Here is a 72,089-nt window from a genome sequence, read left to right as displayed (position 1 = left end):
CAACAAGTTGTGTTCCACTGGGCCGTTGTTGTTTCAGATCTAACAACTCCTGTAAGTGATTTGAGAAGTTTAAGATTTTAACATTAAAGAGATTAAAGAGGCTTGGGTCCACGCGGTTTTGTTTTTTCTAAATTATTTTTACTTTTTTTTTTGTGGAAACTTGTATGATAGCAACATCAAATAAGATAATTAACCTGTGCATAAGGTGCAGCAATCTTGACAAATGAAAAATCTGGATCCAGTGAGTAGCCAATTCCTAGAAAGAAGCATAAATGAATACATAAAATACATGATACATACATACATACATACATGCATACACACATGATACATATACACATCCATATGTATACATAATTTCAAGCTCACCTTCAAGAGTGGAGAATGCCCTAATTACAAATGTGAAGGTGGACGGGAACCGAAAAGGCTGATCTATTGCTATAGAAAACAAATCCTGCATGCAGATCATAGTATCCTCAAAATTATGATTAAAAAAATCAAAATATTATCTGAGAAAAAGGAAAATACAAGGCCTCAAAAGTACTTTTTAGTGTGTGACTAGGCCTGTAAACGAACTGAGCGTTCGGTGAACCGTTCGTGAACTGTTTCAGCGGGAAGTTCGTTTATCTATGTTTGTTTATTGAAACTATTGGACACTTAATGTATTAGACTGGTTTGTTTGTGTTCATTTATGTTCGTTTGTGTAGTTTATGTTTGTTCATTTATGTTCGCTTGTGTTCGTTTACGTTTTTGAACTATTCGTTTAGAACTTAAGAAACTTACATGAACAAACACAAACATGTTAATTTTCTTAACGAACAAACATGAACAAAAAAAAATCTTTCGATCAATTGTTCATGTTCGGCTAAAGTTAAATGAACGAACATGAACATGCCCTCGTTCGTGTTCGCGTGGATCGTTACAAGCCTATGTATGACAAATACTCGGATGCATACCTCGCCTATTGCAGCCAAAGTTTGCTCCTGATCCGGTGACTGATTTAGCAAATTATCCAAAAAGAACTGAATAGATCTCCTTACCTGTTATTAAAACATATGCATGCAACCATGTATGAGAAATATATGTTCAAGATTAAATCAAGATACTAAAATAATATGGAAAAACAAAACTTTACATACTGGTGACAAGTCTCCAGTAGGTTGAAGTGCTTCAAGGCTTATCAAACTGTTCATAACCTGCATAATAATATAAATTTAGCTAATAATATCGATTAAGCTACATTTTTTTTACAAAATTTTATACCTTTTTTGCATCATTTTCATAAACTGCATAAAAAAGATCCATCAATCTTTCTCTTGTGAATGACTTAATCTCCCCCATCATACCAAAATCATAGTAGATCAGTGATTCATCCACATCAATAGCAAGGTTTCCAGGATGAGGATCAGCATGAAAGAAACCTGTTTTCAGTATCTGTATAATATACACAAATTAATAAAAATTCAATAAAAAGGAAATGATTAAAATGATGAATAAACTATAAAGATGTAGACGCTAAACCTGAATCAAGTATGATTCAATGGCACGTGAAGAGATTCGGGATCGACTGTAACCCCTTTCTTTTATTGCATCTACGTTATTTATCTTAATGCCTGTTTAACATAAATTTCCAACACAAGCATTTTTTAAGTATCAGATAACATAAACTAATTAAGTAATAGAGTTCAGATTAAAACCTGGAACATATTCCAATGTTAGCACCTTGGTTGCAGCATAATCCCAGAATACTTGCTGCATGGTATCAAATTGGATTAAAAATATACAGTATATATTAAGTTTTACTTTGATAATAAATGAAGAATCAAGAAAGAAACATACAGGCACTCGGACCCACTTTATATTACGAAAATCTCGGCGAAATCTATCTGCATTTTTCCCTTCGTTTATATAATCAATCTCCTGGTACAAGATCCTGCAAAAAAATTGGAAAAAGGGAATGAATTCACCAACTTAGGCATGTTCGTGTTTGTCCATTTAACTTTAACCAGACAAACGATCAAACACAAACAACTAAACGAACAAGGTTTTCTTGTTCGTGTTCGTTCATTAAGAAAATGAAGTTGTTTGTGTTCGTTTATGTTCATTCGTTAATAGTATAAACAAATGGTTCAAGAACATAAACGAACAAACATAGATGAACAACACTGTGTTGGGCCTAAAAAGTTGTTAAAACTAGACTAAATTGTAATGGGCCTAAAAAATTTTAATGAATATATTAACGAATGTAAACAAACGAACGTAAACTGACGAGCATAAATGAATGTAAACAAATGAACACAAGCATATTTAAATAAACAAACATTCACCAACATAAATGAACGAACGAGATAAGTTGTCATGTTCGTTCCTTTAAATATTTTGTTCATGTCTACTTGTTAATTAAATAAACGAACACAAAAGAACTTCACACTGCACGGTTCACTAAACATTTGGTTCGTTTACAAGCCTAAGCTTAGGTACCCCAAGACAAAAATACAAAAATAAACAGAAAATGCGCTCCCTTTTTCTTTCCTCATTTCACACTGTTTGCCAAAAATATGCTATATATATGATTGTGTTACTTGTGTATATTAATATATGATGGATACTTACTTTGCACATTCATCATAGATACCTATCCAGTCCCTTGTGGGGCCACCAAGACTTTCGCTTCTTTGAAAATACTCTGCAACTAGCTTTAAATTTCCTGAATGAAAAGAATGTATGATTGAGTCACTGTAATAACCACAAAAATAATTAAAAACTAATAATTATATGTAAGTGTTGAGCTCACGTAAATCGATATCAAAAAGTTTCTTCAACCCAGGCCTTTGAACTTTAACAACTACTTTCTCTCCATTATGTAGTATTGCACGATGAACCTATAGAAAAAGCATCATGATGATAAATACATGAAATTAACTGTATTAAAAATGTGGTTATAGATATAGGCTTCACCTGACCAAGACTAGCAGCTGCAATTGGTCGTTCTTCAAACTCCCTGAATAGTACATTAACCGGAGCTCCCAATTCCTTTTCAATGAAAGCTTTTGCTTTTTCTGGTGAAAATGCTGGTACTCTGTCCTGAATCACATGATTATCATAATAAACAAAAAAAAATATATCAGAAATTTATATACCACATTTAATCTTTTATCATGTAGTGGAAGTAATTTACACCTGTAATTTGGCAAGTTCATCAACAAATTCACGTGGGAATAAATCTGATCTTGTTGAAGATAACTGCCCAAGTTTAATAAAAGTTGGGCCAAGTTGAAGCACACATTCTCTTAACCATGAAGCGGTTTTTCTTCTTCTGTTTTTCTAAATATGCATACAAAGTTACTAAATCGATAGCAGAAACCAAACATTATTTAGATATATAAAAAAAGTAGAATTGAAACCTGTTTTTCTTCTGTAAAGCCACCAGGATATGCCCACTTTGCATTGTCAAAAAGAACACGAACACGCAAAGAAAGAACAAAAGACCAAACATCTATTGACCTTTGTACCGAATTGTAGTTATCGTTTGCCCAACTAAAACTTTCATCTGATGGCAAGACCCGTAATTCTTCAGAAGGTGGGAATCCCGAGAATTGTTTAGCTTTGACAGACTTAACTAATGGCGGTGTGATTTCTCTCTTAACAAGACCGGTTCCATTAACAGTCTGTGCTGATCCATTCACCATTCCAGCTCTTTGTTTAGATACAAGCTTATTATTATTCACCACCTCACTGGTGGGAACCATGGTGATTGGTTTACCTTTCATTCCCAACTTCACAGGTTGACCATTGGTACCCAAATTCACCGGTTTACCATTAGCACCTAACTTCATAGGTTGACCGTTAGTATCAGGCTTTGAAGGTCGACCGTTGGTACCATATTTCATTGGCGGCTCTGTTTGCTGCATCTCAGCATGTACCTTGTGAAACCTCTGAACTTTCGGCAAACTACATTCATGCCTATCTAGCTTCTGGATGGAAACCGATCTTGAGAAGCTGAGATTGTCTGATGTCCTCACTTGATTTACCAATTGTACGTCACGGCAATAGCAGCTGTTAGACGCCAGTATTGCCGCCATTTATGAAATAACACACCTGAAGTTTAACACAAAAGTTGAACAGATTCATAAGAAATGTTATGCACAAGTGAGCTTAGGCACATATTGAGCCGAAGAACTCGTACAGTTGACAGTATCTTAACTTTTACATAGCAGCAGCAGCAGCAGCAGAACCTAATTTAATTTGCATATATAACTCGAATTAAAGCCCTAATATTCAACATACAGCATACTGATAGCAACTTCATCACTAACCTTCACTTATTCGGACAACGAATCATATAAATTCAGATGTTCAATCAACAGCCGAAGATAATAAAAAGTTCACGTGACGGATGTAATCTAAACCTAGAGACTCTGAAACTGAAATTGAAATTGAAAATGAAAGGATGATGAAGCTTACAGGTCGGTCAGGGTCTGAACCAATTTCCGGAGTAGAAAGAAGAAGGTGATATAGAGGCTGAACAAGTGCAATAGCGTGCAGTAAGATGGTGATGGTGAAGGTGTTCGTTTATTATTAACAAATACAATGATATTTCAGGTGAGGTGAGCATTGGTTGGTGGAATTAATACGCTATTTTCCTCCATAATTGATTGGTTCACCATCGCATTACGTGTCTTGTCTTTCTCCATCCCCATATATTTGCTGTTTGTTTGATTGTCACCAAACTACAAATTACAAACGACCCGTGTACACTTGGTTTACCAGATTTTTTGGTCACGCCGAATCATATTCAATTTCGGTTTGGTTTTTGGTTTAAACCGAATAGTTTTATTTTTTTAGTTTTTAAAAAAAAGTTAGCATTATTTTTGGACAGGCAAAACAAGATTTGGCTAGATAAATGATTGAAATGGAGGGCTAAATGGCCATAGCAAGGGTTTTGAAACAAGAGGTTTAAATTTTCAAGTCGAACTGAGTCGACTCACATATTTTCATTGTTGAGTCTGAGTTGGCTCGGTTTGTAAACAACCGACGCTATATGTTTAAACCTAAAACCAATATGTTCATCGCATGTGTTACTGAAAGCTAATCTTGAAGTTCACCAGTTTAGTTCATTTGGTATAAAGTTGGTTCGGAGAAGAACACCGTGAAACACGATATGTTACACAAGTAGTCATAAACCAAATATTAAATTTCCATGACATGTTTCTAACTTCCAAGAATACTATTAACATGACACCACATGACTTCCACCTGCTTAAGCCCATCATCACCTAATTGTTGTTAGCATAATTTAATTGTTAAGACCACCAAGCAAAAATGTTTCAACCAAGACACAATTCAACTACCGGTTTCCTTAAGCTACCGTCCAATTGGATCTTTTGTGGATCACATTGACTTGCAGCTTTATTCCACCATGTCCAACAACTTGCTTTGCACATGTAACACCCATAGTCCTTTTTTTTACAAACACCAAGATTAACAAAAACACTTCATATTAAACTTTGAAACATTTACAAAACAACAATACTACCTTATAGGTAGAAAACAAGTATACAGTCTGGAAAAATATAGTAGCGACAGTGATGTATGCAGAATATTTTCCATAATTTTTGATGTTTAGAATTATTATCCAACGTAAAAAATTTTGGGTCGGGTCATCTTTCTAAAAGTTGAATTAATTAGTATTTACAAGGATTGGATAAATATAATTTTAAGTTAAAAGAATAATAACAAAAGGATATCTTCTTATTCAAAATAAAACCAACACGTCGACAACGAAAATTAAACGGTTATTTTGAAAACATTAACCATGAGACGGAAAGATTGGGAAAGCAAATGGGAAAAAGTGACCTTTTATGCCATAAAAATATGAGCAAGTTACAAAACGTGTACATAAAATGCATTAGATGGACATCAACAATAGTAGGGAGTTGTATCAAAAGGAACTCTAATGATACAATTGATGAATAGTAGAATTAGTAATGGAAGGAAATTTTGGTTTTTAAGATATATAAAATTTAATTAACAAAAACAAAATAAAAGGATAAACTACTAATTAAAAATAAAACTTGTTAGTGTTCCCTTTACATTAAGTAAAACAATATTACAATAACAAGATACAAAGGGTGAGTCAAGTATGTGACTTCCTATAATAAAATAATAAACAAATAAAGTGTTTAAAGAGAATTCCTACAATTATGTGACTCCCTATTTATTTCTTTATTTTTTTCTTTTAACGGGGCACTAGTGCGCTACACCTTAAAACTCTTCGTAACTTTTTATTGCTGTGGGCATTGGCCTAAACTATATAAATTATAAAAGAAGTCTCAATATAATAAGGTTATCTTTTTCACATTTAAACATAACCACTCCAAGGATATGAAGTGTGGCTATGTAGTAAAACTCAACTATCTTGTTAATTTTACTCTTCTTTTTTCATCTCAGATAGTTACGATCTCTACGAACGATTGTTTGGGATGGTCCAATTATTCCGCCAAGATTTTTTAAATGATAATGGGCTTGCTTACTAGAAAAGACCGGGTGCTTTCGTGAATACAATACTATAATTATATAAAACCGAAAAAAGCTGCTAAGCAGTGGAATGCTACTAATATTATGAATCAAATTATGAACCAAAAACATGTTAGGAGAGGTCAGGCATTAGAGTGGTGGGGGTGGTCCGTTATCGAACGGACCACCACGCGTGATGGCCTCACGAACACCGCCGTCGGTCCCCCCATCACGCGTGATGGGGGTCCGGCCGTGATGGCCATCACGTGGTGAATACCAAGAAATCCGACCGTTGGGTTGAGGAATTAAAAAAAAAAACAATATAAATTAACAACCATTTCAATCCAACTCAGAACACTTTCAATCTTCTACTACAAAAACCTATTTCTTCACCACTTCAATTCAAAACAAAAAAATATGGATTTTCCGAGCAACTCGTTTCCGCTAGACACCGATAGCTCTTCGTCTTCGGACGATGACATTGTTGAATGGTTCCCGTTGTTATATAACGAACTTGAAGGCCCGAGCCGTCCAAAGAAAAAAATGGTGGATCGTGATCGTATACATGCCCACAAAGTGCTAATGAACAACTATTTTGTGGAGGAGTCGAAATACAATGACGAGACGTTCAGGGATCGGTTTCGTTTGCCGAAATCTTTATTTTTAAAGATTGTAGCGGAAGTCGAAGCAAACGAAGAATGGTTTCAAGAATATTACGACGCGAGGGGCAAACGAAGTTTTACAGCGCTTCAAAAATGTACATCCGCTATTCGTCAATTAGCGACAGGTAACCCACCCGATCAATTCGATGAATACCTACAAATGTCTCAGAGAACTTCACGTGAATGTCTGCAATTATTTTGTAACGCGATTATTAAATTGTATGGCAAAGAGTTTCTACGAAAACCAACAAGACACGACATTACACGTCTTTACGCCGCGCATGAGGCTAGATGTCATTTTCCAGGGATGCTCGGTAGCATCGACTGTACACATATCGAATGGAGGAATTGTCCACGGGAGTTTCGATGGGCGTATGTTAGGGGTGATATCAAACGACCGACTATCGTACTTGAAGCGGTTGCGTCAAATGATTTATGGATTTGGCATTCTTATTTTGGTGTTCCTGGCTCAAACAACGACATCAGTGTTCTATACACATCACCGTTGTTTCAAAGCGTGACAGATGGTACCGCACCCTTCTGTCTGTATTTTGTCAACGGGAGATATTACAGACGTGGCTACTTTCTTGTCGATGGTATCTACCCGGCATGGTATGTTTTTGTGAAAGCCTTTTCGTTTCCTGTCGAGGTTGTGACATTTGTCAATTTCGGGTTATTTTATACTTGTATTCTTAATGTAAACCGGAGCCGTTTTGTATCCCGAACCTTTCGATATTATCAAAATGATGAATTGTATGTTAAATATTTGTTTTATAGTTGTTGGATAAAAAAAACACCCTTTTCGGCTCTTAAAATTCCCCGAAAACGCTCAAAACGAACTCCATGGACTAAAACTACCAAAATGGAGACTTGAATGACCCATTTGTAGTTTGTGCTTTCTTGGGTCTATAACCAACCCATTTTTATGAAACACCCTTTATGAAAGACCCATTCAACTTACCATATATATACACACCCATCTTTTTCATTTGTGCTTTCTCATTTCTTCATTTCTCTCTCAAATTCTTAAATTCTAAGGTTGTTCTTCATAAGCTAATCTTTCATTTTAACTAACTTCTCAATACTTAAAGCTTGATGTTACAACATATATATAATATACACTCCTTGTTTACCTTCGGTCTTTCATTTCTCCGGTCTCGGCCGGTTGAAATGTCGGGCTAGTAAGGCAAGGTTACATGGAGGACTTTGTAGTCCTTGTTTATATATTTAACAAATCTAACCATATAACTTGTTATACTTGCTTAACTTCTACATATTTTAGTTTATTGTTCATATTTGTCAAGTTCCATGGTATTGGGTATGTGGTGACTAGCCTCGGTTTCATCCCGAGTTGAGGACCGAACCAAAAACCAAACTTTTGTTTAAAAGCATTATTGTTAACTTTTTGAATGTAAAACTTGAGTATTATTATTTATAAGTTATTTTACAAGTTCCATGGTAACTGGGTATGTGGTAACCATCCTCGGTCTTATTCCGAGTCAAGGACCGAACCAAAAACCGAACTTTTGTTTAAAAGCTTTATTGTTAACTTTTTGAATGTAAAACTTGAGTATTATTATTTATAAGTTATTTTACAAGTTCCATGGTAATTGGGTATGTGGTAATCATCCTCGGTCTTATTCCGAGTCAAGGACCGAACTAAACCGAGTTCACTCGCTTAAGACACACAAGTGTGTTTTTAGCCACCAAAACTCATATTTTTCTTCAAGATTATATTTTAAATCAATTTTAGTTAATTTCTAAACATACTTGGCATGTCGGTAACCAACTTGATCTTATAACAAGTTCGAACCGATAAGGTCGTATACTCGCTTAACGAACGTTAAGGTTCTTCACAATAGAACTACATACTTTGTTAAGTCTATTTTGATTTTATTGAGTTATCTCATAACATTTATTATTTTGGGAAGTTAACTGTGAGCTTGGTCAATTATCAAGTCTCGAACCGACAAACCCGAACACTCGTTTAAACCTTGTTTTGGTATTCTTATAACCAAGGGTTTTGCAATATCGCATTTTAACCCACATTATTACTTAACATAGGTTGAGTAAAAAAAGAAAAAAATCTAATGAATAGAATACCGAGACCCGGTTTCGAGTAAACTCATTTTACAAAACTCGTTTCTTTAATTTCTCAAATATTTACATTTTAAATCCTAAACTTTATTTATTTACTTTATTTGTCATGTATTTTATTTTAAACCCTTCCAAGACTACCTACTAACACAAGACCCGTTTAATATAGGTCTTGCTCGTTAAACCGATCTCTCTGATTGTTCACGACACTATCTTTCAAGTTACTTGTTAATGTGAGTACTTTTTCATCCCCCGTGTTTTCATCTTTCGTTTTGGGGGTGACATTGCATACTTATTCAAATTCAACTGATTTATACTTGAGTCTTAAACCACAACACGTATTGTATATGTTTACTTAAATAAATGCTCGATTTTGTGTTATATGCTTTACATGATTATGTGCAAATTCTTGAATGCTAAGGTGGGTAGCCTCTTGAATGCTAAGACGGGTAGCCTCATCAAAGTATGATCATACGTTAATTCCGAGTATATATATGGTATCCCCATATAGAAAGGTGTCGTCACCTTATTGACGATTTCATTATTGTCGTCAATGTATTCTTATTGACGGTTCGTCAATGTATTCTTATTGACGGTTTTATTATCTAAATTGTTGCTATTATTTATTGTTTTCATATACTAGTTGTGGATTTCATACTATATACTTATTGTCCAAAACTATGAAAATTGCTCACCAACCTTCGTGTTGACAAACTCTATTTTATGCAATGTTACAGGTTTGATGTTAGCTTGATTGGATTACTTGAAGAAACTTATTATCTTGGCTTTAGGATATTAGAAAATAAAAGAACAAATTATTTGTTTATCTATCTATTTGGCATTTTGTATGAACAATTGTTGTGTTATTTATGATGATATGGATTTAAATGAGTTGTTTAAATATTGTAACTTTATAGTGTCATTGTGCAATGAGCAATCATATCGTGCCTCGACGTTTCCGCCTTCATTGGTCGGGGTGTGACAGAGGTCAAGGAAAAGGCGTTCAAGAAGTTGCAAGAATCGGCAAGAAAAGATGTCGAGAGAGCTTTCGGTGTCTTAAAAGGTAGATGGTGCATACTTAGTCAACCGGTTCGTGCAATGAAAAAACCCATGATCTCTAGCATATTATATGCATGCATCATATTGCACAATATGCTAATAAAAGAAGACGGACGTGCAATTTCTTCAGATTGAGTGCCGGATCCTCTTACTCGAGTTCCCGTTCCTGAGAACGTGCAATTAGACTTGCGAAACGAAGATATTCACCATCGGTTGAGATATGATCTAGTTGAACTTGTAGGTTCTTTAGGTTTGGAATTTCCGAATTCGGACGAGGAGTAGATTGTTTAATGTAACTTTTATTTTTTTTAATTTACGATTGTTTTTAATTTTTAAGTTGTATATCAAAAAAAAAATCCATCACACCACACCACCACCCTCACCAAAATTTCATCACTAGTGATGAGGTGATGTGACACACTTGTATTGGTAGGAGCAAGTGATGGTTTTTAAACCACCCCACCCCCTTATATTGATACATTTTGTTAAGTTTTAAAATTGCATTTAAATCTTAACTATTTTAGAACTTTTGGTATTTATAAGACGATGATAAATGTTATATAATAGTTTTTATTTATTTTATTTGAAGAATAGTATTACTTTTTTCATATACATATTATGTTTTTAAAATATTTTATCTACGTGTTTTTTTTTCTTTTAAGTCTTACACCTAGACCCCAGACAAAGCCTATACGCCTTAAGTTCATCTAGTACATTTGATAGGTATGATATGAATAGAAGATCATCACTCTATTATGCTACTTAACCATTGATTATGAATCTTAAGGGATTTGTAACTTATACCAAAGATACAACTATGCAACAGTTCTCCTTCACGTCTTCATGTTTTATTTATGAAAAAATAAAGTTGCGTTTATTAATTGATTAAAATATAAAATTCGAATATCTTTACAAAAAGTAAGAAACAATCGCATCATCTAATTTTCCAACAAATCCTCTATACACTAAAAAAAACAATTACAGACCAAAAAGAAATTATTATACTACACAACAAAAAAAGAAAGCCAAAGAAAAAGATATATATTCAAAACAATTTTTTAAAATAAAAAAACAAAAAGTAGATGATGTATACCCTCACAATACCGCAACGACCAGCAACACCACCGTAACCGCCGACGACACCAGCTTTCCACCGGAATTCGCCGTCTGGTCCGCCGCATCACCATCATCATCCGAAGAATCCGGCTCCGGAGCTTCCGCATCATCACCGTTCTTCCCGGACTTCTTTTTCTTCGGCGCCGGTGACGGCTCATCCGCCTCCACGGCCCACTTAAACAACTCACGAGGCATCAAAACCTTATCAATTCTATATATAGCCACCGGCTCATCATCAATAACGGTTCCTGTGATCGCCGCCGTCACCACTTTTGTCTTCAGCTTCACATCCTCACCGTCGTTTTGAACCGTGAAGTCGTACTTGTTCGCCCCTTCCGTCGCTAACGTGTTCGTTAATCCGTTGCTAGATCTCAGCATTCCCATTGAGTTATACGTTGGCACGCCGTGGTAAAGCAGCAAGGACGTCTTACCTGTCAAATTATCAACAACGGTTAAATATCAGTGAAATAACTGACAATATGAAATTAACTGAAAATCGGTTATCGTTTTCTTTTTACCGTTAACTAAACCAATCCATTCATATTTTAATGTAATTTTAACCAAAAATTTAAGCCTCATTTTGATTTTGGTTAATCAAAATTAACCGTAGCGAGCGGAAAACCGATAAACTAATCGAATAAACTGAACCGATTAACCCAAAACCGGTATTGTTTTTTATAGTCCATTAATCAAACCTAAACCATTCATCTTTTCATATATTTCTATCTTTTATACAACCATTTCATGTATGCAAAAATTAAGGCCTCATTTTGATTTTGGTTAATCGAAACTAATCGAAGCAAACTGAACATCGACAAACTAACCGAATAAACCGAGCCAATTAACCCAAAATTGATTTGCTGATAAAATAGATTAACTGATGACTTTGGATTTAATTTAGGCTAAAAACATAACCGAATAGAATCTAACCGAGTAGAGGTGCACAAAACGGTTTAAAAACTTAAAACCAGTTTGGGTTGAAACCTGTTCGGTTTGGTCAATAAAAGTCAAAACCGGTTTATGATCGGTTTCAGATCGGGTTAAAACTGGTTTCTTGACCTGGTTACGATCAGTCTCGGTTCGGGTTTCTCCCGGTTTTGGCCGGGTTCGGTTCGGTTAACCGGTTTGAAGCCAATTTTGGTGGAGCAAATTACAAACCGGTTCCAAACCAGTTCAGTTTCGGATTTATTTTCGGGTCGGTTCGGTTATCAGTTTAATTGCCCACCTCAATAACCGAGCACACTCTTATTTTTATTATTTTTGGTATTTTGTATTTGGTTCTATTTAATCCTAATTCAATTTCTCTTTAAACCCTTTTAATCTCCTATTTGTAATCCAATAAACAATCATATATTATATTAGAGATTAAAAGTTCAAAAAAATAAAATAAAATTTGTAAGTTAAAAATCATTTACCTTCCGCCGTTAAGTTTTTATATTTTGGCGCGAAAGCAGTAACGGCGTCATCGCTAGGGCAAAAACACCGTAACTCCGCCATCAACGGCGCTTAAAAACGTTCCGATAGCTCCAGAAGTCGATAACAGATTGTAAAACGCCTTACACCCGTCGCGTTGCAGCAACGACGTCAAGTTCAAATCAGGCGCCCACGTCAGCGCCTCCGCCTCCGGCGAGTTCAAAATCTGACTGATTTGAATAACAGAGATGTTATACGGCAATTCAAATACCGATTTGACGAACACGACGTCGGTTTGTGAAGGATTGTCTTCAGGCGTGAATTGGACTTTACCGCCTTTAACGTCGGTGATGTGGACGTAGCCGGTGGTGCCAGGTGCTTCACCGGTAGCTTGGTACATGGTGGCGGTGGAGGTGGAGCCTTTGGTGATCTGGTGGAGCTTTTTGGTGCCAAAATAATCAGCAAAGACGTGGAGTGAGAGAACGTTTTTTATTGTCTCGAGAGGCCTTTGGCGATTAAGGTGGACATGGCGGCATTGTCGACGGCGCAGACGGTGATGGTCTGACGGCGGTTGATTTCTCCGGCGAGGTGAGTTAACGTGAGGTAGTGGTTGAAGGTTGAGAGATTGGGGTCTTTTTGGAGGATATGGGTGATGTTGTGAGCATTGGTGGTGGATAGGGTGATTGTTATGAGGAAAAGGAGAGAGAATGCCGCCGACGGCTGCATTGCGACGGAGATGCGGCGGTCGGTGGGTGGTGGGAAGAGCTGTGAGTTGCTTGTTGAAGGTGTATGTATATATAGGTATATAAATATTAATATATTTTTTTATCCTGTTGGTTAATCATTTTCATTTTTGTTTTTAAGTGTTAAAATTATTTGCATGATGATTGATGATGATACTATGATAGGGTGGGTGTTTTAGACTACCACTAAATCTTTATTATTACTTTTTTTTTTCACTTTAAGTTAAAAAAATACATGTTACTTTTAGACTTTAGTATCATAAACCATCTTCATAGGCTTAATTAATTTAGCGACTCATAAATTATAAAACAAATTATTTGGATTTGTTTTTGTTTTCGTTAGTGTTATCAGCTTTTGTTATGATCAATATTGATAATTCTCCAATTTGTTTAGGTTAAGTTTATTTAGATAGGGCAGTGGTAAGTGGTAACGTACTAGTAAGTATCAGAAGCCTTTGGTTTAAATTTACATTGCACTGAAATTTATCTAAGCTCTTAAATGCACTAGTATAAAGAATGTTCTTTCAAGAAGTATTTCAATGGTATAAAGAATGTTCTCATAGTTATAAGATAAAATTAAAAAATTAATGAATGCCCATGTATTCTTTGGTATTTTATGGTGGTGTAGTAAATCCCTAGCTAACCCGAGTGAATATTCAAACATTTGTCCTACTTTCATTCGCGGACTTCCTCCTTTCTTTAATATCCAAGAAATCAATTTAAGATTGATGTTCTAGTTAGTGTTTCAATCGAAATCGATCTTATGTTTTCACTCCTATAAACATATGTGAGTGATAGATGGGAGAAACATACGAGTCTCAATAATTGCAAACATAGTTAAGTTTATCATTTATGAATCATCATCGGTATTTGGCATATGTAATCATTAAAGTATATGTGACTCAATAATTGCACTTAATGAAACATTCGATCACTGTTGCATTATTGTCGATATCAACCACCTGCATTTGTTCTTTTTATCAAACACATCCTCTTCCAATCTTCAATTACGTTTTTTGCCTCTAGACGATTGGTTTACAAGTATACAATAAGCTTGCTTGAACCGTGATTACTCGTTACCAATTTATTTATATAAGCCTTAACCACACAATGATGCAATAAGCCATTACTATGCCTACATGAAAATCTACGATAAAAAGAGGAGAACCTGTTAGAATCTATAGCGATAGCGTACTTTAGTGTAAAAGGGTAATTTTATAACTCGTGAAAGGTAGCTCTTGAATGAGACATACGGTTAAATACTTAAATGTAAATCAAGATCATCAAGTCATAAGAAAATAATAAATTTAAGTATTTAACTATTTTGTGTTTGATATTTTAATTTTGTCATCATATCTTTGGTTAAAATGTTATTTTTTTTAAATATACATTAGTCGAGGGGCAATTTTGAAAAAGACATGGGGTGTTGGACTGTCGTTGGGCTTATGCCATCGTGGTCCGCCGTATAAAGATGCCAATTACAACTGTGATCCATAACATTATACGCATAAATGGTCAACTAAGAGACAAGTTTTCCAACTAAAACAATTATATGTGCTTTGGATTTGGATCTTAGCAATCAAATTGTGCTTTTATTTATTTGAATTTGTTGGAGCGTCCTACATCCAACAAAATATTGGTATTTTTTGTTAAAATATAAAAATTTTATTGCCTTGTATCATATAAACGTAGTAACATAATCACCATGTCATCTTTGTCACGCATGCATTGTCATTACATTGATAAAACTTAAAAACAATATTTGTTATGGATTGAAAAAATAAAAACTGATTTATGATTATTAATCATTTCTGTCGGGGTATGGTACTAAGAACCCTAATTTATTGTGTTTTGGGCTTATTTTATTATATCGACTAATACAATGTTATTGGGCCGAGGGGGTTTTGTGGAGGTAACCCTAACTGGGCTAGGCCCATTAGGGTACCATGATGGTGGCCATGAGACTCTATATAAGGAGGTCTCCACCTCCTTATCATGGGTCATGCTCAATAAGAGTCACCACCACTTTTTGTGTCTGTGAACAAGAAATCCTCAGGATATCTTAGCAGTCGCCTCCACACCCCCGAAACCATTGCAGGTCACGACATTGCAGGTCGCAGGCGCAGCCGAAGAAGAAGAAGATCAAGAGGTGGTTCGTTCATCTCGAAAATCCGTGGAAACATCGTCATGGATCAGGTAAGATTCATTTCGTGCTTCGACATTGGCGCCATCCGTGGGACGGCAACGAACTGCCCTTCGATCTTCATCTTGGCTGTCAGATCTCTCCCAAGAAAAACACAGATCTGGAAGTTTACAGAAAAAGGCTTCAAAGATCTAAAAAGAGGCTTATATTAAAGCTCAAAAAGATCCATAGATCTAAAAAGAGATTTCCAGATCTGGGCAAGAAGGAAAATCCGTGATTCGAATGATCAGATCTCCGAATCTGTGATGGTTTTAAATCTGCTCCGGGCTTCAGATCTGTCCAAATCTGATTTACAGATCTAGGTCTAGATTACAGACCTGGATTTTAGGTCTAAAGTTGCAGATCTTACTCTTAAATTGCAGATCCAGAAATTACCAGACTTCCGCCGCCATGTACGCACGCCCGTGGGTTCTCACTCCGCAGCCGTGCATGTGCCGCCGCGGAAACCACCATCTGGGTTTTGCGCAAGAGACCTCCGCCATGCACGCGCACTCGCGAGTCACCACTCTATCGCCGTGCATGCGCGCATCAGGCTACGCGCCAAGGTTGGGAATCCTCCTAATATCCCATATGGCTACACGCCAAGGATGGGAATCCTCATAATATTCCATATGGCTACGCGCAAAACTTCAAGGTTGGGAATCCTCATAATATCCCATATGGCTACGCGCCAAGGATGGGAATCCTCATAATATCCCATATGGCTACGCGCCAAACTTCAAGGTTGGGAATCCTCCTAATATCCCATATGGCAACGCGCCAAACTTCAAGGTTGGGAATCCTCATAATATCCCATATGGCTACGCGCCAAGGATGGGAATCCTCATAATATCCCATATGGCTACGCGCCAAACTTAAGGGTTGGGAATCCTCATACCATATGCTCACGCATCACATATGCTCATGCATATTACACATGCTTACACATCACATGCTCACACATGTCACAGTCTACACGCACGCGCACGCAACATCTGCGCGTGGTGCATAACACAGAACCAAAGTCTACGCGCACGCGCATGCAACATCTGCACGTGGCGCGGGACATAAAGTAGCTCGTAAGCCGCCTCACGCGCAAGCTCCACTATTATTACAGCTCATAAGACGCCTCGCGCGCAAGCTGTTATTATTCTTACAGCCCGTAAGTCGCCTCACGCGCAGGCTTTTATTATTCACACAGCTCATAAGACGCCTCGCGCGCAAGCTGTTATTATTCTTACAGCCCGTAAGTCGCCTCTCGCGCAGGCTTTTATTATTCACACAGCTCATAAGACGCCTCGCGCGCAAGCTGTTATTATTCTTACAGCCCGTAAGTCGCCTCACGCGCAGGCTTTTATTATTCACACCGCTCATAAGACGCCTCGCGCGCAAGCTGTTATTATTCTTACAGCCCGTAAGTCGCCTCTCGCGCAGGCTTTTATTATTCACACAGCTCGTAAGCTGCCTCACGCGCCAGCTCAATTATTATTCTTATAGCTCATAAGACGCCTCTCGCGCGCAAGCTTTATTACTTTCACAGCTCGTAAGTCGCCTCACGCGCCAGCTCAATTATTATTCTTATAGCTCATAAGACGCCCCTCGCGCGCAAGCTTTATTACTTTCACAGCTCGTAAGTCGCCTCACGCGCCAGCTCAATTATTATTCTTATAGCTCATAAGACGCCTCTCGCGCAAGCTTTATTACTTTCACAGCTCGTAAGTCGCCTCACGCGCCAGCTCAATTATTATTCTTAGCTCGTAAGTCGCCTCACGCGCTAGCGTTATTATTTTACAGCTCGTAAGTCACCTCACGCGCCAGCTTTATTATTTTACAGCTCGTAAGCCGCCTTGCGCGCCAGCTTCATTATTCTACAAGCTCGTAAGTCGCCTTGCGCGCCAGCTTCATTATTCTACAAGCTCGTAAGTCGCCTCGCGCGCCAGCTTCTTTATTATTACAGCTCGTAAGTCGCCATACGCGCAGGCTCTCATTATTCTACAAGCTCGTAAGTCGCCTCACGCGCCAGCTTTATTATTCTACAGCTCGTAGGTCGCCGCAAGCGCCAAGCTTTATTATTCTTAGCTCGTAAATCGCCGCACGCGCCAGCTTTATTATTCTCAGCTCGTAAGTCGCTTCGCGCGCAGGCTTTTGTTATTATTATAGCTCATAAGTCGCCTCGCGCGCAAGCTTTATTATCAGGCCCCGCGCCACTATTATTATGATGCGTGCTATATCTTATTCATACTAGTGCACCATCATCATCATAAGGATCACAACATGTCACCATCATGGAGAAAACCTCCCAAAACTCAAAGACAAGGCCGAAGAAAAGGGAAGAAACCGCCTCACGATCTAGCACACCTTATAAAGTCCAGTGCTCCACCTAAACGCTTGCACGCCTAGGAGCAACACTGGACTTGGGGGGCTTGTCGGGGTATGGTACTAAGAACCCTAATTTATTGTGTTTTGGGCTTATTTTATTATATCGACTAATACAATGTTATTGGGCCGAGGGGGTTTTGTGGAGGTAACCCTAACTGGGCTAGGCCCATTAGGGTACCATGATGGTGGCCATGAGACTCTATATAAGGAGGTCTCCACCTCCTTATCATGGGTCATGCTCAATAAGAGCCACCACCACTTTTTGTGTCTGTGAACAAGAAATCCTCAGGATATCTTAGCAGTCGCCTCCACACCCCCGAAACCATTGCAGGTCACGGCATTGCAGGTCGCAGGCGCAGCCGAAGAAGAAGAAGATCAAGAGGTGGTTCGTTCATCTCGAAAATCCGTGGAAACATCGTCATGGATCAGGTAAGATTCATTTCGTGCTTCGACAATTTCCTTGACGAATTCAAATCATATAGTTGCGAGTGTATACTTATATATAGAGTGAAAACGATCACCATCTTAAAATTGGTGCAAAGAAGTGTCAACTATATATAAAACGAGTATTTTGAACCCAAGCCCTACCAACATCTAAAAGACAAAATACTATGTAAGAACTTAAAATCAATATCTGTAGTAATTAAAAGTTTTTCAAAACGGTAAAATAATTTAACCCAATAAGCGCCACAAATATGCCCAAACCGACTTGGCTAGCAACTCCCTTTGTCGGATTCGGAATGCATATATGATTGACCATCAAAAGAAGACTGCGACTTTGACTCTCACACAAAATGCACGTATCATCTTGAGAATATATATTCTTAACTAAAGTTGGTGGTTCCAAGACTCGTTTAGTTATTTTACTATTGCCAAGTTTTCAGCCGGTTTAACGGATTGTGCATAGTAAGTTTTTTACTCCTAAGAATTAAAACTTTGTTTTTAGTAGGATTAGTTTCGCTATTCAAAATAGTGATGAGGCGCAACTTGTTGCTCGTTTACCTGCCATTTTATTGTACTCAAGTTAGAGAGTCCAGAGGAAGTTATTTATGCGGAAGTATTAAGTTATCGCAATCTAAATTTAAGTTTCAAGATCAAATACAAATCATTCTTAACATGAAAACAATGAGAACCAATTTGCTGTTATTATTAGGTTTGTATTTGATGTTATTTTTTGTCCGTATTTGCTGATTTTCGATTATGAGTTGTTATAAGTATTTGTTGATTTACATTTTGTTGTTATTATTAGGTTTTTTTCTTATGCTGTTATAAGCATTTGTTTTTATTATTTTGTTGCTAATTTTGATTCTTTTGTGGTTATTATTAGGGTTTTCCTTTGTTATTATAAAACATTATTTATGTAGGTTGGTGTTGTTTCCTACGTTCTCATTTTTTGATAGATTGATATTGTTTTCTACGCTCTCATGTTAGGATCATTTTGTGCATGAAGTTAGAGGTGCATACTCCGGTTAACCGAAAGCCGGTTTTTTTCCTAACCGGTTTTTTTTTGCGGGAAATAACCGGTTAGACCGGTTAATCGGGTCGGGTACTAACCGGTTTTGAAAAATTAATGAAAAAAGAAAATCGGTTAACCAGTCGGTTATTAACCGGTTAAAAACCGGTTTTTAATAAAATAATTAAAAAAAGTCGGTTAACTAGTTCGGTTAACCGGTTATTAACCGATTTTGAAATCAAGAATATAAACCGGTTACAAACCGACGGTTAGGATCAGTTAGTAACCGGTTAGGATCCGACCGGTTAGTAACCGGTTAGCTTTTTGGTTAAGAACCGGTTAGAAACCGGTTAACCGGTTTCTGTGTGCACCTCTCCATGAAGTCATGAACCTTCCCCTAAATATAAACAACATGATTTGAAAATGTTAAGGATATATTTATGCGGCCCAACTTAAAGAATGGCCCAAACTGATCCATACGCAGAGTCATAGCAACAGCAGCCTCGGGTTAAATACTAAAGTTTGAAAACTTTTAGAAGATAAATATTCAGCCAAACTTTAAGAAGGGCCCAAATTGATCCATATACTACAAGTTTAACAACTATATTTCTTTAGGCTAAAATATGGATCATTAACTAAAGTGCTTAGAAAGCTCAAGGCTCCGATTGAGAAAATAAACCTCATGATTTGATTAAAAATCAAATTCTACCCTCATCAAGAAGTGAAAATGGTTAAAAAGTTATATCCCGGGTTATAGTTTAGATATTAAAACCTATGTATTTGACTTATTGTATAAAATGTAGTTTCTAGATCGATAACTAAGAAAAAGGAAGAGATCATAACTTAAATGAAATTTAAGTGGTAGAAGAGACTTATTATGTTTATATTGGTTTAACAGTTACTTCTAATTGATATGTTATTGGGACAATTAGTACACCTCTCCACAAAAGCTTGGTTTGAGATTTTATATTTTGCCAACAATGACTTAAACTTGATCTCTAGAGGGTATTGATGATTCCATACTTTTTATTTTTTATAACATAATTCACTTATGAAAGAAAGTGATGCAGTTTCGGAAGTGATGAATGGCTCGAAAGACTCGTGATTAATAAAGACGATAAAATCGAACCAACAGTTCAAGAACAAAGTTCTTATAATTAAAATTCAATCAAAAACTCCATAACTAAACAACCATAACCCTATTTATACTAAACAAAGAAAAGAGATAAACATGGAAACAAGATAAACACAAAATAATAAAAGATAATAAAATCATAATTTAAATTAGGAGATGCTCCTGCATCATACTCCCAATCTTCGAAAAACTCGTACTCGAGTTTTGCCTTCGGAATCAACGCCACATGGATCGAAAGGAACATCAATGCGCTCGGTATTTATTAACTTCATGACATGCCCAAACAATTCAACAGTGCAAAGTGCCTCGCGCAACTCTGAACGTATATCACCGAGGTCGAATGTAGCACTGGAATGGTTCCTGTTTTCTCTCGATTTTACCCGCTTAACTAATTGAATCTCATGAGCCGCCTCACCCGACTCTAAACTCGCACCACCTGGGTCTATTGGGGTGTCGGGTCTCTTCATCTCATTCTCCCCGTCTTCAAAAAAGACTCGTCCTCGAGTCTTGAGAACTTCGAAAAGATCGGCTTCATTTTTTCCATTTGTAAGTTCTTCTGCATGTTTATTGGGCTTCATTAGAACTTCCACATCTGTATTAATCTTTAGCTCCCCACTAACTGAATTATCCTTATCTTCTCTCGTAATATTGTTTTGATCCGGCTTGTTAAACATCCCATGAATATTGCTTATTAAATCATGTGGACCAAAACTGTTAAATGCTTTATTAATACAAGCCATCTTGTCCTCATGTGCATGATGATGATGATGAAATCGGTAATGCATGGAAGCTATGCAAATGTAATTTCCACATTCAATATCCATTCCATTTTGAATATTGAGAAAGTCAACATTATTCGAAGAAATAATTGATGAAATCTCAAAATCCATTTGAAATTTAATTACCTGATTTCTTGGCTCCATAATCAAGTCTAAATTAGAAGCCTTAATTAATGGAAATTCCAAACAAACTTCCTGATTTCCATCAACACTCGTTTTATCACCAGTAGCCATAGAACCATCAACTCTTTTGGCAATACTGATCTTGGAAATTGATTCATCATGTGTTACTCCGCTAAGATTATTTTGCAAAAACAAACATTCTTCTTCGTCGAAATCAATCCAGTCATCATCGAACCTCGGCCCGTCTTCCGATATACACTCCTGATAGATCGGTTCATAGAACCGAGGTGGGTGATAGGAAGACGGCTGCTGCTCTTCGCCGCCACCTTCGTCCCAGACGACGGTGCTCGACTCGGTTTCCGCCTTGCTCATCTCCCGTTGTAACTCGAGATCGCGGACTCGTTTACAGAGCCGGTGGATCTCTTCAAGATCACGGACTCGTTGTTGGAGTCGTTTGATCTTCTTAAGATCCCGTGGGTCAGAACAGACTCCACCGTTGCCTCGGTCGGCGACTCTGCGAGTAGGACGTCGATCTTCTCCACGAGCACATGAATAGAAAACACTCGTGTCGTTGCCTCTGTCGGCGAATCTACGAGCAAACAAGTATTTGCGTTCATGTCGCGCCATTCGAGAACCAAAAGCTGTAATACCAACTTATGCAGTTTCGGAAGCGATCAATGGCTCGAGAGACTCGTGATTAACAAAGACGATAAAATCGAACCAATGGTTCAAGAACAAAGTTCTTATAATTAAAATTCAATCAAAAACACCATAACTAAACAACCATAACCCTATTTATACTAAAAAAAATAAAAGAGATAAACATGAAAACAAGATAAACACAAAATAATAAAAAATAATAAAATCAGAATTTAAATTAGGAGATGCTTTTACGTCAGAAAGTTTGTCAAAAGTTATGATCTTACATGAAACATGGAATAAAGTAAAGATCATATTAGCATATGTGGGATATTGATTTTTTTTTCTTTATAAGAGGTAATGTTAAGTTTGATAAAGTGTTAGATTGATAGAAAAACAAAAATAACAACAAAAGTGAAGGCAAATTTGCAATATGCAAACATCTTAAACCATATTTCCACTTTAGAAGTGACTCTTCATAAGTAGCTATTTGTACATTTGTAAACATAGTAGTGACAATTTTTTTTTAAAGATAATTATCTAAATGATTATTTTTGGGTCATGCTAATAAGACACTCACCTTCAAAATTCAGACACCATCTATACGACTCGTATAGCTTATACGAGTCGTATAAGCTTCCGTACACTGACAACCACTAGTTTCTTGGAAAAAGGTGTTTGACCAAATTATTAAACGAGTCGTATGACTTATACGAGATGGTGCTGGTATTTATACGAGTTGTATGGCCTATACTACTTGTATAATGCCCATACACCTCTATACGACTAGTATAGCCTATACGAGTTGTATGTATGTTATGTGGTATTATTACTTCTATTATTATGTGATTTGTATGCTTAATTATATATTCAAAATAATATGGTTAAACACGATAGCATTTGTGACATTCGTCAATTTTGGGTCTTGTTTGTATTCGTTTTTGTATTTGTTTATTATGTAAACCGACCCGATTTGTAAACCGAAGCTTATGTTATAATCAAAATGGTGGATTTATGTTACAATATTGTTTCACACTTGTTGGGTATTGAAAACATCCTATTTTTATTTTTATTTTTATTTATTTATTTATTATTTATTTATTTATTTGTTGTTTTGTGTTTTTGTCTTGATCCATTTTGCATGAAAACTCCTGTGTCTCACACCCATATTTGACCACCAACATTACCCTATATATACACTGTGACATCTGACCCGATCCGACCCGACCCAGGTACCCGTTTCTCTGACCCGAACTCTTTCTTTTATGATTTAGTATTTATTTATGCTTATATTTTACTAATAATAATGTATTTTCCTTCTCGCCTCTTTCTCTCTCTTTCTTTCCGCCGTCCCTCTCCTTCTCTCTTTCCGTCCTCTTTTCCCTCTTGTCGCCGTCCCGCCCTTAAGCCTTGTTTCCCTCTTTCTTCTAACTCTTTGCTTGTCCTTTGTTCCTTCCCGCCTAAGGTTGTCTGCGCAGCTCCACGCGCCAGACCCCTTACAAGGAATCCTGCGTGAAGACCACCTGTTTCAGCGATACGCGAGACGAACTCTTCTCGCAGCGCGCTAAGAATTGTAATTCTTCTCGCAGCGCGCTAAGAACGGTAGTTCTTCCCGCGACGCGCTAAGGATTTGTAGTTCTTCTCGCAGCGCGCTAAGAATCGTAGTTCATCCCTCGACGCGCGAAGAATTATAGTTCCTCCCGCGGCGCGCTAAGAAATGTGATTCTTCCCGCGACGCGCTTGGAAATGTAGTTCTTTCCGCGACGCGTTAAGGTTGTTTCTGACTGCCTTCGCACTCGCGCTCTCTTGACCTTCTGTGTCTGCCTTCGCACTCGCGCTCGCTGAACCCTTTGAGTTTTCTTCTGTTGAATCTAGCCGTTTGCTTTTGTGTTGTCTTATCTTTTGAGCTGTTGACCTAATCTGCTTTATGTCTGAAAAGCCACTTTTGGCGCAGCATGCGCACCAACCCCATTGGTTGGCAGATAAAGTGACTGACATTATCTTTTGAGATCTGCTTTTGCCATGCTTGACCAGTACCTTTATCTGATCTGCCCATGCCTTTTTACTGTTCCCTGACAGCTTTATCTTGCCCCCTGCAGCTGCCATATCTTTTGATATCTTTTACTTGCTTTTGATATCTTTTGATATCTTTTGTTTTGTCTTGTTCTGTTTGTCTTGGAATCTTTTCCCCTTTTTCTGGATTCATGTCTCCTAGGATTTCTCTATAAATAATAGTAATATTTTCATAAACACTACACACACAAAACACTTAATCTCTCCTGTTCTCTTGCCCCTTGCTCTCTCTGCCGTCTTCCTCTCTGCCTCCGTCTTCCTCCCTGTTCTGCCCTGCTTTTCCGGTAATATATATATATAATAATTTACTTATTAATTATGCCAACTTATAATCAAGACTTAAAATAGATCGTTAAAACAATAATCTTTAATTATAGGTTAACTTGTGCTTGTTTAAAGTTGGTTCTTGCTTTATCTTACACCGCATCGTTTATCAAGTGAGTAATCTCGTACCTAATCCCTTTTTGCTTTTAATGTTTTGGGATGTTCATGTGTTCATACAAACTTAGAGTCTTAAACTTGTTTATGAACTTTAGTCGCGCAGTATCCCATGTGTTGAGGACGTAGACTTGGCTGTTTATTTGTATGTGTGGATCATTAACCGTCTTGTCGGTCTATTCCGCAGTTTTCATGGTACCATTAGATGAACACGGGAGAACTATCGTTTATGATTTTCTCTTTTGTTTACACATGCACAGTTTGTCTTGTTTGTGAGCTCAATTGTGAGCACTGGCAGTCTTATGAATCTTAGAGTTGGTCCCGATCAGATTACACCCTTGTTGAAAACCAGACATACACATGTTGCGCGCAGATTTATTGATATCTATGTATTGTATTAAACTTGATTTCTCACCAACACGCAAGTGTTTGACGTTTATTTTAACACATGTTCAGGTTTGCAGTAGCTGTTTTGGAGCTTGTGGACACATAGGAAGTTTTCTTTATTTTGGACCTAGATTAAAATGTATCAAGTCAAGTTATTTGCTGTTCGAATATTTTGATTTATAATATATTAATTTATGTTGGCTTATTTATATCTTGTGTTTACCCTGCACCTGCGCGAATGAATGTATTTATTAAATATTGACACCCAATAGTGTCACGAGTAATGAAACAATATGTGGCGCCCCGATGTATAATCCGCCTTTGGTCGGGGTGTTACAGATTGGTATCAGAGCCCGTTGACTTTAGGATAGGTGGTTAGACGTAACGGCCTAGAATACCTAAGAGTCCCTTCTCGCGCATGAGAGAAATCTCATGTTTGCACGCTTATTGTTAATTACTCGTTATTTATGAATATGCTCGCGCTTGCGCAGTATATGATTTTATGTTTTATTTCGCGATATTTCGATTTTTGTTGAATTTCGATTTTTATTGATTTTTCCTACATATTCGTTTGTTGGGTTTGAAAATCCGAAAAGTCATGGTGATACATGAATAGTTGATTTTCAATTTCCATTTACGATTATGTTCTGAGGTTGGAGACTTGAAAAGTCATGGTGATACATGAATTGTCAACTTCCAATACTCATTTTCTTGTGTATTTTATATTGAAGATTGAAAAGTCATGGTGATACATGAATCGTCAATCTCCAATACTCGTTTGCTCGTATATTTTAAATTGGGAATTCGGAAAGTCATGGTGATACATGAATTGTCGATTCTTGGTTCGAGTTTGTTACCTTTATTAAGTCTGCATTTAGGGTCATTTATTTTACTTTAACTTTTGACTGTAACTGACTCCGTGAAACCAAGCTTTATAAGATTAAAACTTTGCGCTAAAACCAAGATATTAACTAAAATTAAAATTTTTATAGAATGCCTCCGCTATCTCGCCGATTTCAGAGAAGAGAAGCCTCGCGCATGCGTAGACAGCAACGTTCCCAGGAAATGGCCGCCGCGATAGCCCAAGCCTTGAGCCAAAACAATACCAATACCTCCAGTTATAACATTAAGTCCTTTAACGCGGGTAACCCTCCGAAGTTCACAGGTCTTGAAGGAGCCACCGTGATGCTCCAATGGCTCGAAAAGATTGAAAACACTTTCCTCCATACCCAATGCCCCTCAGACAGACGAACCCTGTATGCTTCCAGTGTCCTGGAATCTAGAGCGCTTACATGGTGGAATGGAGTAGCTCATGCGCGTGGCGCAGAGGCTGCTTCTAGCATGACATGGGAGGAATTCAAGGAAATTCTGACGCGAGAATTCTGCCCTCCCAACGAAATTAAGCGCCTAGAGGAGGAATTCTGGAACTTGAAGCAATACAGCGGTGAAGCGCGCGAGTACGCGACGCGCTTCCATGAACTAAGCCTGCTTGTCATTCACCTTGTTACCCCTTCACGCCGAGCAATCGAGAAATTCCTTGGGGGTCTCCCCATGGAAATTCAAGATTCTGTATGGGCCAGAAACCCAGTAACCCTCTCTGACGCCATTGAGTTGGCCGCTGTGCTCAGCGACAACCATGTCAGAGCAGGAACCCTGTTCCTGCGGGGAGCTGAGAAAACCAAACTCACCAAAACTGCCCCCGAACCAACAGAAACCAAACCAGAACCCTCAAACCGTAACAACCTCAAGCGCAGGCGCAAGGCCTATGCGCTTACCAACCCACCCATAGTCCAGCAACCCGCATACCAACCTCCAGTTTACGCGCCTAACCCACTGTCAGCCTACCCAACACCTGTAGCCCTTAACTATGCCTTAACCAATCCCGCACTCCCTGCCCCGCCAACTAAGAAACCTTACACAGGAAACCATCCCTTTTGCCCAACCTGTAGATTTCACCACCCAACCCAAACCCCGTGTCGACTTTGTAACCGATGTGGCCGTACTGGTCACACTGCTGAGAACTGTAGAGTCCTTCTCGCCAATCCAATTGCGCCAACACCACCAGTCTACCCGCAACACCCTCAACCAACCTACCAAAACCCACGACCCAGATCGTGCTTTAACTGCGGTGATCCCAGTCATTTCCGGAACGCGTGCCCGAGATTACAAGTTCAGATTACACAAGCGAATCCGGTGAACCAGATTTCGAACCAAGTGACGCGTGGACGAGCTTTTAACATAACCGCGCACCAAGCGCAAGCGAATAATGACGTAGTTAATGGTACATTTTTGCTTAACGGATTTTATGCTTCTGTACTTTTTGATACTGGCGCCGATCGAAGTTTTATCTCTCGCGCCTTCGAGCAGAAGCTTGCGCGACCGCGCAACGATTTAAAAGAAGATTTTTCAGTTGAATTGGCTAACGGCGAAACTGTTTTAATTAACTCGGTGATTAAAGATTGTACGCTTAACCTTAACGAAAACGATTTTCTGATCGACCTCATCCCCATGCCTCTTGGAAGCTTTGATGTTATTATTGGTATGGACTGGCTTACGCATAATCGCGCCGAAGTTATTTGCGCCAAGAAGTTGATTCGCATTCCTCGAGAAAATGGTGATCTTCATATCTACGGCGAAAAACCCTCCAGTGGTCTTAAGCTTATGTCTTGCGCCGAAGCCCAAAGACTCATGCGGAAGAAGTGTGTTGCATTCTTAGCCCATGTGGTTAAACCTGCTGAAGAAAAGAAGCTTCGCGATATCCCTGTTGTGCGTGATTTCCCTGAAGTTTTTCCTGATGATCTTCCTGGTATCCCTCCCGCTCGTGCAGTCGAGTTCCGTATTGATCTTGTCCCTGGTGCTTCCCCCGTAGCTAAATCTCCTTACCGTCTTGCACCCGCTGAGATGCAATAATTGGCCAGCCAACTTCAAGAGTTGACTGCTAAAGGATTCATTCGCCCTAGCTCTTCGCCCTGGGGTGCTCCGGTGTTGTTCGTTAAAAAGAAAGATGGATCGTTTCGCATGTGTATTGATTACCGCGAGTTGAACAAACTCACCATTAAAAACCGGTATCCCTTACCGCGTATTGACGACCTCTTTGATCAACTCCAAGGTGCCTCTTGTTTCTCGAAGATTGATCTCCGCTCTGGCTATCACCAGTTGCGCATCCGCGATGAAGATGTTCCGAAGACTGCTTTTCGAACTCGTTATGGCCATTTTGAATTCTTGGTCATGTCCTTCGGTTTAACCAACGCACCCGCCGTTTTCATGGATCTAATGAACCGGGTGTGTAGGCCTTTCTTGGATAAATTCGTGATTGTGTTTATCGATGATGTTCTGGTGTATTCTAAGACCAAGGCCGAGCATGAGCAACATCTCCGATTGGTATTGCAAAAGCTTAGAGCTGAGCAACTCTATGCTAAGCTTTCCAAGTGTGAATTTTGGTCTGATGAAGTACAGTTTCTTGGCCATGTTGTGAACAAGATGGGTATTCATGTCGACCCATCCAAAATTGAAGCAATCAAGAACTGGATTACGCCATCCTCTCCTTCTGAGATCCGTTCCTTTCTGGGCTTAGCTGGTTATTACCGGCGTTTCATTTCGAACTTCTCGAAGATCGCTTTGCCATTAACAGCTCTAACGCACAAAGGTAAACCGTATATTTGGGGCTCGAAGCAAGAAGAAGCCTTTCTAACGCTCAAGCGTTTGTTGTGTGAAGCTCCTGTTCTTGCGCTACCTGAGGGTAATGATGATTTTGTCGTGTACTGCGATGCCTCCAACCAAGGTCTCGGTTGTGTTCTTATGCAACGAGGCAAGGTTATCGCTTACGCATCAAGGCAACTCAAGGTTCATGAAAAGAATTATACAACTCACGATCTCGAACTTGGTGCAGTTGTTTTTGCCTTGAAGATCTGGAGACACTACCTCTATGGTACTAAGTGTATCCTCTACACTGACCATAAAAGCCTTCAGCATATCTTTGATCAAAAGGAACTTAACATGAGACAACGCCGATGGAACGAACTCATCAGCGATTACGATTGTGAGATCCGGTATCATCCTGGTAAGGCTAATGTGGTAGCCGATGCGCTCAGCCGAAAACCCTGCCAGCTTAACTGTATTTTGCCGCGCACGCATCTCCACTTTGCGCCGATTCAAAGCAACCTTGAATCGCGTATTCGTGACGCGCAGCGCGCATCCATCAGTAATGGTAACCTTCGCGCCGAGTTAGCGTGTGGCGCGGAAGCGCATTTTGTGCCTAATCTGAGTGGAATTCTCTGCTATCTTAATCGCATCTGGATTCCCTTTGATGAGAATCTTCGCGCTGATATCCTGTGTGAAGCGCACAAATCTCGGTATTCTATTCATCCTGGCGCTGATAAGATGTACAAGGATTTGCGCATTACTTATTGGTGGCCCGGTATGAAGAAGGATATTGCTGTGTTCGTAGCTAAATGCCTGACTTGTTCTAAAGTAAAAGCTGAACACCAACGCCCATCTGGTTTGCTCGAACAACCAGAAATTCCTACGTGGAAATGGGAAGGTATAGCGATGGACTTTATTACCAAGTTACCTTTGACAGCAAGCAAACATGATAGCATTTGGGTAATAGTGGATCGATTGACTAAGTCTGCTCACTTTCTGCCCATTCGTGAAAACCACCGTGTTGAGCAACTCGCGCAGCTTTATGTCAAGGAAATTGTCTGCCGCCATGGTACTCCTTTGAGCATCATATCCGATCGCGATGGCCGTTTTATATCTCGCTTTTGGAAATCTCTCCAATCTGCGCTAGGAACTCGCTTGGACATGAGTACGGCATATCATCCTCAGACTGACGGTCAGTCTGAGCGAACTATTCAAACTCTTGAGGATATGCTCCGATCTTGTGTTCTTGATTTTGGAGGTAATTGGGATTCACACCTGCCTTTGATCGAGTTCTCTTATAATAACAGCTATCATTCCAGTATCGGTATGGCCCCATTTGAAGCACTTTACGGTCGTAAGTGCCGCTCCCCGATTTGTTGGAGCGAAGTGGGAGAAACTCAAATCACAGGACCCGAACTTGTTCAAGAGACAACCGATAAGATCGCCAAGATCCGTGATCATCTGCTGACTGCCAGAAGCCGACAGAAGAGTTACGCAGATCGTAGGCGGAAGCCTCTCGAATTTCAAGTTGGTGATCTTGTTCTCCTCAAAGTGTCGCCTTGGAAAGGTGTTGTCCGCTTTGGGAAGAAAGGTAAGCTTGCTCCTCGATATGTTGGACCATTTAAGATTCTCGCGCGTGTGGGAAAAGTTGCCTACAGACTTGACCTGCCGCCCGCGCTCAGTAATGTGCATCCAACGTTCCATGTATCCAATCTCAAGAAGTGTTTAGCTGACGAGAACCTTCACATTCCACTTGATGAAGTTCAAGTTGATGAAACTATGCATTTCATTGAGAAGCCTGTTGAGATTATGGATCGCGAGGTTAAGCAAACCAAGCGCAGTCGTATCCCAATCGTGAAAGTTCGTTGGGAGTCCAAGCGCGGAGCCGAGTTTACATGGGAAAGGGAAGATCAAATGAAGATCAAGTACCCGCACCTGTTCTCTGCGCAACCTACTTCGAGATAAATTTCGGGACGAAATTTCTTAAAGTAGGGGAGACTGTGACATTTGACCCGATCCGACCCGACCCAGGTACCCGTTTCTCTGACCCGAACTCTTTCTTTTATGATTTAGTATTTATTTATGCTTATATTTTACTAATAATAATGTATTTTCCTTCTCGCCTCTTTCTCTCTCTTTCTTTCCGCCGTCCCTCTCCTTCTCTCTTTCCGTCCTCTTTTCCCTCTTGTCGCCGTCCCGCCCTTAAGCCTTGTTTCCCTCTTTCTTCTAACTCTTTACTTGTCCTTTGTTCCTTCCCGCCTAAGGTTGTCTGCGCAGCTCCACGCGCCAGACCCCTTACAAGGAATCCTGCGTGAAGACCACCTGTTTCAGCGATACGCGAGACGAACTCTTCTCGCAGCGCGCTAAGAATTGTAATTCTTCTCGCAGCGCGCTAAGAACGGTAGTTCTTCCCGCGACGCGCTAAGGATTTGTAGTTCTTCTCGCAGCGCGCTAAGAATCGTAGTTCATCCCTCGACGCGCGAAGAATTATAGTTCCTCCCGCGGCGCGCTAAGAAATGTGATTCTTCCCGCGACGCGCTTGGAAATGTAGTTCTTTCCGCGACGCGTTAAGGTTGTTTCTGACTGCCTTCGCACTCGCGCTCTCTTGACCTTCTGTGTCTGCCTTCGCGCCTTAGCCTTCTCGCGCTGAACCCTTTGAGTTTTCTTCTGTTGAATCTAGCCGTTTGCTTTTGTGTTGTCTTATCTTTTGAGCTGTTGACCTAATCTGCTTTATGTCTGAAAAGCCACTTTTGGCGCAGCATGCGCACCAACCCCATTGGTTGGCAGATAAAGTGACTGACATTATCTTTTGAGATCTGCTTTTGCCATGCTTGACCAGTACCTTTATCTGATCTGCCCATGCCTTTTTACTGTTCCCTGACAGCTTTATCTTGCCCCCTGCAGCTGCCATATCTTTTGATATCTTTTACTTGCTTTTGATATCTTTTGATATCTTTTGTTTTGTCTTGTTCTGTTTGTCTTGGAATCTTTTCCCCTTTTTCTGGATTCATGTCTCCTAGGATTTCTCTATAAATAATAGTAATATTTTCATAAACACTACACACACAAAACACTTAATCTCTCCTGTTCTCTTGCCCCTTGCTCTCTCTGCCGTCTTCCTCTCTGCCTCCGTCTTCCTCCCTGTTCTGCCCTGCTTTTCCGGTAATATATATATATAATAATTTACTTATTAATTATGCCAACTTATAATCAAGACTTAAAATAGATCGTTAAAACAATAATCTTTAATTATAGGTTAACTTGTGCTTGTTTAAAGTTGGTTCTTGCTTTATCTTACACCGCATCGTTTATCAAGTGAGTAATCTCGTACCTAATCCCTTTTTGCTTTTAATGTTTTGGGATGTTCATGTGTTCATACAAACTTAGAGTCTTAAACTTGTTTATGAACTTTAGTCGCGCAGTATCCCATGTGTTGAGGACGTAGACTTGGCTGTTTATTTGTATGTGTGGATCATTAACCGTCTTGTCGGTCTATTCCGCAGTTTTCATGGTACCATTAGATGAACACGGGAGAACTATCGTTTATGATTTTCTCTTTTGTTTACACATGCACAGTTTGTCTTGTTTGTGAGCTCAATTGTGAGCACTGGCAGTCTTATGAATCTTAGAGTTGGTCCCGATCAGATTACACCCTTGTTGAAAACCAGACATACACATGTTGCGCGCAGATTTATTGATATCTATGTATTGTATTAAACTTGATTTCTCACCAACACGCAAGTGTTTGACGTTTATTTTAACACATGTTCAGGTTTGCAGTAGCTGTTTTGGAGCTTGTGGACACATAGGAAGTTTTCTTTATTTTGGACCTAGATTAAAATGTATCAAGTCAAGTTATTTGCTGTTCGAATATTTTGATTTATAATATATTAATTTATGTTGGCTTATTTATATCTTGTGTTTACCCTGCACCTGCGCGAATGAATGTATTTATTAAATATTGACACCCAATAGTGTCACGAGTAATGAAACAATATGTGGCGCCCCGATGTATAATCCGCCTTTGGTCGGGGTGTTACATACACCACCTTTCCTCTTCATTTTCCCTTGCTACAACTCAAAAAAAAAAAAACTCTCTCAAACATCAAAGATTCAAGGTTATCTTCTTAAGTGTTGTTGAAGGTTTTTAATCTTTCATCTTAATTAGTTTATGTAGCCTTATTAATACTTGTTATGGTTGTGCAACATATATATAATACACACCCCTTGTTTACCTTTGGTAGTCACTTCTCCGATTCCGGTCGGTGAGGTTTCAGACCTCATAAGGCAAGGCTTCATGGAGGACGTCGTGTCCTTGATATATATACATCTATATAACTTGTTCATACATATTAATCTTGCTTATTTTAGTTTGTTGGTCATGTTTACAAGTTCCATGGTTATGGGTTTTTAAGAGTCTATGCTTCGGTTTAACCGTAAATAGCTCTAAACCGTAAACCGAACTTTGTTACTAGTTTTGTTTGTTTATACATACTTAGTGTTAGATCTAAGTTTCTAAAATCATTTTTACAAATTCTATGGCTATGGGTTTGTAGAATCTTACCTCGGTCTTAACCCGAAACACGATCCGAACCGAAAACCGAACTTTTGTTTAAAGACTTTATTGTTAACTTTTGGTATTTTTTATTTGTACATTATTATACAAGTTCTTTAGTGTTTGGACATGTGGAAACCATCTATGAACTTGTTGTGAGATGGAAACCGAACCAAACCGATTGTTGCTCGCTTAAGACACACAAGTGTGTTTTTTTTAGCCATCAAGACTTATATATTTCTTTAAAAATAGTTACAAATTGATTTTTAAATATTTTCTTAAGTACTTGGAAATGTTGGATCCAACTTGATCTCATAACAAAGTTTGGACCGACAAAACCGAACACTCGCTTAACGTGCGTTGTTAGTTCTAAAACAATGGAACTACATACTTGGTTAAGTCTTATTAAATTTTATTGAGTTATCTCATAACATTCAATATTTTAGAAAGTTGACTTTGGGTTTGACCAATTATCAAGACCCGAACCGACAACCCGAACACTCGATAAAAAAAACCGTTTTAGTATCTTTATTCCAAAAGGATTTGCATTCTTGCATTTTACCCACCTTATTACTTAACATAGGTTGAGTAAATATTAAGGTTAGATACTTTAACCCGGTTTCGAGCAAACTTACATTTTTAAAGAGTTATTATTATAAATTCTTAAATAGTTACATTTTAAACCTTGAACTTTAATTATTTACATTTCTCAACATTTATTTTGTTTAAAGACCTTTAAGACAACCTTTATAAATTCAATACTTCTTTTCTTTTTAGGCATTGTGCGTTAAAAACTCGTCGTTCTGACAAATCTCCAAATTATCATATTTCAAGTTTACTACTTGAAGGTGAGTACTTCATACCCCATTTTCCATCTTTTATTTTGGGGGTGACATTTCATACTTATTCAACAAAATGCTTTATATTTGAATCTTAAACCACAAACGTAGTTGTATACTTTACCTAAATAATTGCTCGATCTGGTGTTCTATGCTTATATGCCTATGTGTTTATCGTTTTTGGTTGGTGGAACTATAAAATCCTAGACTATTTGGCATCCCCTTATAGCAAGGTGTCGTTAACGTAATGCAATTAACGATAACTATAAAATCCTAGACTATTTGGCATCCTCTTATAGCTAGGTGTCGCTAACGTGTTTAGCGATATCTATTTATCCAAATTACCACTTTTATTTATCGTTTCGTATGCAAGTTTTGTGGCTATCTTTATTATATACCAATATGATTAAACTTATGAATTGCTTACCAACATTTGTGTTGACAAACTTTATTTTATGAAATGTTGCAGGTTTGCATATTGGTTGATTTATGATTGTGAAGAAAACGACATCAAAGACCTTAGGATATTAGTAAAAATGAACAATATCAAATTTGCCATATTTTGTGATATCTTGTTTATGGTTATTTTATGGATAATTGTTATGTGACATTTTCGATGTTGTGAAATGAAATAAGTTTATTAAATACTGTCACTTTAATTAGTGTCATGTGCTTATGGACAATCGTTACACCTCGGCATGTTCCGCCGCCTTTGGTCGGGGTGTGACAGCATTACATAAATTATATATATTTGATAAATAGCAAATGACGGTGCCGCAAAATATTTTTGTTGTTTATTTATGCTACTTTTAAATACAGTCACTTTACAATCGATTAACAAAAATCAATCTATCATAGCGGCTCTTCTACGTTTTGCATTGATTGTTTCACATGATGCATGGGTTTGAATCCCTATTGATTCAATTTTTTGTTTTCCTTTTTTTAGTTTCTCATTTTTGCAAATAAAAATTTTTGTAATTACTTTGCATGTGCTCCGACATAAAGCTGTCATGTCACATGAAAATTCAAATTCATCTCGTATAGCCCATACAACTCGTGTGGGGGGTTACTTGTATAGCCCTTCTTGTATTAAAGGGTCAACGGGTTCTGATATAAAGCTGACTTCTATACTACTAGTATAAGCTATACGAGTCGTATAGGTAGGGAAGGGTGTCCAAACAGCAAAATGGGTGTTGGAATAGGAATAGAGAAAAGCCTATGTTTTCCATGAACATGTGATGAAAGATTCCTTATAATGGATTTTTATAAACTTTTGATTTGTTTAGTCTAAAGTTGTAAGAGGATTAATCACTTTACAAAAAGTTGAATTTGTATGGACACTATTATCTAATGATCATTATTTATATTTATTTATTTATTCTTGCCGATATATGTCATTTATCTTCAATTCCTTGCATCTTGTATTGACTTAGCTGATCTGGTATTGATTTTATATCTTGACTTTCATAATCTTGTATTTGATGTTCTTGATGCTGTATTTAAATCCTGGTACCTTCTAATCAAATTCGTCAACTTTGTGATCGACTTTTTGATTTTGTGTTTTTAACTTTTCTTTTAATCTCGCATTTGATCATGTCTATCTTGTATTTTTAGTATTTGACTAATTTGTTAGTCGTAATTTACATTCTATTGCGCATCTTTACATGAATTTGACTTTTAAAGACGAAGGATAATTTCATGATCACTTATGTGCACATGGATATATTAATCTCCGAAATTATTGCACGTACGAGTATAACTTTTAGAGTGATGGCTTCCTAAATATGTATTTGCTACATGTTGTATACGCATAATTAATATGCTCACAAATAAAAAGACTCAAAATAATTGTCTAAAAAATAACATGACCAGGATATGATAAGATATCACATAATTCTAGAAAATGTCCATATAAAATAGTGTGGGCCAACATCGAAGTCGCTTAATATACAACAAAGGCCAATGTGTGACGTAAAAATAGTCACATAGTAGTGGTATTTTATCGGGCTAGAGGTATGAAGTATGAACATAAGGGGGAGGGGGGGGGGGGGGGGCAGGGGCGGACCCATATAGAACCCATCGGGGTCCCGAGACACCAATGTTTTTTAAAAATTACCAAGAGGCGGTGTATTAAATTTTGTAAGGACCCCATAAAAATTAATACTTGGAAGCCATACTATTAATGTTGAACTAGTCTAGTGGAAAGTCCCTTGTTTTTCTTTTGAGAGGTTGCAGGTTCAAGCCTTACCATACTTTGTTTTTGTTGTATTTTATATCCTAGTCCATATTAGTTGTTTAGTTAGGGTATTTGTTTTTGTTGTTTTTTTATATCCAAGTCAATATTAGTTATTTAGTTAGGATATTTTTGTTATTCGTTAGTTTCTCACGTATAATCATTATCACCATGCAACATATATAATGATAACATGAGTTTTGCATATTCGTTTATTATTTATCTTGTGTATGCATATTATAATTAATCATTTATATGTGTTAGAGTTAATTTTTCATGTTTGGTCGTGTATGTAATACCATATATATAGCTTACGTTTATGTTTTTCGTGTATGAATAAAAATGAATTAAAAGTCTCTTTTCTTATCTAGTTTCCAATCTAAATTCTTACTACTTACTCGTTTCCAGTGACACCATATTTCCGTGTTTTATTATGTTCATCGTCTCGACCCGACCGGAATAACAACCGACCCGGAAATTTTGTAAACCGAAAAAATTAGGACCCCATTGACAAAAATTCTTGGGTCCGCCACTGGGGGGGAATATTTACCATCAACATAACAACTAGGTGGTGGTCTAGGGATGTGCTCAGTCATCGATCGATGTTAGTGGACTTCATGATGCGATTTATTTGAGAGCAAGGTGTCAATGAAGGAGGATAAGAGGTAGGATACGGGAGGGCTGGTACTTGTGGGAACTCTATCCTGCATCCTTGGGTACGACATGAAAACACCCTATCAAAATAGCCATCCCAAGCCACACTTTGCGTTCAATCTTCAATCCTCTTGTAAATGCTGCTTTATTTCTTATATCACATTATCACCTTGTTTAAGATGAATAAAGACGCATTGTAAGGTTTAGCGATAGCTAGAGATGGTTAGAAAAGTGATATAGAGTTTTCATGAAAGACTACAGATGCGAAAGAAAAATATATTTCTTCTTCAGGTTAAATTAAAGTTACAATCCGCCGTTATAAAGAAATGTTTTAAATATCAGACTATGAGGTATGTCCATTCACTAATTCTTTAACAATACCACGTCAACAACATATCATAGTTCACTCTATTTCACACCATCAAGGAAATACTTCACATTCACCAGTATATCACATAGTACACCAGTTTCCATTCCTCATAGTCTTTTGCTTAAATACCCAAACCATTTCACATAAACATTAATGTTACATATATTTTAGAGCCTACACTACGTGTCACCCACAAAGTGGCGTGTGTTTAATCTTTCTACATACAAACGTCATATTCTGCTAGTTTATAAACAGTCAATAATATACAATACAGTGATCACCATACATACGATCAAAATAAAAAAAACAAACGTTCAAATTATATTAAAATTTCCACAAGTTAATTAATCAGCTGATCAAAAATATATCAAATAAATAAACACTTACAAAAAAGTTTGTTTTTTATAACACAGCCACCTATCTATCTAGGTTTGTTACCGGAAGCTCCGCCTTTCGGACTCCCTAACCCTAACCCCATTTGCTGATACGAACCCGAATTATACATCTGCTGGTGGGCCCGCCCCATCATCATACTATTCCCCAACCCTCCATACATCCCTCCACCGCCACCGCCGCCGCCGTTATACCCGCCGGAATCCGCACCAGACGACCCGTCCTTCTCACCTTGTCTTCCGATCGTCTTCTCGCCTTCCATTTCTCTGTACTTGGCCAGATATATCTTCAGAGGCTCCACGTATTCTTCAAACCCTAGCGTCGTCATCGCCCAAAGCAAATCGTCGCCGTTGATCGTCTTCCGCTTCTCCCGTTGACACTTGTCGGAAGCTTCTCCGGTGATGAAGCTGATGAACTCCGACACGCACTCCTGCACCGTCTCCTTCGCGTCCTTCGAGATCTTCGCGTTCGCCGGCAACGCCTTCTTCATTATCCGGCTCACGTTAGCGATCGGCAGGAACCTGTCCTGCTCTCTCGCCGACAACTCGCCGCCGGCGTTGTGGCCGCCTGATTCGTTATCGGAATCCGCCATTGATGCGATCGGAAACGGAGGTTTTGAATAATTTGGCGCGAATTAGTAATTGTAACCGACGGCGGAGATGAGTTGGCCGGAGCTCCGGAGAGTGCGAGAAGGATTGGGTGATTTGGAGAAAGAGAGTCGTTGGATTGGTTGAGTAATAATGCATCGAGAGTGACACGTGGTAGAATGAGAGCTGTTTGTTTCATGATAAGAAAAAGGTGATGTGGTGTTGTGGGAGCCGTTGGATTGGTGAGTGGGGTAGAGGAAGGTGGACGGCTGGATGATAGTGTGACTTTATGCTGGATTAAAATCTCACGAGAATCTTGAACGGGTTACATAAACAGTCCCTTTAATAAGTCCAACTTGTTGAATTTGCTCCTTATGAAAACTACTAGTCTTGTTCCTCATGTGTGTCATTAACGGGAGGGTGGTGGGGCCGGCATGTGTAGGCCGGTGCTTAGCATTTAATTCAAACTTATTTATGTTTTTAAGATATTATGAACGGGTCTTGCTAGAGACATTCAAACACCTTCAATACGTCCCTTCTAGGGGTATACGGGGCCCTATACTCCCGCATAGGACTATACAGGGCTATAAGAGACCCTATACGCCCCGTATAGCCCTATACGGGGCGTATTGATGAGTTTTTTTTAGCAAAATTAGGTGGTGTCTCTGGAATTCCCCATTACAAAAACGTGAAGATGATTTTTAGTTGTAGCTGATATTTTCATAACTAAAATATACTATATTTTAAGTAGAAGACAAAAATATACTTTGGGTCTGTTTGGTATCAAAAATGAAACATTGAAAAAGATGAGGAAATGGAGTTGATGAGTTATTAGTAAATGAGATGAATCATTACCATTCTATTGTTCTGTTTGATTAACATGTGTGAATTGAATGAAACAATACTTGATATGCAGGATAAGACCTAAGGGATGTAATAAAATTGATGGTGATTTGTGGCGAATGAAATAGTTTGTGGGATTCTTTTGTTAGTTTTCTTGTTGGCATGAATTCAAGTAGTGAGTTATTAAAAGAAAACCCGAAATCTTGAACCGAGTGACAAGAGGTCTCGAGGTGAAAACGCGGATAGTTTGATAGCCGAACGGACGGGTAAAGCGAGGTACACATTGTATTGAACGGTTTGGAGGAAAATACATCAAAAAGAAAAAAAACTAAAAACTTTTGTTTGTTTGATGATTATAATTGGGATAACCTTATGGGTGACCGTTGATCCGTCTTTTGGTGGTCGAGTGTATTCTATCTGTGGACCACGGCCATTGTGGTTCACATCGGGAAATGTGGGTTGCACGTGGGTCGGGGAAAACAATGAGCGTGTCGATAACGGTTTGGTGAAGATCAAGATCGTAGAGATTGATATGATAGTTAATATTAAACTCTGAGTGGTGAGCATATAAATCAAGAGGGGGTATATAGCTGGGTTTAAAGGGTGGAGTGGGTGGGGACTGGGGAGATAGATGGGACCATCAATTGTGTTTGGATTTTACTAAATGCATCATGTGAGGTGTAAAACGGTGTGATGATTTGAGTGTTTTGTTGTATTAGTTAAAGTCCTTAACTAATAATCTGAATAATCATAACCTTATTTATACTAACTAATGAACAGGTATGAACTTGATAACGAGATAAGCCTGAAATAATAAAGGAGAAATTAACAAAATAAAATATTCTACTTAGCAACAATGACACTGCATCAGCTTACAGTTCTTTACATTCTTTTTCCAAGAATTATGATTTTTGCCCCCTTTTAGTTGTAAAGAATAGTATATCAGTATATAGGTTGAAATGTTGAATACCTTTGTGAGTCCATCTTAATATGTTTAGGCCCAACACATGTTAACCCGATATGTTGACCCAATATAGAAGCGGACTTAACTACGTTAGGTTAGGCCCAACACACATATAAATATGATATAGCAATACACATTCTTAAAATTTTAAAAAGGGTTACTATATAGAATATATATGGAATAGTATAGAATAGTAACCAACGTTTGAAGATCTTCCAATTAGATCACTTATAAAATATTTTGTTTCAATCATGCATCTAAAGTTTTCTTTTTGTTCCAATCCTAGATATTTTACCCGAATAGCCGGTTATCTCGGTTTTTTCTAATTTTTAAATAGTTTAAACTTGCAAAAAATATATATATATATATTTTAAATTGAAAACTTAGTAAAAATAAAAAAAAATAATTTTTATATTGCAAAACATGGCCAAAAAAAAAGGTAGAAAAATTTAAGTTATGATTTTTTTATAAGAAACCATCATTTTTTTTGAAAAAATTCAAAAAGACAATTAAGTGATATTAAAATATTTAATAGTAGAATTATTAATTGCTTGATACAAAAATAAAATTAAAAAAAGGAGTATATTAATTATATTCTAATTTTTCACAATTATATATATATATATATAATGCAATTTTTACGTTTTTTTCAATTCTTATTAATTTAAAAATTATTTTTCTTAATTTTTATTAACCTTTTATAATTTTCAAAAGAAAAATATTATGCAATGCCAAACTATTTAAAAATATAAAAAAACATATATAACCCGTTATACAGGTAAAATATCTATCAAACTATTTAAAAATATAAATATATATATATAAATATATATATAGCCTGCTATACATGTAAAATATCTATGATTGGAACAAAAAGAAAACTTTAGTTACCTAATTGGAACAAAATATTTTATGAGTGACATGATTATAACAATTTCAAAACTTGGTTATTATTCTATAGAGTAAACCTAATGTAAAAAGGTTAAAATTGCAAGAATCACATAATACAATTATGCAAAAAGCATAATGCATTAAAAATAATCAAGAGATTGGAGTTTAATTTACAAATACTTGTTAAGTAAACCCGTGACATAAAATAAGAGGGTTTTTGGTTGGACCAGAGAGTTTTTTTGCATCTATAGTAAGTTTTCTTTTAAAGCAGAATGAAAATGATCAGACGTGTCCCTTACAATCAGGGGTCTAAATGGTCATTAAAAAAAACAACTATTTGTTAAGCAAGCCAGTCGATTTACAAATAATACTTTTATTTGTTATTTTTTATACATTGAATTAACTAATCAAGTGCCCATCCATCCCAACTAAACAATTTGACCAAACCGCCATTTATGTTAACAAAAGAAGGTCTTTCCTACAATGGCAAGTTCACGTGGCGCAAACCTTCAACGGTCAGTCTCGCTCTTTCCCAAAGAGTTTAATAAAATATTTGGGGATTCTATTCTATTATATTCTTAATCAAATTCACTCGCTGTCATCATCTTCTTTCTTTTGCTAATAAATAAGACAGAATTACAAATTTTGTCCTTTAAAAAAACCAAATTACGCTTCGTGTCCTTTTTTTAGTTTCCTTGCAGACAGTGTACTTTAAACATTTTTTTTCTACACGTTATGTCCTTTTACGCTAACTGGGTTAGAAAAACTCAGTTAAATACCCTCACGTGAGGTGCATGTGAGGGCATATTGGTCTTTTTGCCTACCCTGCAACTTCTTCTTCTTCTTCTTCATTTTGCAGATCTTTACCTTCCCCTCCTTTCTCTCTTATTTCTCTCTCTACGCCACCACCATCACCATACCACAACCACTCCGCCCATGGATATCCTCAAACACCATCACCACCGCCACCACAGCTCTGCCACCGCCACCGCCACCACCGCTCCAGCTCCGACCACTCCTATGACGCAGACGCCGCCACAGCTCTGCCACCAGCCACTCCGGCCATGAATTAAGATCTGCGATTTCGATTTTTCAGATCTGCGACCACCAACCACAGCTCCGTACACCGCCGCCACCAACCACTTCGGCCACCACCACAGCTCCGCCACCACCGCTCCATCTCCGTCACTGCTTATTCGCCACCACCACAGCTCCGCCACCACCGCTCCAGCTCCGACCACTCTTATGACGCCGACACCGCCTCGGAGTTTGTGTTTCATGTTGCGCCTCCACCGGAGAATCATGCTGAGCTTGACCTTACTCTCCGGTTGTAATCGTATTATTATCTCCTATCGATGTGGGTTTTTATTAATATTGGTCTTCAAGGGATTTTATTTGACTTAAAGGGGTTTTGTTTGCAGGTACAGACGAAAAGACCAATATGCCCTCACATGCATCTCATGTGAGGGTATTTAACTGAGTTTTTCTAACCCAGTTAGCGTAAAGGACATAACGTGTAGAAGAAAAAGGTTTAAAGTACACCGCCTGCAAGGAAACTAAAAAAAGAACACGAACCGTAATTTTGGTTTTTTTAAAGGACAAAATTTGTAATTCTGTCAATAAATAAACAATCAAAATTCATGGGTTTTGAACGGCGGATTTGATTTACAGAAACAAATGACCCAAATCTTCATCTCTTTCCACAGAATATAATATAATATAATATAATATAATATAATATAATATAATATACTCCCTTATCCTCGTTCTATCCACTGCCTTCCATTTCTTCAGGTTTCCAAAAATGTCATCCAAATCCACCAGCAAAGGCTCCAAAACCAGTTCTTCCCGATTGAAACGTGAGGCTCGCGTCACCTCACAAACCCCCATCGACGCCAAGCTCCTCAACGACTTCGAACAATCCCAACACAACTTCGATTACTCCACTTCCATCGAAGCCAATTCATCTTCAACCAGCAACATCCCACCCTCCACCGTATCAGCTTACCTTCAAAACATCCAAAGATCAAACCAAATCCAACCCTTCGGTTGCCTACTCGCCATTCACAACCAAACCCTTAAAGTACTCGCTTACAGCGAAAACGCCCCGGAGATGCTGGACTTTGCCCACCACGCGGTTCCGAATATCGACTGCGGAGAATCGTTATCGTTCGGTACCGATATTCGTACCCTTTTCGGGTCTTCAACCGCTTCGGATATTCAAAAGGCGGTTAGTTTCCCTGATGTTAATCTGTTGAACCCTCTGTTAGTGCATTGTAAGAGTTCGGGTAAACCGTTTTATGCGATTTTGCATAGGAATGATGTCGGGTTGGTTTTAGATTTAGAGCCTGTGAACCCTGCTGATGTACCTGTATCCGCAGCTGGAGCTTTAAAGTCGTATAAGCTCGCTGCGAAAGCGATTACGCGGATACAGTCGTTACAAAGTGGGAATATATTGCGGTTGTGTGATGTGTTAGTTAAGGAAGTGAGGGAGTTAACGGGTTATGATCGGGTTATGGTGTATAAGTTTCATGAGGATGAGCACGGTGAGGTTATTGCGGAATGTCGGAAGTCGGATATGGACCCGTATCTCGGGTTGCATTATCCTGCAACCGACGTCCCACAAGCTTCGAGGTTTTTGTTTACAAAAAATAAAGTTAGAATGATTTGTGATTGTTTGGCCCGGCCCGTGAAAGTGGTACAAACCAAGGACTTATCTCAGCCGATGAATCTTTCTGGGTCGGGTTTGAGAGCCCCACACGGGTGTCACGCGCAGTACATGGCGAATATGGGTTCGATTGCGTCGCTTGTGATGTCGGTAACCATCAATGATGATGAGGATGATGATGATAATGAATATCAAAGTAGGGTTAATATTCAACTTAAACATAAAGGGAAGATATTATGGGGTTTGGTTGTTTGTCATCATTCGAGTCCTCGGTTTGTACCGTTTCCATTAAGATACGCGTGCGAGTTTTTGATTCAAGTTTTCGGTGTTCAAGTAAACAAAGAAGTCGAGTTGACTAGTCAACTCCAAGAGAAACATATTCTCAAAACGCAATCGGTTCTTTGCGATATGTTGTTAAGAGATACACCAGTCGGGATCATGACACAATCGCCTAACGTGATGGATCTTGTTAATTGTGACGGGGCAGCTTTATATTATAAAAACAAGTTTTGGTTACTTGGTGTGACGCCAACCGAGTTACAAATCAAGGATATTGTGAGTTGGCTTCTAGAAGAACATGGTGGGAGTACGGGTTTGAGTTCGGATAGTTTAACGGATGCGGGGTACCCAAACGCGTCGGCTCTCGGGCAAGCGGTTTGTGGAATGGCGGCGGTTAAGATTAGTTCGAAAGATTTTTTGTTTTGGTTCCGGTCCCACACAGCAAAAGAGATTAAATGGAGTGGGGCGAAACACGAAGCGGATGATAAAGATGATGTGAGAAAAATGCATCCGCGGTCTTCGTTTAATGCGTTCTTGGAAGTGGTTAAAAACCAGAGTTTACCATGGGAAGATGTGGAGATGGATGCCATTCATTCTTTGCAGTTGATATTAAGAGAGTCTTTGCAAAATGATGACGTGGCGGCCCGTGATGATGATAAAAAGATTGTGAGTGTTTCGGGTGTTGATATGAGGGTGCAACGGGCTGATGAGTTACGGATTGTGGCTAATGAGATGGTTAGGTTGATTGAGACAGCTTCGGTCCCGGTATTTGCAGTTGATGGGGTAGGGAATGTTAGTGGTTGGAATGATAAGATAGCCGAGATTACCGGGTTGGTATTGGATCAAGCGGTTGGTGTCCCATTAGTTAGTTTGGTTGTTGATTATTCGGTTGAAAAAGTCAAAGTCATGCTTTCCTCTGCTTTACAAGGTAATCTTTTCTGTTCTTAATTTCTTATTTATTGTTGTTTGCTTGTAGAGGTGGTGTTTGGATGATAGTTTTGAAAGTGATTATGGGGCTGTTTGGGATTTTGGGTTAAGACTTATCACATAGGCAACTCAAGTATGCATCTTATGCCATTCATATCAATTTCGACTTAAAAACATGCCAAATGACAAAATGCTCTCGCGTTTTTATTAGCAGTATTAACGTGTAGTATGTTAACATGATGAGATAGTTTTAAGTGACACAGGTAGATACATGGGTGGCCTCTATAATAGTGTTAATAATGTTTTGAAAATCGGACCGGTCATTTAATCGGACGCACTACGGGTTCGCTAGTCTAACCTCAATATTCATTCCCAGTCCAACCAGCAAGTCTGATATAGTTATGAAAACATTGGTTTTAAATTTTTAATACATGGCCGATCTTAGATAATGTATTGTATTGTATTCAATGGCAGGAATTGAGGAGAAAAACGTTGAAATCGACCTTAAATGTTTTGGTAGCGTAGAAACAAATAACCACATAACCCTTGTTACAAACGCGTGCTGTAGCCGCGATGTAAACAATATAATTGTTGGGGTATGCTTCATCGGACAAGATCTAACGGCTCAAAAAGTTATTATAGATAAATACACAAAAGTCAAAGGCGATTACGCTAGCATTATACGTAACCCGTGCCCACTTATCCCGCCGATTTTCATGATGGACGAATCTGGTAAATGCTTAGAGTGGAATGATGCCATGGTAAAACTAACCGGTCTCACAAGGAAAGAAGCCAACAATAAGATACTTCTAGGTGAAGTTTTTACCGTCGGTAATTTCGGTTGTCGGATTAAAGATGATATGTTGACCCGCCTTAGAATACTAATAAATGAGGTGATGTCTGGATTGGATTCGGATAAACTATTATTCGGGTTTTTCGACCAAAAGGGTAAATATATCGAGGCATTACTTTCAGCTAACAAAAGGGTAAATAAAGATGGAAAAATTACTGCGGTTTTGTGTTTTTTACACGTGTCGAGTTCCGAGCTTCAACACGCGATGCTGGTCCAACGTATGTCTGAGCAGGCGGCGTTTGATAGCCTTACAAAAGTGTCATATTTGAGACATGAACTTAATAATGGTTTAAATGGGATTAAGTTTATCGAGGATTTATTAAATTCATTCGAGTTGTGTGGAGAACAGCAACATATTTTGCGTAAGAGCTACTTATGTCGAGAACAATTAGCACAAATTGTTGGTGATTCAGATGTTGAAAGCATCGAACAATGGTAAGTGTTTTATAGAACAATCATAATTTAAAAGACTTAGTTTTGTAATCTAAAATTGGCTAGCAGTAGAACTTGTTGTCCATTCGCCTTCTATTTTGATGTAAACACTGCTACCTTTTTTTTAAATCGATATAATAACTGGAATTTGATTAATTAATATTGCATATTTGTTTCAGTAATAAGGAAATAAAATTTGCCGAGTTCAAACTCGGGGAGTCCTTAGAAGTGGTTATGAACCAGGTCGCAGGTTTAAGGCATGAGCGGAAAGTAGAGGTCGTTTTTGATGCACCCGAACAAGTTTTGTCTTTATCTGTATTCGGTGATAATTTAAGGGTTCAGCAGGTACTTTCAGATTTCTTATCAAATGCTCTCAGTTTCACTCCCTATTTTGAAGGGTCTTCAGTTATTTTCCGTGTGATGCACAAAATGGAACGTATCGGCGCAAAAGTACAAGTCGCACATGTCGAATTCAGGTGAGTAATCTTATTTTTACTCGCGCTTGATAACTTTTATTTGATATAGTAAGTATATAATTACATGATAAATAATTATTATATGTATCATAGAAATAACCAAGTAATATAAAGATAATGATTTAACACTAAAAGTTGTTGTGAAATGACAGAATTACCCATCCAACACCCGGGATTCCTGAGAAGTTGGTTCATGATATGTTTCATCTTAACCGAAGCGTCACGAGAGAAGGTCTTGGGCTTTATATAAGTCAAAAGCTTGTTAAGATTATGAACGGAACTGTACAGTATCTTCGGGAGGCCGAGAGAGCTTCTTTTATTGTTTTGATTGAGTTTCCGGTTTCGCCCTCGTTGACTTCTGACAATAAACGGTCAAAGAAAGAATAGAAACCGAATGCTTCAAGATTTTGAAGAAACTGGCGGTTACGCTTTGTGCACAGGAAGAAAAAGGGGGCTGTGGAGAGCGACAGAATCAGATATATATTGTACCAAATTTTCAGTTCTATAATATATAACATGTACCCATATTTTATAGTATTTTTACTTGTATAAGTTCATGTTATAAAATAGAGGTATACGAGTGAAGCAATCCGTAAGCCACTCGAGACCGGCTTCCTAAAGACTAGAATCGGGCGAGCTTAAACGACCAGGTCCAAAGCGAAGTTCATTTGATAAAGAGGAGGTCAACTATCCAAACTTAAACCTAAACTGAAATTCATTTGATAATCAAACGAAGCTAAGCCTGAACTTTATATACCAAACCTATTATTCTTATATAAATATAATATATGTTTATCAAATTAAAAAGAAAATAAATGAATATTACTTATGTGATAAGTTAAATGTATTCCACTTGTAAAAAGAAAAAGAAAATACATCTCACCGTCTCCTCTGGTTGCGTATCGATCTCCAACTTACCACAACACTAATATTCTTCTTTTCGGTTAACGAAAAGACTATTGGTAGAATGTTTTTAGATTATGTGCGGTATAAAAATATAGATGAAATATTATACCTTGGTTTCCCCATATTCTGCTATAAAAACAATTTGATTTCATTCATAAAAGGTCCAAGTGTATATTTAGGCACAGACAGCTCTCGCATTATTCGAACTCTACATTCGCGCCATCGTTACTTGACTCAAAACACACTCGTTTTCTCAATACCCAATACCCTAACACGTCAAATTCGACTTCTTCTTCAACACCATTATCCAATGAATCTTCAGTTACCAACCACTTTGAATCCCTTATCAATCGGTACCAGTACTCTTCTTCCCATCAGGATTCCAAGCAACTCCATTTGCAGATTCTCAAGAACGGCTACACTTATGACGTGTTCTTACTCAATACCCTTGTTAACATCTACACAAGAATCGGCGAAATGTTATCTGCACATAAAGTGTTCGACGAAATGCCTGTGAGAAACTCGATTTCATGGTCTTGTTTAATATCAGGGTATACCCGAAACAACATGCCTAATGATGCTTGTACTGTATTCCGGGAGATGATTCGTGCGGGATTCCCACCCGTTCATTATGCCATCGGTAGCGTTTTGAGAGCTTGCCAGGCTTTAGAGTCTCATGGGCTTCGATTCGGGCTGCAGCTTCATGGGTTTGTTTCGAAAACATTAAATGCTTTTCATGAAGTCGTGTGTAACGGGCTGATTTCAATGTATGGGAATTGTATGGACTCTCCCGAGTGTGCCTTGTGTGTTTTTGATCAAATGCAAGTTAGAAGCATAGTGTCATGGAATTCAATTATTTCAGTTTATTGTAATAAAGGAGACGCGATTTCTGCTTTTAAACTTTTATCTGGTATGCAAGAATCGGGATTACATCCAACTGAGTATACGTTCGGAAGCATAATAACAGCAGCTTCCACATTATCTGAAATCAACTCGTTTCCGCTCAAACAAGTTATGTGTACAATACAAAAATCTGGATTTCTTTTTGATTTGTATGTGGGAAGTGCTTTGGTGAGTGGGCTTGCAAGATCGGGTCAAATTTCATTAGCAAAAAAAATCTTTGATTTACTGGATGTTAAAAATGTTGTATCAATGCACGGGCTAATGGTCGGGCTAGCAAGACAAAAACGTGGAGAAGAAGCGCTTGAAGTGTTCATAAAAATGAAACCTTTAGTGAAATTAACATCGGATTCTTATGTGATTCTTTTGAGTACTTTTGGTGAATTTTATAATTTGGATGAAGGTAGAAAAATGGGTAAAGAGGTTCATGGTTATGTTATCCGGAACGGATTAACCGATTCCAATGTTGCAGTTGGAAATAGTTTAATAAACATGTATGCCAAATGTGGATCGGTTAAGGATGGTTACTCTGTGTTTAAACTTATGATAAACAAAGATGAAGTTTCATGGAACTCCATTATTACCGGTTTTGATCAAAACGGGTGTTTTATAGACGCGGTTAAGATGTTTTGTGAGATGAGAAGAAGTCAGCTGAAGCCGGGAAACTTTACAATAATCAGTGCTTTGAGTTCGTGTGCACGTTTGCGGTGTTTAAGGTTAGGTGAACAAATACACTGTGAAGGTGTTAAATTTGGACTTGATCACGATGTTTCGGTTTCAAATTCTCTCGTTGACTTTTATTCTGAAACGGGTTGTTTAACTAACTGCAAGAAAGTGTTCTCATTTATGCAAGAATATGATCAAGTTTCTTGGAATTCGATTATTGGTGCATTTTCTGATTCTAGTTCTTTAGTTTTTGAATCTTTTGAGTATTTTAAGGAAATGTTGCGTGATGGTTGGCGCCCTAATTTGATAACCTTTGTTAATGCTTTTAGGGCAATATGCTCTGAACATGAGTTAGTTAAACAAGTTCATGGGTTATTACTAAAATACCCTTTTACTGATGAAACCGCAGTTGAAAATGCGATTATTATGTGTTATGGAAAATGTGGACAAATGGATGATTGTGAGAAAGTTTTTTCAAAAATGGGAAATCAGAGAGACGAAACGAGCTGGAATTCGATGATTTCCGGGTACATACATAACGAGGAGTTGGCTAAAGCAATGGACTTGGTCAAACTTATGTTGTCCAATGGTCAAAGATTGGATTGCTTCACATTGGCTAGTGTTCTTAGCGCGTGTGCATCAGTTGCAACATTAGAGCGCGGAATGGAAGTCCATGCGTGCGCAGTTAGGGCTGACGTGGACGCTGACGTGGTGGTCGCCAGTGCACTCGTTGACATGTATTCAAAATGCGGAAGAATCGAGTACGCGTCACGTTTCTTTAACCTAATGCAGGTAAAAAACGTATATTCTTGGAATTCGATGATATCGGGGTATGCAAGGCACGGAAACGGAGATAAATCACTAAATATATTTGAAAAAATGAAGCTTGAAGGTCACGTTCCAGATCATGTGACATTTGTTGGCGTTTTGTCGGCTTGTAGCCATATGGGTTTGGTTGACCAAGGGTTTGACCATTTTAACTCCATGAGTGACGTATACGGGCTAACCCCGAAAATGGAACATTTTTCATGTATGGTGGATATTCTTGGACGTGCGGGCCAGGTTGACAAAATGGAGGAATTTTTAAACAAAATGCCCATGAGCCCGAGCGTACTGATCTGGCGAACCGTGCTTGGAGCTTGTTGTAGGTCAAACAGTCAACAGGCCATAGAGTTAGGTAAACGGGCCGGGTCAAGGTTATTGGAACTAGACTTGAATAATGCAGTTAACTATGTACTTCTTTCTAACATGTATGCGGTTAAAGGCCAATGGGAAGATATGCGAAAGACTCGGTCTTTAATGAAGTTAGCAGAAATTAAGAAAGAAGCTGGTTGCAGTTGGGTGACTATGAAAGATGGCGTTCATGTTTTTGTGGCTTCTGACAAATCACACCCAGAAGTTGATGATATATACAAAAAGGTCCTCGAGCTGCAGGGGAGAATGAGGGAGATGGGATACATGCCCGAGGTTAAATACGCGCTTCATGATCTTGAAACCGAGAATCAAGAAGAGGTTTTGAGTTATCATAGTGAAAAACTTGCTGTTGCTTTTGTTCTTACAAGGAAGTCAGAATTGCCCATCAGATATCCGAGCGTACAGATATATCCGTGTAAAGGTAATACAAGTGATTGAAAGATACAAAACAATAACTCAAGAATTCAGTACGAACAGGGATAAATGAACAAGGTCAACTGTGCGAATAAACCATTGTTTATTTTTGCTTGTTCTTTCGTGTTGTTGAAGACGTGGCATATGCTGCTTAATAGAAGTGAAGTATAGGATCGGATATCTGATGTTGAGAATCAGATATTCGACATTGGAGATTGGAAATCCGATGATCTTCATCGGATATGATGAGTTTAAGAGGTTTAAACATTGCATGCAGACTTCGGTTCCAGTCTTTTTCACCTTCGTCTTTCTTCGACACAGTTAAATTTGATAATTATATTTGATTAGTTAAACACTTAAATATCTACTCTACACTTATAAATGCTTTAGACACATGTGTAAAACTAATTGGTTTATTTCATTAATAACAGTGAATATTGTGAGAGAACCACAATATGGTTTTTAATATATATATATACTAGATTTCATCCCCCGTATTACGAGGGTTGTTGTACATTATTCATTTTTAATATTTATATATGTATATTTGGATTTTAATTTTATTTATTGTAAGAAAGTTAATAATTAATATATTTGAGGTTTGATGATGAAATGGTTTCACAAATAAATGATATGTTATAATCCGGTTTAAAATTTATCTGGATTTGGTGATACCCATTACCCGCTTATTTTCTTTATTATAAAATTGTTTCTTAATTATAAATAATATATATTTATTAAATAAAATAGGATATTAATTTTTAGTATATCCCTATTTTATAGGATTTTTATATCAAATATTTGATTAGATTAATTTTTAATATAATGAGATGTTATAACCCGTTTAAGAGCTATTTGGGTTTGGTGAGACCTTTACCCGTGAATTCGGGTTAAATACGTGAGAAACCTTCATTTACAAATAAATCAATATGTTGGCTTGAGAGTTGTTTTACATTTTTCGTTTTTTAATATTTATTTTTTGGATTTTAATTTTCTTTATTGTAATAAAGTTAATAATATACTTAAGGGTTTGATGATGAAAATGTTTCATAAATAAATGATATGTTATAAACCGTTTAAAAGCTATCTGGATTTGGTGACCTGACGGGTGGATCATGGAACCACCCTTAAATGTAGTAATTTCAGTTAAATCATGTGCGTTTATGTTTAATTTTAAGGACTTGGATTAATACACTATATCATGTGATTGTAGGTTTAAAGAGGAAAAAGAAGAAACAACAAGATCATAGGCGAAGACGGTGAAGGAAACGGAGCTAGAACGAGGAAATTATGAAGAAAACAATAAACTTGAACTAGCTCCACCGTGGCCCATGGTGCAGACCGTGGACCACGGTCCACCTGAAGAAATTCTAGCAGATTACACCGTATCGTGGAAGAAGGTCAGGACCGTGGCCCACGGTTGGGACCGTGGCCCACGGTACGCTAGTAACAGCTGATTGATTTGGCTTTAATTGGCCGTTTTGACTGACCTTTTTATGACCTTTTGATCAAGAAACTTGGGAGGACGAATTTTTGGGGAGTGAAGAACAATATTGGTGATTGGTAATCATTGTTTGGTGTATTTTAATTCATTCGATGTTGCATACAATTGATATTATGATGATTTCTCAAACCATGAGTGGCTAATTCCTCTTGGTGATCATCTTGGATGTAGGGTTAATTGATACACTTGATATGCTTTGATTTCTAGAATAATAACTTTGCAATGGTTGTCTAGTTATTATGATGTTTGATTAATTGATTGTAACTTGTTACTTGTATTTGATCATAACCTAAACCATACGTTCTTGGTGCCAATGGCAGTCGGGATATCATGGGAGGAATTAGGGTTGAATATTAGTTAATTGATTATCGGGTAACAACCTTGCATTTTATTAATCCAAGTAATTAGTTCTCTTTTATCACAAACAAGTAATCAAACATGAACTATGTCTGTGTGGTTCTTTCTAGTGAGCATAAACATTAGTGTTGATTTAAACCTGAAATCTAAGATGATCGCTTTCGTTTAATCAGTTTACGATTCTCAATAGTTGTTTTGCAAGTGTCCTATTTTATTTTAGTTAATCTAAAAACCAAACAATTAAATCTGGATTTACTTTTATATAATTTTAGTTTAATTTTGTTTTCTGTTATAGCTACTGGTAAACACACATTCCACAAACTCCTCGTGTTTGATACCCATTTACCGCTATCTATTTAGTTGTAATTGGTTTATATTTGCACGAGTCATCGACCTCGTGTCATGACCTATGACCAGCTTATGTTTTTTACTATAAAAATATTTATTAATTATAATATATTTTTCTTTTTAAATTAGATATTAAATTTTAGTATATCCCTATTTTATATGATTTTTATATCAAATAATTGGTAAGAATATTTTTTAATTTAATGAGATGTTAAACCCGTTTAATAGCTATCTGGTTTTGGTAAGACCCATACCCATGAATTTGGGTTAAATCAATGAGAGGCCTCTATTTAAAAATTAAGCAATCTGGTGGTTTTCATAAAAGAGGGTAGCGACCACATCGCGACACGTAGGATTTTATGGTTTTCGTATATATAATATGCTATGAATTTGATCACGATATCACCCGATCTACTCTTTTTAGAATGTTACAACGTTTAGCATGCGGGTCTAGATTTTTTGAACTTTTAGCCGGTATTACTCGTATAGTTGCAACTGAAAAAATGTTTCACATTGACCAACCTAGTTTACCATGTATCTAAAGTTCCCTTTTGACCTTAATTAGTTTTGAGTTGTTATCTGGCGCACCCACATTAACATACTAACAATGTCATATACCGCTAGAAAAGCCGAATGCTTTACTTCTTTGACTTGAATACACCATGGCCTAGCTTACTTTCTTATTTAGAAATGCTTCCCAATGTAATATCAGTTTAATATCATAATGTGGTCATCTAGTTTTTCCTCTATAAACATTACTATAGAGTATAAAAGTCGATTTTCAAAATAAGCAGGAAACTCTTGAAAATCAAAATAATGCTCTAGATTTAGTTGTGCTATTTACAACTCTTACAGGCTATTATTAGGGTTTATTATGTGCGAACAAAATAGAATCAGATGATGTTGCAAGACGCGTTGCTCATTGCCCATTTTTCTATGGCATGAATGGAGTAAGTAGTTCAAACATTCAAACGAAATGATGTTTATATATTACTAGGTTGATAGTAACTCATTGCACTTATCGCCTATCAGTTGTTATAGAGAATACGGGTACCGTAATGAACCAAACAGCTATGCAGTTAATGAGGAAAAATATCGGATATCGGTCAAGGACCGATATCTGAGATATCAGTTTTCACAATGATATATCGGTGAGATATCGGTAATTTATATATATGTATATAATGTTTATTTTATACTTTTTATGTATGAATATATATAAGTTCATGGACCAAATGTAAACTAATGAATGCAAAGGGGTTAATTGTAAAAATATACAAACTAATTTTACACTTTTTATGTAAAAGTTTATAAATTTTAGGTATTAAATGTAAACTAGTGAAAAAGAGAGGGGTTAAATGATAAATGCCTAAAGTTTAATAAGCCCTAAAAAATCCAACGCACTGTACATCTTCTTCCTCATTTCCGGCCAAATGTCATCGGAATTAATAGCCGGAGTTCGCTATTTTATCGATAACATGGCACCAAGTACGATTAAAGCAACCAGGTAATTGGATTTTGAAAGCCTTTTCAAGTTTTAGATATAAAAATGGCCAAATCGAGATAAGAAAAAGGTGATGTGGTGTTGTGGGAGCCGTTGGATTGGTGAGTGGGGTAGAGGAAGGTGGACGGCTGGATGATAGTGTGACTTTATGCTGGATTAAAATCTCACGAGAATCTTGAACGGGTTACATAAACAGTCCCTTTAATAAGTCCAACTTGTTGAATTTGCTCCTTATGAAAACTACTAGTCTTGTTCCTCATGTGTGTCATTAACGGGAGGGTGGTGGGGCCGGCATGTGTAGGCCGGTGCTTAGCATTTAATTCAAACTTATTTATGTTTTTAAGATATTATGAACGGGTCTTGCTAGAGACATTCAAACACCTTTAATACGTCCCTTCTAGGGGTATACGGGGCCCTATACTCCCGCATAGGACTATACAGGGCTATAAGAGACCCTATACGCCCCGTATAGCCCTATACGGGGCGTATTGATGAGTTTTTTTTAGCAAAATTAGGTGGTGTCTCTGGAATTCCCCATTACAAAAACGTGAAGATGATTTTTAGTTGTAGCTGATATTTTCATAACTAAAATATACTATATTTTAAGTAGAAGACAAAAATATACTTTGGGTCTGTTTGGTATCAAAAATGAAACATTGAAAAAGATGAGGAAATGGAGTTGATGAGTTATTAGTAAATGAGATGAATCATTACCATTCTATTGTTCTGTTTGATTAACATGTGTGAATTGAATGAAACAATACTTGATATGCAGGATAAGACCTAAGGGATGTAATAAAATTGATGGTGATTTGTGGCGAATGAAATAGTTTGTGGGATTCTTTTGTTAGTTTTCTTGTTGGCATGAATTCAAGTAGTGAGTTATTAAAAGAAAACCCGAAATCTTGAACCGAGTGACAAGAGGTCTCGAGGTGAAAACGCGGATAGTTTGATAGCCGAACGGACGGGTAAAGCGAGGTACACATTGTATTGAACGGTTTGGAGGAAAATACATTAAAAAGAAAAAAAACTAAAAACTTTTGTTTGTTTGATGATTATAATTGGGATAACCTTATGGGTGACCGTTGATCCGTCTTTTGGTGGTCGAGTGTATTCTATCTGTGGACCACGGCCATTGTGGTTCACATCGGGAAATGTGGGTTGCACGTGGGTCGGGGAAAACAATGAGCGTGTCGATAACGGTTTGGTGAAGATCAAGATCGTAGAGATTGATATGATAGTTAATATTAAACTCTGAGTGGTGAGCATATAAATCAAGAGGGGGTATATAGCTGGGTTTAAAGGGTGGAGTGGGTGGGGACTGGGGAGATAGATGGGACCATCAATTGTGTTTGGATTTTACTAAATGCATCATGTGAGGTGTAAAACGGTGTGATGATTTGAGTGTTTTGTTGTATTAGTTAAAGTCCTTAACTAATAATCTGAATAATCATAACCTTATTTATACTAACTAATGAACAGGTATGAACTTGATAACGAGATAAGCCTGAAATAATAAAGGAGAAATTAACAAAATAAAATATTCTACTTAGCAACAATGACACTGCATCAGCTTACAGTTCTTTACATTCTTTTTCCAAGAATTATGATTTTTGCCCCCTTTTAGTTGTAAAGAATAGTATATCAGTATATAGGTTGAAATGTTGAATACCTTTGTGAGTCCATCTTAATATGTTTAGGCCCAACACATGTTAACCCGATATGTTGACCCAATATAGAAGCGGACTTAACTACGTTAGGTTAGGCCCAACACACATATAAATATGATATAGCAATACACATTCTTAAAATTTTAAAAAGGGTTACTATATAGAATATATATGGAATAGTATAGAATAGTAACCAACGTTTGAAGATCTTCCAATTAGATCACTTATAAAATATTTTGTTTCAATCATGCATCTAAAGTTTTCTTTTTGTTCCAATCCTAGATATTTTACCCGAATAGCCGGTTATCTCGGTTTTTTCTAATTTTTAAATAGTTTAAACTTGCAAAAAATATATATATATATATTTTAAATTGAAAACTTAGTAAAAATAAAAAAAAATAATTTTTATATTGCAAAACATGGCCAAAAAAAAAGGTAGAAAAATTTAAGTTATGATTTTTTTATAAGAAACCATCATTTTTTTTGAAAAAATTCAAAAAGACAATTAAGTGATATTAAAATACTTAATAGTAGAATTATTAATTGCTTGATACAAAAATAAAATTAAAAAAAGGAGTATATTAATTATATTCTAATTTTTCACAATTATATATATATATATATATATTGCAATTTTTACGTTTTTTTTTTCAATTCTTCTTAATTTAAAATTTATTTTTCTTAATTTTTATTAACCTTTTATAATTTTTAAAAGAAAAATATTATGCAATGCCAAACTATTTAAAAATATAAAAAAACATATATAACCCGTTATACAGGTAAAATATCTATCAAACTATTTAAAAATATAAATATATATATAAATATATATATAGCCTGCTATACATGTAAAATATCTATGATTGGAACAAAAAGAAAACTTTAGTTACCTAATTGGAACAAAATATTTTATGAGTGACATGATTATAACAATTTCAAAACTTGGTTATTATTCTATAGAGTAAACCTAATGTAAAAAGGTTAAAATTGCAAGAATCACATAATACAATTATGCAAAAAGCATAATGCATTAAAAATAATCAAGAGATTGGAGTTTAATTTACAAATACTTGTTAAGTAAACCCGTGACATAAAATAAGAGGGTTTTTGGTTGGACCAGAGAGTTTTTTTGCATCTACAGTAAGTTTTCTTTTAAAGCAGAATGAAAATGATCAGACGTGTCCCTTACAATCAGGGGTCTAAATGGTCATTAAAAAAAACAACTATTTGTTAAGCAAACCAGTCGATTTACAAATAATACTTTTATTTGTTATTTTTTATACATTGAATTAACTAATCAAGTGCCCATCCATCCCAACTAAACAATTTGACCAAACCGCCATTTATGTTAACAAAAGAAGGTCTTTCCTACAATGGCAAGTTCACGTGGCGCAAACCTTCAACGGTCAGTCTCGCTCTTTCCCAAAGAGTTTAATAAAATATTTGGGGATTCTATTCTATTATATTCTTAATCAAATTCACTCACTGTCATCATCTTCTTTCTTTTGCTAATAAATAAGACAGAATTACAAATTTTGTCCTTTAAAAAAAACCAAATTACGCTTCGTGTCCTTTTTTTAGTTTCCTTGCAGACAGTGTACTTTAAACATTTTTTTTCTACACGTTATGTCCTTTTACGCTAACTGGGTTAGAAAAACTCAGTTAAATACCCTCACGTGAGGTGCATGTGAGGGCATATTGGTCTTTTTGCCTACCCTGCAACTTCTTCTTCTTCTTCTTCTTCATTTTGCAGATCTTTACCTTCCCCTCCTTTCTCTCTTATTTCTCTCTCTACGCCACCACCATCACCATACCACAACCACTCCGCCCATGGATATCCTCAAACACCATCACCACCGCCACCACAGCTCTGCCACCGCCACCGCCACCACCGCTCCAGCTCCGACCACTCCTATGACGCAGACGCCGCCACAGCTCTGCCACCAGCCACTCCGGCCATGAATTAAGATCTGCGATTTCGATTTTTCAGATCTGCGACCACCAACCACAGCTCCGTACACCGCCGCCACCAACCACTTCGGCCACCACCACAGCTCCGCCACCACCGCTCCATCTCCGTCACTGCTTATTCGCCACCACCACAGCTCCGCCACCACCGCTCCAGCTCCGACCACTCTTATGACGCCGACACCGCCTCGGAGTTTGTGTTTCATGTTGCGCCTCCACCGGAGAATCATGCTGAGCTTGACATTACTCTCCGGTTGTAATCGTATTATTATCTCCTATCGATGTGGGTTTTTATTAATATTGGTCTTCAAGGGATTTTATTTGACTTAAAGGGGTTTTGTTTGCAGGTACAGACGAAAAGACCAATATGCCCTCATATGCATCTCATGTGAGGGTATTTAACTGAGTTTTTCTAACCCAGTTAGCGTAAAGGACATAACGTGTAGAAGAAAAAGGTTTAAAGTACACCGCCTGCAAGGAAATTAAAAAAAGAACACGAACCGTAATTTTGGTTTTTTTAAAGGACAAAATTTGTAATTCTGTAAATAAATAAACAATCAAAATTCATGGGTTTTGAACGGCGGATTTGATTTACAGAAACAAATGACCCAAATCTTCATCTCTTTCCACAGAATATAATATAATATAATATAATATAATATAATATAATATAATATACTCCCTTATCCTCGTTCTATCCACTGCCTTCAATTTCTTCAGGTTTCCAAAAATGTCATCCAAATCCACCAGCAAAGGCTCCAAAACCAGTTCTTCCCGATTGAAACGTGAGGCTCGCGTCACCTCACAAACCCCCATCGACGCCAAGCTCCTCAACGACTTCGAACAATCCCAACACAACTTCGATTACTCCACTTCCATCGAAGCCAATTCATCTTCAACCAGCAACATCCCACCCTCCACCGTATCAGCTTACCTTCAAAACATCCAAAGATCAAACCAAATCCAACCCTTCGGTTGCCTACTCGCCATTCACAACCAAACCCTTAAAGTACTCGCTTACAGCGAAAACGCCCCGGAGATGCTGGACTTTGCCCACCACGCGGTTCCGAATATCGACTGCGGAGAATCGTTATCGTTCGGTACCGATATTCGTACCCTTTTCGGGTCTTCAACCGCTTCGGATATTCAAAAGGCGGTTAGTTTCCCTGATGTTAATCTGTTGAACCCTCTGTTAGTGCATTGTAAGAGTTCGGGTAAACCGTTTTATGCGATTTTGCATAGGAATGATGTCGGGTTGGTTTTAGATTTAGAGCCTGTGAACCCTGCTGATGTACCTGTATCCGCAGCTGGAGCTTTAAAGTCGTATAAGCTCGCTGCGAAAGCGATTACGCGGATACAGTCGTTACAAAGTGGGAATATATTGCGGTTGTGTGATGTGTTAGTTAAGGAAGTGAGGGAGTTAACGGGTTATGATCGGGTTATGGTGTATAAGTTTCATGAGGATGAGCACGGTGAGGTTATTGCGGAATGTCGGAAGTCGGATATGGACCCGTATCTCGGGTTGCATTATCCTGCAACCGACGTCCCACAAGCTTCGAGGTTTTTGTTTACAAAAAATAAAGTTAGAATGATTTGTGATTGTTTGGCCCGGCCCGTGAAAGTGGTACAAACCAAGGACTTATCTCAGCCGATGAATCTTTCTGGGTCGGGTTTGAGAGCCCCACACGGGTGTCACGCGCAGTACATGGCGAATATGGGTTCGATTGCGTCGCTTGTGATGTCGGTAACCATCAATGATGATGAGGATGATGATGATAATGAATATCAAAGTAGGGTTAATATTCAACTTAAACATAAAGGGAAGATATTATGGGGTTTGGTTGTTTGTCATCATTCGAGTCCTCGGTTTGTACCGTTTCCATTAAGATACGCGTGCGAGTTTTTGATTCAAGTTTTCGGTGTTCAAGTAAACAAAGAAGTCGAGTTGACTAGTCAACTCCAAGAGAAACATATTCTCAAAACGCAATCGGTTCTTTGCGATATGTTGTTAAGAGATACACCAGTCGGGATCATGACACAATCGCCTAACGTGATGGATCTTGTTAATTGTGACGGGGCAGCTTTATATTATAAAAACAAGTTTTGGTTACTTGGTGTGACGCCAACCGAGTTACAAATCAAGGATATTGTGAGTTGGCTTCTAGAAGAACATGGTGGGAGTACGGGTTTGAGTTCGGATAGTTTAACGGATGCGGGGTACCCAAACGCGTCGGCTCTCGGGCAAGCGGTTTGTGGAATGGCGGCGGTTAAGATTAGTTCGAAAGATTTTTTGTTTTGGTTCCGGTCCCACACAGCAAAAGAGATTAAATGGAGTGGGGCGAAACACGAAGCGGATGATAAAGATGATGTGAGAAAAATGCATCCGCGGTCTTCGTTTAATGCGTTCTTGGAAGTGGTTAAAAACCAGAGTTTACCATGGGAAGATGTGGAGATGGATGCCATTCATTCTTTGCAGTTGATATTAAGAGAGTCTTTGCAAAATGATGACGTGGCGGCCCGTGATGATGATAAAAAGATTGTGAGTGTTTCGGGTGTTGATATGAGGGTGCAACGGGCTGATGAGTTACGGATTGTGGCTAATGAGATGGTTAGGTTGATTGAGACAGCTTCGGTCCCGGTATTTGCAGTTGATGGGGTAGGGAATGTTAGTGGTTGGAATGATAAGATAGCCGAGATTACCGGGTTGGTATTGGATCAAGCGGTTGGTGTCCCATTAGTTAGTTTGGTTGTTGATTATTCGGTTGAAAAAGTCAAAGTCATGCTTTCCTCTGCTTTACAAGGTAATCTTTTCTGTTCTTAATTTCTTATTTATTGTTGTTTGCTTGTAGAGGTGGTGTTTGGATGATAGTTTTGAAAGTGATTATGGGGCTGTTTGGGATTTTGGGTTAAGACTTATCACATAGGCAACTCAAGTATGCATCTTATGCCATTCATATCAATTTCGACTTAAAAACATGCCAAATGACAAAATGCTCTCGCGTTTTTATTAGCAGTATTAACGTGTAGTATGTTAACATGATGAGATAGTTTTAAGTGACACAGGTAGATACATGGGTGGCCTCTATAATAGTGTTAATAATGTTTTGAAAATCGGACCGGTCATTTAATCGGACGCACTACGGGTTCGCTAGTCTAACCTCAATATTCATTCCCAGTCCAACCAGCAAGTCTGAAATAGTTATGAAAACATTGGTTTTAAATTTTTAATACATGGCCGATCTTAGATAATGTATTGTATTGTATTCAATGGCAGGAATTGAGGAGAAAAACGTTGAAATCGACCTTAAATGTTTTGGTAGCGTAGAAACAAATAACCACATAACCCTTGTTACAAACGCGTGCTGTAGCCGCGATGTAAACAATATAATTGTTGGGGTATGCTTCATCGGACAAGATCTAACGGCTCAAAAAGTTATTATAGATAAATACACAAAAGTCAAAGGCGATTACGCTAGCATTATACGTAACCCGTGCCCACTTATCCCGCCGATTTTCATGATGGACGAATCTGGTAAATGCTTAGAGTGGAATGATGCCATGGTAAAACTAACCGGTCTCACAAGGAAAGAAGCCAACAATAAGATACTTCTAGGTGAAGTTTTTACCGTCGGTAATTTCGGTTGTCGGATTAAAGATGATATGTTGACCCGCCTTAGAATACTAATAAATGAGGTGATGTCTGGATTGGATTCGGATAAACTATTATTCGGGTTTTTCGACCAAAAGGGTAAATATATCGAGGCATTACTTTCAGCTAACAAAAGGGTAAATAAAGATGGAAAAATTACTGCGGTTTTGTGTTTTTTACACGTGTCGAGTTCCGAGCTTCAACACGCGATGCTGGTCCAACGTATGTCTGAGCAGGCGGCGTTTGATAGCCTTACAAAAGTGTCATATTTGAGACATGAACTTAATAATGGTTTAAATGGGATTAAGTTTATCGAGGATTTATTAAATTCATTCGAGTTGTGTGGAGAACAGCAACATATTTTGCGTAAGAGCTACTTATGTCGAGAACAATTAGCACAAATTGTTGGTGATTCAGATGTTGAAAGCATCGAACAATGGTAAGTGTTTTATAGAACAATCATAATTTAAAAGACTTAGTTTTGTAATCTAAAATTGGCTAGCAGTAGAACTTGTTGTCCATTCGCCTTCTATTTTGATGTAAACACTGCTACCTTTTTTTTAAATCGATATAATAACTGGAATTTGATTAATTAATATTGCATATTTGTTTCAGTAATAAGGAAATAAAATTTGCCGAGTTCAAACTCGGGGAGTCCTTAGAAGTGGTTATGAACCAGGTCGCAGGTTTAAGGCATGAGCGGAAAGTAGAGGTCGTTTTTGATGCACCCGAACAAGTTTTGTCTTTATCTGTATTCGGTGATAATTTAAGGGTTCAGCAGGTACTTTCGGATTTCTTATCAAATGCTCTCAGTTTCACTCCCTATTTTGAAGGGTCTTCAGTTATTTTCCGTGTGATGCACAAAATGGAACGTATCGGCGCAAAAGTACAAGTCGCACATGTCGAATTCAGGTGAGTAATCTTATTTTTACTCGCGCTTGATAACTTTTATTTGATATAGTAAGTATATAATTACATGATAAATAATTATTATATGTATCATAGAAATAACCAAGTAATATAAAGATAATGATTTAACACTAAAAGTTGTTGTGAAATGACAGAATTACCCATCCAACACCCGGGATTCCTGAGAAGTTGGTTCATGATATGTTTCATCTTAACCGAAGCGTCACGAGAGAAGGTCTTGGGCTTTATATAAGTCAAAAGCTTGTTAAGATTATGAACGGAACTGTACAGTATCTTCGGGAGGCCGAGAGAGCTTCTTTTATTGTTTTGATTGAGTTTCCGGTTTCGCCCTCGTTGACTTCTGACAATAAACGGTCAAAGAAAGAATAGAAACCGAATGCTTCAAGATTTTGAAGAAACTGGCGGTTACGCTTTGTGCACAGGAAGAAAAAGGGGGCTGTGGAGAGCGACAGAATCAGATATATATTGTACCAAATTTTCAGTTCTATAATATATAACATGTACCCATATTTTATAGTATTTTTACTTGTATAAGTTCATGTTATAAAATAGAGGTATACGAGTGAAGCAATCCGTAAGCCACTCGAGACCGGCTTCCTAAAGACTAGAATCGGGCGAGCTTAAACGACCAGGTCCAAAGCGAAGTTCATTTGATAAAGAGGAGTCCAACTATCCAAACTTAAACCTAAACTGAAATTCATTTGATAATCAAACGAAGCTAAGCCTGAACTTTATATACCAAACCTATTATTCTTATATAAATATAATATATGTTTATCAAATTAAAAAGAAAATAAATGAATATTACTTATGTGATAAGTTAAATGTATTCCACTTGTAAAAAGAAAAAGAAAATACATCTCACCGTCTCCTCTGGTTGCGTATCGATCTCCAACTTACCACAACACTAATATTCTTCTTTTCGGTTAACGAAAAGACTATTGGTAGAATGTTTTTAGATTATGTGCGGTATAAAAATATAGATGAAATATTATACCTTGGTTTCCCCATATTCTGCTATAAAAACAATTTGATTTCATTCATAAAAGGTCCAAGTGTATATTTAGGCACAGACAGCTCTCGCATTATTCGAACTCTACATTTTCGCCATCGTTACTTGACTCAAAACACACTCGTTTTCTCAATACCCAATACCCTAACACGTCAAATTCGACTTCTTCTTCAACACCATTATCCAATGAATCTTCAGTTACCAACCACTTTGAATCCCTTATCAATCGGTACCAGTACTCTTCTTCCCATCAGGATTCCAAGCAACTCCATTTGCAGATTCTCAAGAACGGCTACACTTATGACGTGTTCTTACTCAATACCCTTGTTAACATCTACACAAGAATCGGCGAAATGTTATCTGCACATAAAGTGTTCGACGAAATGCCTGTGAGAAACTCGATTTCATGGTCTTGTTTAATATCAGGGTATACCCGAAACAACATGCCTAATGATGCTTGTACTGTATTCCGGGAGATGATTCGTGCGGGATTCCCACCCGTTCATTATGCCATCGGTAGCGTTTTGAGAGCTTGCCAGGCTTTAGAGTCTCATGGGCTTCGATTCGGGCTGCAGCTTCATGGGTTTGTTTCGAAAACATTAAATGCTTTTCATGAAGTCGTGTGTAACGGGCTGATTTCAATGTATGGGAATTGTATGGACTCTCCCGAGTGTGCCTTGTGTGTTTTTGATCAAATGCAAGTTAGAAGCATAGTGTCATGGAATTCAATTATTTCAGTTTATTGTAATAAAGGAGACGCGATTTCTGCTTTTAAACTTTTATCTGGTATGCAAGAATCGGGATTACATCCAACTGAGTATACGTTCGGAAGCATAATAACAGCAGCTTCCACATTATCTGAAATCAACTCGTTTCCGCTCAAACAAGTTATGTGTACAATACAAAAATCTGGATTTCTTTTTGATTTGTATGTGGGAAGTGCTTTGGTGAGTGGGCTTGCAAGATCGGGTCAAATTTCATTAGCAAAAAAAATCTTTGATTTACTGGATGTTAAAAATGTTGTATCAATGCACGGGCTAATGGTCGGGCTAGCAAGACAAAAACGTGGAGAAGAAGCGCTTGAAGTGTTCATAAAAATGAAACCTTTAGTGAAATTAACATCGGATTCTTATGTGATTCTTTTGAGTACTTTTGGTGAATTTTATAATTTGGATGAAGGTAGAAAAATGGGTAAAGAGGTTCATGGTTATGTTATCCGGAACGGATTAACCGATTCCAATGTTGCAGTTGGAAATAGTTTAATAAACATGTATGCCAAATGTGGATCGGTTAAGGATGGTTACTCTGTGTTTAAACTTATGATAAACAAAGATGAAGTTTCATGGAACTCCATTATTACCGGTTTTGATCAAAACGGGTGTTTTATAGACGCGGTTAAGATGTTTTGTGAGATGAGAAGAAGTCAGCTGAAGCCGGGAAACTTTACAATAATCAGTGCTTTGAGTTCGTGTGCACGTTTGCGGTGTTTAAGGTTAGGTGAACAAATACACTGTGAAGGTGTTAAATTTGGACTTGATCACGATGTTTCGGTTTCAAATTCTCTCGTTGACTTTTATTCTGAAACGGGTTGTTTAACTAACTGCAAGAAAGTGTTCTCATTTATGCAAGAATATGATCAAGTTTCTTGGAATTCGATTATTGGTGCATTTTCTGATTCTAGTTCTTTAGTTTTTGAATCTTTTGAGTATTTTAAGGAAATGTTGCGTGATGGTTGGCGCCCTAATTTGATAACCTTTGTTAATGCTCTTAGGGCAATATGCTCTGAACATGAGTTAGTTAAACAAGTTCATGGGTTATTACTAAAATACCCTTTTACTGATGAAACCGCAGTTGAAAATGCGATTATTATGTGTTATGGAAAATGTGGACAAATGGATGATTGTGAGAAAGTTTTTTCAAAAATGGGAAATCAGAGAGACGAAACGAGCTGGAATTCGATGATTTCCGGGTACATACATAACGAGGAGTTGGCTAAAGCAATGGACTTGGTCAAACTTATGTTGTCCAATGGTCAAAGATTGGATTGCTTCACATTGGCTAGTGTTCTTAGCGCGTGTGCATCAGTTGCAACATTAGAGCGCGGAATGGAAGTCCATGCGTGCGCAGTTAGGGCTGACGTGGACGCTGACGTGGTGGTCGCCAGTGCACTCGTTGACATGTATTCAAAATGCGGAAGAATCGAGTACGCGTCACGTTTCTTTAACCTAATGCAGGTAAAAAACGTATATTCTTGGAATTCGATGATATCGGGGTATGCAAGGCACGGAAACGGAGATAAATCACTAAATATATTTGAAAAAATGAAGCTTGAAGGTCACGTTCCAGATCATGTGACATTTGTTGGCGTTTTGTCGGCTTGTAGCCATATGGGTTTGGTTGACCAAGGGTTTGACCATTTTAACTCCATGAGTGACGTATACGGGCTAACCCCGAAAATGGAACATTTTTCATGTATGGTGGATATTCTTGGACGTGCGGGCCAGGTTGACAAAATGGAGGAATTTTTAAACAAAATGCCCATGAGCCCGAGCTTACTGATCTGGCGAACCGTGCTTGGAGCTTGTTGTAGGTCAAACAGTCAACAGGCCATAGAGTTAGGTAAACGGGCCGGGTCAAGGTTATTGGAACTAGACTTGAATAATGCAGTTAACTATGTACTTCTTTCTAACATGTATGCGGTTAAAGGCCAATGGGAAGATATGCGAAAGACTCGGTCTTTAATGAAGTTAGCAGAAATTAAGAAAGAAGCTGGTTGCAGTTGGGTGACTATGAAAGATGGCGTTCATGTTTTTGTGGCTTCTGACAAATCACACCCAGAAGTTGATGATATATACAAAAAGGTCCTCGAGCTGCAGGGGAGAATGAGGGAGATGGGATATATGCCCGAGGTTAAATACGCGCTTCATGATCTTGAAACCGAGAATCAAGAAGAGGTTTTGAGTTATCATAGTGAAAAACTTGCTGTTGCTTTTGTTCTTACAAGGAAGTCAGAATTGCCCATCAGATATCCGAGCGTACAGATATATCCGTGTAAAGGTAATACAAGTGATTGAAAGATACAAAACAATAACTCAAGAATTCAGTACGAACAGGGATAAATGAACAAGGTCAACTGTGCGAATAAACCATTGTTTATTTTTGCTTGTTCTTTCGTGTTGTTGAAGACGTGGCATATGCTGCTTAATAGAAGTGAAGTATAGGATCGGATATCTGATGTTGAGAATCAGATATTCGACATTGGAGATTGGAAATCCGATGATCTTCATCGGATATGATGAGTTTAAGAGGTTTAAACATTGCATGCAGACTTCGGTTCCAGTCTTTTTCACCTTCGTCTTTCTTCGACACAGTTAAATTTGATAATTATATTTGATTAGTTAAACACTTAAATATCTACTCTACACTTATAAATGCTTTAGACACATGTGTAAAACTAATTGGTTTATTTCATTAATAACAGTGAATATTGTGAGAGAACCACAATATGGTTTTTAATATATATATATACTAGATTTCATCCCCCGTATTACGAGGGTTGTTGTACATTATTCATTTTTAATATTTATATATGTATATTTGGATTTTAATTTTATTTATTGTAAGAAAGTTAATAATTAATATATTTGAGGTTTGATGATGAAATGGTTTCACAAATAAATGATATGTTATAATCCGATTTAAAATTTATCTGGATTTGGTGATACCCATTACCCGCTTATTTTCTTTATTATAAAATTGTTTCTTAATTATAAATAATATATATTTATTAAATAAAATAGGATATTAATTTTTAGTATATCCCTATTTTATAGGATTTTTATATCAAATATTTGATTAGATTAATTTTTAATATAATGAGATGTTATAACCCGTTTAAGAGCTATTTGGGTTTGGTGAGACCTTTACCCATGAATTCGGGTTAAATACGTGAGAAACCTTCATTTACAAATAAATCAATATGTTGGCTTGAGAGTTGTTTTACATTTTTCGTTTTTTAATATTTATTTTTTGGATTTTAATTTTCTTTATTGTAATAAAGTTAATAATATACTTAAGGGTTTGATGATGAAAATGTTTCATAAATAAATGATATGTTATAAACCGTTTAAAAGCTATCTGGATTTGGTGACCTGACGGGTGGATCATGGAACCACCCTTAAATGTAGTAATTTCAGTTAAATCATGTGCGTTTATGTTTAATTTTAAGGACTTGGATTACTACACTATATCATGTGATTGTAGGTTTAAAGAGGAAAAAGAAGAAACAACAAGATCATAGGCGAAGACGGTGAAGGAAACGGAGCTAGAACGAGGAAATTATGAAGAAAACAATAAACTTGAACTAGCTCCACCGTGGCCCATGGTGCAGACCGTGGACCACGGTCCACCTGAAGAAATTCTAGCAGATTACACCGTATCGTGGAAGAAGGTCAGGACCGTGGCCCACGGTTGGGACCGTGGCCCACGGTACGCTAGTAACAGCTGATTGATTTGGCTTTAATTGGCCGTTTTGACTGACCTTTTTATGACCTTTTGATCAAGAAACTTGGGAGGACGAATTTTTGGGGAGTGAAGAACAATATTGGTGATTGGTAATCATTGTTTGGTGTATTTTAATTCATTCGATGTTGCATACAATTGATATTATGATGATTTCTCAAACCATGAGTGGCTAATTCCTCTTGGTGATCATCTTGGATGTAGGGTTAATTGATACACTTGATATGCTTTGATTTCTAGAATAATAACTTTGCAATGGTTGTCTAGTTATTATGATGTTTGATTAATTGATTGTAACTTGTTACTTGTATTTGATCATAACCTAAACCATACGTTCTTGGTGCCAATGGCAGTCGGGATATCATGGGAGGAATTAGGGTTGAATATTAGTTAATTGATTATCGGGTAACAACCTTGCATTTTATTAATCCAAGTAATTAGTTCTCTTTTATCACAAACAAGTAATCAAACATGAACTATGTCTGTGTGGTTCTTTCTAGTGAGCATAAACATTAGTGTTGATTTAAACCTGAAATCTAAGATGATCGCTTTCGTTTAATCAGTTTACGATTCTCAATAGTTGTTTTGCAAGTGTCCTATTTTATTTTAGTTAATCTAAAAACCAAACAATTAAATCTGGATTTACTTTTATATAATTTTAGTTTAATTTTGTTTTCTGTTATAGCTACTGGTAAACACACATTCCACAAACTCCTCGTGTTTGATACCCATTTACCGCTATCTATTTAGTTGTAATTGGTTTATATTTGCACGAGTCATCGACCTCGTGTCATGACCTATGACCAGCTTATGTTTTTTACTATAAAAATATTTATTAATTATAATATATTTTTCTTTTTAAATTAGATATTAAATTTTAGTATATCCCTATTTTATATGATTTTTATATCAAATAATTGGTAAGAATATTTTTTAATTTAATGAGATGTTAAACCCGTTTAATAGCTATCTGGTTTTGGTAAGACCCATACCCATGAATTTGGGTTAAATCAATGAGAGGCCTCTATTTAAAAATTAAGCAATCTGGTGGTTTTCATTAAAGAGGGTAGCGACCACATCGCGACACGTAGGATTTTATGGTTTTCGTATATATAATATGCTATGAATTTGATCACGATATCACCCGATCTACTCTTTTTAGAATGTTACAACGTTTAGCATGCGGGTCTAGATTTTTTGAACTTTTAGCCGGTATTACTCGTATAGTTGCAACTGAAAAAATGTTTCACATTGACCAACCTAGTTTACCATGTATCTAAAGTTCCCTTTTGACCTTAATTAGTTTTGAGTTGTTATCTGGCGCACCCACATTAACATACTAACAATGTCATATACCGCTAGAAAAGCCGAATGCTTTACTTCTTTGACTTGAATACACCATGGCCTAGCTTACTTTCTTATTTAGAAATGCTTCCCAATGTAATATCAGTTTAATATCATAATGTGGTCATCTAGTTTTTCCTCTATAAACATTACTATAGAGTATAAAAGTCGATTTTCAAAATAAGCAGGAAACTCTTGAAAATCAAAATAATGCTCTAGATTTAGTTGTGCTATTTACAACTCTTACAGGCTATTATTAGGGTTTATTATGTGCGAACAAAATAGAATCAGATGATGTTGCAAGACGCGTTGCTCATTGCCCATTTTTCTATGGCATGAATGGAGTAAGTAGTTCAAACATTCAAACGAAATGATGTTTATATATTACTAGGTTGATAGTAACTCATTGCACTTATCGCCTATCAGTTGTTATAGAGAATACGGGTACCGTAATGAACCAAACAGCTATGCAGTTAATGAGGAAAAATATCGGATATCGGTCAAGGACCGATATCTGAGATATCAGTTTTCACAATGATATATCGGTGAGATATCGGTAATTTATATATATGTATATAATGTTTATTTTATACTTTTTATGTATGAATATATATAAGTTCATGGACCAAATGTAAACTAATGAATGCAAAGGGGTTAATTGTAAAAATATACAAACTAATTTTACACTTTTTATGTAAAAGTTTATAAATTTTAGGTATTAAATGTAAACTAGTGAAAAAGAGAGGGGTTAAATGATAAATGCCTAAAGTTTAATAAGCCCTAAAAAATCCAACGCACTGTACATCTTCTTCCTCATTTCCGGCCAAATGTCATCGGAATTAATAGCCGGAGTTCGCTATTTTATCGATAACATGGCACCAAGTACGATTTAAGCAACCAAGTAATTGGATTTTGAAAGCCTTTTCAAGTTTTAGATATAAAAATGGCCAAATCGAGATAAGAAAAAGGTGATGTGGTGTTGTGGGAGCCGTTGGATTGGTGAGTGGGGTAGAGGAAGGTGGACGGCTGGATGATAGTGTGACTTTATGCTGGATTAAAATCTCACGAGAATCTTGAACGGGTTACATAAACAGTCCCTTTAATAAGTCCAACTTGTTGAATTTGCTCCTTATGAAAACTACTAGTCTTGTTCCTCATGTGTGTCATTAACGGGAGGGTGGTGGGGCCGGCATGTGTAGGCCGGTGCTTAGCATTTAATTCAAACTTATTTATGTTTTTAAGATATTATGAACGGGTCTTGCTAGAGACATTCAAACACCTTCAATACGTCCCTTCTAGGGGTATACGGGGCCCTATACTCCCGCATAGGACTATACAGGGCTATAAGGAACCCTATACGCCCCGTATAGCCCTATACGGGGCGTATTGATGAGTTTTTTTTAGCAAAATTAGGTGGTGTCTCTGGAATTCCCCATTACAAAAACGTGAAGATGATTTTTAGTTGTAGCTGATATTTTCATAACTAAAATATACTATATTTTAAGTAGAAGACAAAAATATACTTTGGGTCTGTTTGGTATCGAAAATGAAACATTGAAAAAGATGAGGAAATGGAGTTGATGAGTTATTAGTGAATGAGATGAATCATTACCATTCTATTGTTATGTTTGATTAACATGTGTGAATTGAATGAAACAATACTTGATATGCAGGATAAGACCTAAGGGATGTAATAAAATTGATGGTGATTTGTGGCGAATGAAATAGTTTGTGGGATTCTTTTGTTAGTTTTCTTGTTGGCATGAATTCAAGTAGTGAGTTATTAAAAGAAAACCCGAAATCTTGAACCGAGTGACAAGAGGTCTCGAGGTGAAAACGCGGATAGTTTGATAGCCGAACGGACGGGTAAAGCGAGGTACACATTGTATTGAACGGTTTGGAGGAAAATACATCAAAAAGAAAAAAAACTAAAAACTTTTGTTTGTTTGATGATTATAATTGGGATAACCTTATGGGTGACCGTTGATCCGTCTTTTGGTGGTCGAGTGTATTCTATCTGTGGACCACGGCCATTGTGGTTCACATCGGGAAATGTGGGTTGCACGTGGGTCGGGGAAAACAATGAGCGTGTCGATAACGGTTTGGTGAAGATCAAGATCGTAGAGATTGATATGATAGTTAATATTAAACTCTGAGTGGTGAGCATATAAATCAAGAGGGGGTATATAGCTGGGTTTAAAGGGTGGAGTGGGTGGGGACTGGGGAGATAGATGGGACCATCAATTGTGTTTGGATTTTACTAAATGCATCATGTGAGGTGTAAAACGGTGTGATGATTTGAGTGTTTTGTTGTATTAGTTAAAGTCCTTAACTAATAATCTGAATAATCATAACCTTATTTATACTAACTAATGAACAGGTATGAACTTGATAACGAGATA

The 72,089-nt window shown here is 37.4% G+C and overlaps 3 protein-coding genes and 4 pseudogenes across 3 annotated transcripts in view; 4 read left to right on the top strand and 3 right to left on the bottom strand.

The window, feature by feature from the left end:
• Window positions 1-4,105, bottom strand: part of LOC143601560 (protein ACTIVITY OF BC1 COMPLEX KINASE 7, chloroplastic-like) — a 4,806-nt gene extending 701 nt beyond the window's left edge. Inside the window, exons 1-14 of the mRNA XM_077078947.1 lie at window positions 3,405-4,105; window positions 3,181-3,324; window positions 2,959-3,084; window positions 2,795-2,882; window positions 2,614-2,707; window positions 1,840-1,933; window positions 1,698-1,752; window positions 1,522-1,613; window positions 1,264-1,434; window positions 1,140-1,196; window positions 957-1,040; window positions 370-454; window positions 195-256; window positions 1-49 (exon numbers count right to left, since the gene is read on the bottom strand). The exon at window positions 1-49 is cut by the window's left edge and continues 26 nt beyond it. Of these exons, the coding sequence (XP_076935062.1) occupies window positions 1-49; window positions 195-256; window positions 370-454; window positions 957-1,040; window positions 1,140-1,196; window positions 1,264-1,434; window positions 1,522-1,613; window positions 1,698-1,752; window positions 1,840-1,933; window positions 2,614-2,707; window positions 2,795-2,882; window positions 2,959-3,084; window positions 3,181-3,324; window positions 3,405-4,082 (1,879 nt within the window). The 5' untranslated portion in view covers window positions 4,083-4,105. The remainder of the gene's footprint in view (window positions 50-194; window positions 257-369; window positions 455-956; window positions 1,041-1,139; window positions 1,197-1,263; window positions 1,435-1,521; window positions 1,614-1,697; window positions 1,753-1,839; window positions 1,934-2,613; window positions 2,708-2,794; window positions 2,883-2,958; window positions 3,085-3,180; window positions 3,325-3,404) is intronic.
• Window positions 4,106-11,429: 7,324 nt separating this feature from the next.
• Window positions 11,430-13,745, bottom strand: LOC143601118 (fasciclin-like arabinogalactan protein 2; annotated as a pseudogene).
• Window positions 13,746-37,893: 24,148 nt separating this feature from the next.
• Window positions 37,894-38,819, bottom strand: LOC143601110 (nuclear transcription factor Y subunit B-3 pseudogene; annotated as a pseudogene).
• Window positions 38,820-42,969: 4,150 nt separating this feature from the next.
• Window positions 42,970-47,256, top strand: LOC143601549 (phytochrome C-like). Its single transcript, XM_077078940.1, has 4 exons — window positions 42,970-45,040; window positions 45,514-46,327; window positions 46,504-46,800; window positions 46,953-47,256. The coding sequence occupies exons 1-4, from the start codon at window positions 42,970-42,972 to the stop codon at window positions 47,185-47,187; spliced, it is 3,417 nt and encodes a 1,138-aa protein (XP_076935055.1). The 3' UTR covers window positions 47,188-47,256.
• A 791-nt stretch (window positions 47,257-48,047) lies between these two features.
• LOC143602495 (putative pentatricopeptide repeat-containing protein At5g09950 pseudogene) lies at window positions 48,048-52,143 on the top strand (annotated as a pseudogene).
• A 6,818-nt stretch (window positions 52,144-58,961) lies between these two features.
• Window positions 58,962-63,248, top strand: LOC143601540 (phytochrome C-like). Its single transcript, XM_077078929.1, has 4 exons — window positions 58,962-61,032; window positions 61,506-62,319; window positions 62,496-62,792; window positions 62,945-63,248. Exons 1-4 carry the CDS (start codon window positions 58,962-58,964, stop codon window positions 63,177-63,179), a joined length of 3,417 nt encoding a protein of 1,138 aa, XP_076935044.1. The 3' UTR covers window positions 63,180-63,248.
• Window positions 63,249-63,854: 606 nt separating this feature from the next.
• LOC143602485 (putative pentatricopeptide repeat-containing protein At5g09950 pseudogene) lies at window positions 63,855-66,896 on the top strand (annotated as a pseudogene).
• The last annotated feature ends 5,193 nt before the right edge of the window (window positions 66,897-72,089 follow it).

This window comes from Bidens hawaiensis, unplaced genomic scaffold (assembly GCF_021521415.1).
Source record: "Bidens hawaiensis isolate Kalapana, Puna unplaced genomic scaffold, B.hawaiensis_p1.1 tig00001960_1, whole genome shotgun sequence".
NCBI classification, from domain to species: domain Eukaryota; kingdom Viridiplantae; phylum Streptophyta; class Magnoliopsida; order Asterales; family Asteraceae; genus Bidens; species Bidens hawaiensis.
Note: the sequence above shows the minus strand (reverse complement) of the source record. Positions and strands in the feature narration are given on the sequence as shown.

Excerpts from the sequence above, each read along its gene's own strand:
- LOC143601549 (XM_077078940.1), top strand. The coding sequence starts at position 42,970 with ATGTCATCCAAATCCACCAGCAAAGGCTCCAAAACCAGTTCTTCCCGA. Across the intron at positions 45,041-45,513 it reads GCTTTCCTCTGCTTTACAAG|GAATTGAGGAGAAAAACGTT; the intron begins GTAATCTTTTCT and ends ATTCAATGGCAG. Across the intron at positions 46,801-46,952 it reads GTCGCACATGTCGAATTCAG|AATTACCCATCCAACACCCG; the intron begins GTGAGTAATCTT and ends GTGAAATGACAG.
- LOC143601540 (XM_077078929.1), top strand. The coding sequence starts at position 58,962 with ATGTCATCCAAATCCACCAGCAAAGGCTCCAAAACCAGTTCTTCCCGA. Across the intron at positions 61,033-61,505 it reads GCTTTCCTCTGCTTTACAAG|GAATTGAGGAGAAAAACGTT; the intron begins GTAATCTTTTCT and ends ATTCAATGGCAG. Across the intron at positions 62,793-62,944 it reads GTCGCACATGTCGAATTCAG|AATTACCCATCCAACACCCG; the intron begins GTGAGTAATCTT and ends GTGAAATGACAG.